Source organism: Podarcis gaigeae (genome assembly GCF_964106915.1).
Source record: "Podarcis gaigeae genome assembly, chromosome: 16".
Lineage (NCBI taxonomy): Eukaryota > Metazoa > Chordata > Lepidosauria > Squamata > Lacertidae > Podarcis > Podarcis gaigeae.
The window spans coordinates 5504245-5574939 of NC_139693.1; the positions used below are offsets into that span (position 1 = coordinate 5504245).

Genomic DNA, 70695 nt, shown 5'->3' on the forward strand with positions numbered 1-70695 from the left:
CGTAATGCTGGTGGTCAACAAAAGAGGTTTAAAAACTGTCTCAAGGCAAATCTAAAAAAAATGTAGTATAAACACTGACAACTGGGAAACACTGGCCTGTGAGCGCTCCAGTCGGAGAACAGCCTTTACCAAAGGTGTTGTGGGCTTTGAAGACACTCAAACACAGGACGCAAAGGAGAAATGTGCTAAGAGGAAGGTACGCTTGGCAAATTCACACCGTGATCACCTCCCGCCCGGAAACCAATGTCCCCACTGTGGAAGGACGTGTGGGTCCAGAATTGGCCTCCACAGTCACTTATGGGCTCATTGTTAAAACCGTGTTTATGGAAGACAATCTTACTCGGCTACGAGTGATCGCCAAAGAAGAAGGAGGAGGAGGATCTGTGAGAGACCATGGTTCAAATCTTCCCACTTGGCCATGTAGCTCAATGGGTATGACCCTGGGGGGTAGTCACAGCCTCTCTCAGCCTATCCTCCCTCGCAGCTTGGGCTCACGGAATATTATTACATGATGTTATAGCTGAACATTATTACATAATTGGATCACCGCATAGGATTCCTTATTCAATCGGATCAGTGAATATTATCACATGTTGCTTTTATTGCATTGTATTGTAAATCGGATCATTCTAAAGCCACCTGGAACGTTTACAGATTAAAAAAAGGGAAGAAAGAAACAACAACCACCAGCTTGCTTTTTAAAAAAACAAACAAACCAAACAACCGCAAATCTAGTGGTGACAGCAAGAAGGTAGATCAAATGGAAGATCTTGCTTTGTCTGTGTCTGAGTGAATCGCTGATCTGAAGGCGGATGACAGCTGAATGGGGAGTGGGGAGGTAGAGCAAAAGAAAAGCGGGGTGGGGGGGGTGCTGAGGCAGGAGGAGGGACCAAAAAAAGAATAAGGCAGGCATGGAAGGAAATGGAGGCAGGGGGACGGTGGGGAAACTGAGGCAGGGCAGAGAAGAACAATGAAATGAAGACAAGAGAAATGAAAAGAAAAAAAAGAAAGAACAGGCAGGGTAAAAAACACAGACGGAAAGAGAAAATCTTATAATTAATAATAATTTATCATAATGTATTGCCCACTCTCAAGGGACACGGGTGGCGCTGTGGGTTAAACCACAGAGCCTAGGACTTGCTGATCAGAAGGTCGGCGGTTTGAATCCCCGCGACGGGGTGAGCTCCCATTGCTCAGTCCCTGCTCCTGCCAACCTAGCAGTTTGACAGCACGTCAAAATGCAAGTAGATAAATAGGTACCGCTCCGGCGGGAAGGTAAACGGCGTTTCCGTGCGCTGCTCTGGTTCGCCAGAAACAACTTAGTCATGCTGGCCACATGACCCGGAAGCTGTACGCTGGCTCCCTTGGCCAGTAAAGCAAGATGAGCGCCGCAACCCCAGAGTTGGCCACGACTGGACCTAATGGTCAGGGGTGCCTTTACCTTTACTTTACCTTATTGTCCACTCTCAGGGCCGGCCTGTCCATGAGGCAAGGTAAGGTTGCCTCAGGAGGCAAGACCCACAGGGGCAGCAGATTTGGCCTCCAAGGAATGCATCCTATGTAGATCTTTATATCCCCCCCCCCCACTTGTTCCCAACATAGATCTTCAGTCCCTGCTTCTCCCCTGCTGGGGGAGGCCTTGTTTTTCGGTGTTTGCCTCAGGTGCTGAAATATCTTGGGCCTGCTCCGCCTGCCATTCACCCTAAAGATCCTCAGGTGGATTGCAGCAATTAAACCACAATATGAAGATGAGTTTAAAAGCAACTTACACTTAGGCGGGTCCATAAATATGCACCTCGAGTGCCGAGAGAGGAAAGAGGGAAGAAATGGGGAGAATGAGGCAGGGAGGAAGAAAGAGCAGGAAAGTGAGGGGGAAACGAAGGAAAGAGACAGTGTGGTGTAGTGGTTAGAGTTGCTATACCAGGATCTGGGGGCCCTGGGTTCAAGTTCCTCCACCCAGCCGTGTCTGCCACCTGGAGCATGAAAAGATGAGATGTAAATATAACTTTTTTTTAAAGAACCCAACTTACTTTTATTATAAGCTCATAGTACACTGCGGAGTTTAAAGGAATCCTGGGGGGGGGGGGGGTCATCTAGTACAACCCCCGCAATGCTTTGGGTAATTAATAATAATAATAAGCCACAAAATTCAAAGACGCCTGCTTCTTGGGAGAAAAGCAATGACAAACCTAGACAGCATCTTAAAAAGCAGAGACATCACCTTGCCAACAAAGGTCCGTATAGTAAAAGCTATGGTTTTCCCAGTAGTGATGTATGGAAGTGAGAGCTGGACCATAAAGAAGGCTGATTGCCGAAGAATGGATGCTTTTGAATTCTGGTGCTGGAGGAGACTCTGGAGAGTCCCATGGACTGCAAGAAGATCCAACCTCTCCATTCTTAGGGAAATCAGCCCTGAGTGCTCACTGGAAGGACAGATCCTGAAGCTGAGGCTCCAAGACTTTGGCCACCTCGTGAGAAGAGAAGATTCCCTGGAAAAGACCCTGATGTTGGGGAAGATGGAGGGCACAAGGAGAAGGGGAGACAGAGGACGAGATGGTGGGACAGTGTTCTTGAAGCTACCAGCATGAGTTTGACCAAACTGCGGGAGGCAGTGGAAGACAGGAGTGCCTGGCGTGCTCTGGTCCAGGGGGTCACGAAGAGTCGGACACGACTAAACGACTAAACGACAACAACAACAACAACAACAACAAATAATAATAATAATAATAATAATATGAATGAATGAATGAATAAATAAATAAATAAATAAATAAGAACCCCCGCGATACTTTGCGTAATTAATAATAATAGTAATAATAATAGAATGAATGAATGACTAAATAAAAATAAAGAAAGACGGAGAGGAAACTGAGGCAAAGGGCACGGAACGCGAGGAACACGCTCTCCCTTTAAAAAACCATTCCCGGCTGGAGCCACGCCCCTCCTTCCCCGCCCCAGCCAATGGCAGCGGCGCCCCTTTCACCGGAACGCTACATTCGCTTCCTTATATGGAGCGCCGCGCCTTATAAGGCGCCGCCTCGTCGCCATGGCCACGTTGTCAATGGGTCTCTATCTCCCCGCGCCCCCCCCCCGCGTCCCTCCCGCGGAGCACGTGACCCGAGGCAGCAGGAGAAGCAGCGGCGGCGGAGAAGCGAAATTGACAAGCGGAGACGGAGGAGCGACGCTGCTGCTGCCGCCGCTGCCGCATCTCTCGGGAAAGAAAAGTTCCTCGCCCGCTCCGCCTCTAGGATTTTAATTTTTTTTTTAAAAGCCAGTTTTGAGGGAAGCGGGGGAGGAAAAAATAAAAATAACATAAAAAATTCCGAAGCATTGTCCGGCGGCTTGCGCGGGCGGGAGCTGCGCGCGGGCGCAACTTCAGGATCGGGGCCGCCGCGTTGCGCGCAAAAGAAGAAACTGCTGCTTTTTTTTGCACTGGAGGGAGAAGCGCAAGGAGCAGCCTCGAGAGCCCATCCCAGGCGGAATTTGCTTCAAAGAAAAGAAAAGGGGGGAAAAAAGAGAGAAAACCATCAATTTCTTCTCCAGGATTCCGAAGGAGAATTAAAAGCGATTTTCTAGCAGGTCTGGGTACTGCCCTCCTCATTCCTCTTCCTTTCCGATAAAGGAGATGCCCCTCCCCCCCCGCTTTGGGGTATTATTATTCTTATTAAACCATATTTTATCTTTGTGGTTTTGCTTGTGGTTAAGTCATTGCTGCCCACTCTGACAGATAGGAATTTGTTTTTGAATTTATTCGGGGGTGCAGTGGTAAGTCAATGGAGCGCGCCTATTTTTTGTGTGTCTTCCTGTTGGAGAAGAAAAGCTTTCCCTTATTTCTTGGGGTACTTTCCCCTTTTCAGGTAGCAAATGACACGAGGCAACATCGTGCTATTGGCACACCTACCTGTGAGTTTTACTCCCTCCTAAAGTAGCGAGCTCCTCCGCTGACTGCAGGGGCGCGGCGCTTACTCCTGAGTAAACGGGTGAAGGTTTGTGCCGTGTCAGGAGAGGTTTATCCCACCCTCTCCCGCAAAAGCAACACAGGATAAGGAGGACTCCCGGAAAAGAAAAATTAAAAAGAAAGAACTTTCGTTGGGGGGAAATGTATGAGAATTTGCAAAACAAGCAGAAACTTCACAAATTGATTTTGCTCTCTTTAAAAAAACAACACGATTTAAACAGTACAGATTTGATGTTAGCTGCTTGCAGCAATGATGTTTAAGGATGGCTTTTGGTGTTCAGCTGAAAAACAAAAAACTTGCCCACTCATCTGTACTGGCATCACTTTCTAGGATTATTAATTATTATTTCTGTGGGATGAAATTATGGTAATTCAAAACGAGTTTAATTGTACTAAATATTCTGTTATAATTAAAGAAATAATTATATGTAATTTCCGTAGCAGGATTTGACATCTGTTAAAAATATTACTAATGCTAATAAAGTTGTTTTAATTGTAATAGGGTGAAAGATTAACACAATTGTGTATATACAGTGGCATGAATATTTATTAAATATTGACTGTTGTTACTAATGACCGTTAATGTCTAGAGAAGGAAACAGGATCTAATAATATTAGCAACAATAGTGTTATCAACAGTAATCACTAGTAATTTTATTAACAGCAATCTAATGCTGTTAATCATGATGTATCAATTACCATTACCTGTAAAATTAGCAAGGTATTAATAGGAATATATTGCTAATAATGTACAGAATTGCTTTTAACAGTATTGCATTACTGATATTACAGATTTTGCAGGTAGCAATATCAATACAATTAGATGCCATTTCTTCTTGCACAAAGCTTTTAAGAAATATTATTTATTATTCAATGGACATTCCTTGCTATAGGGGGAAATGACATTTATTCATAAATATATTATTAGGAGGTGGTTGGAGATAATAATTTACCAATTCCTTGGTAAAAGGAATATCATTTTAATTCTTGCTATGCTTGGAAAAAGACAAATTCTCTCGCCCCCCCAAATCCCTCATTGATCTGTAGATGATCTTCATCAGCTGTATTTAATACCTTGATCAGGGGTCAATAGGAGAATAAAAATATATACAGGGGTTCAGAGTTAAACCCACATGCTCCCTGATCCTAAAAATAGTTCACCGGAATAGATCTGTCTCATTCATGCAAGCTACTTTCTTTCTCTGTTGCTAGAGAAACTCTCCCTTCTTGAAAATTGAAATCTGAATGCCTGTTGATTTTGATCATAGAAAGGACAGAATGGGGAGAGAAACAGAGGATAGATTGGGGTCTTTGCCCTGGCTTAGATGGCTTCAATTTGCCCACACCCCAAAGGCAGAAGCACACTAAAACCCCAGAGACGGGCATTTCTGGTGATGAAACACCCATCCCAGAGACAGTTTAGGATGAAGGCTCTCCCTCTCTTTCGGAAGCTCATCAAAATCTGATGGATCGTTTCTTTGGAGCCACCATCATTTTTTAAAAGAATATTTTTTGGGGAGGACTGACTTTGAACTACCTCTCAAAGACTTGTTAGTTGCATTATCTGTTCCTTTTGGGACACCACTGCCTTAAAAGGCAGATGAACAGCCCCAAAAGGCTATCTTAAGATGTCGTATATTTTACACTCGATGGGAATGTGAACTTTAGACAACCGGGTTCGCCTTTCTTGCACAATGTTTGCTGAGCTCTCTTTTTAAAAATAAACTAACCTTTCGCACCTTTTCTCTCTCCCTGTCCTTCCTCTCCCTAAAAAAATAAAAAAAACAAAACCCCCATGCACAGATCTGTCAGGATTGAATGCCTGCTACCAGCTGCTGCCTCACTGGAAGAAGTTTTCTCTCTGGTTATGGGCACCTTTTTCGGAGTCGTTATAACCCTGCGTGCTTTCCATCCTCTGGCAACTGAAGACCCGAGATTCCTTCCCTTCTCTCTGCTGGGCTTCTGCCAAATCGGGGCATTGTGATCTTCTTTCTCCAGCAAAGAAGGCAGACTGCTTCTTTGGGAAGACAGACCCACGGGGAAGAAAATGGAGGGAGGCGACTGCAATTTCCCCTCCCGGCACTGATTCTTACTAGTGGGGATTTTGGGATTCCCTCTGCCGCTTTTCCTGGAAGAAAACCTTCGTTTACAGTTGCCTGCTCGGTCTTGTGGGGCGAGGAGTGGGGGGGAAAGCTGCCAAAGACGCCCCTCCTTTCATTCCTTATTCTTCTCCCTACCCCCCCCCCCCACCCTGCAAAGCATGCAGTTGTTTGCTCTTCTGCTGGAAAGTAGATTTATAACCCCGCTTTCTTTGGGATCTGTTTCATCCTCATTTTCCTCTTCCTCCTTTCTACCTGCTTCCTCTTTCTCTCGCTCCTTCACGGCTGGTCCTTTCCACCCTCTCCTCCTTCCCAAACTTCAGCCGCTCACCCCCTGCCCTTCTCCATTCCTCTTCCCTCCTCCTCCTCCTTTCCTTCCTTCTCTCCCTCCTTTCTCCTCCTCTTGTCCGCTTCCAGTCCACCCGTTCCCCAGCCTTCCTGCCCATCTCATCCTTTCCTTCTCTCCCTAGCCGTCATTCTCTTGCCCACTGCTGCCCCTTCTTGACCTCCCAGCCTCTGCAGCCAGCCCCATAGCTCCTCCAACCAACCCCCCCTGCTAGATCTCTCTCTAGCCCCCTGCAATTCTCACCCCCTTTCTCCCCACCCACTCCCCTCCTTTCCTGCCCCTTCCTTACCACCCCTCTCCCAGGATGGCTCTGGTGGTGACCCCCTGGCAGGAGGAGCTGCCTGGCGTTCCTCCGGGGGTCCCCCCGCAGCTGCCAGCCCCAGCCCCCCAGGAGCCCAGCGGGGGCAGCAGCGGGGAGGGCAAGGCGTCGGCGTCGGCCGTGGACTGTCTGGTGTGCGGGGACAAGGCCAGCGGGAAGCACTACGGCCAGTTCACCTGCGAGGGCTGCAAGAGCTTCTTCAAGCGCTCCGTGCGCCGCAACCTCAGCTACACCTGCCGTGCCAGCCGCCAGTGCCCCGTCGACCAACACCACCGCAACCAGTGCCAGCACTGCCGTCTCACCAAGTGCCTCAAGGTTGGCATGCGCCGTGAAGGTGGGTTGCCTGAGGGGGGGGGGCGTCCCACGCATCTCGTCCTCCTCTCTCTCTTCCTCTCTCTCTCTGTTTTCTTGCAATCTCCCTCTCCTTCAGAGGCCAGTCTTCCATTTCTTCTTCTTCCCCTGTTTTTCCCTGTTCGGATCTCTCTTGCTCTTTCCTTTTCTGGAAGTTGTGACATCCCTTTTCTTGCTCGCCTCCTCACTGCTGCCTTAGGGCTCCTCCGGAGAGCAAGGGGAAGGAGCGTAGCTCAGTGGTCAGAGCAGCTGCTTGGCATTTAGAAGGTCCCAGGTTCCATCCCCGCTGGCAGAGGCTCTCTTGCCCTGGAGAGCGACTGCCAGCCAGTGCCAGAAGCACTGAGTTTCCTGTGATCCTGGTTTTTCTTTTTCTGTGGATGTATTCTGCGAAATGTCACCGATGCATCAATAGTCCTATTATTTATGTATTCATCCGTTACCTGCCCTTCAACCTAAGTTCCCAGGGCAGGTTCCACCAACTAAAACACAGTACAGTGTGTACCTTGGGTTAAGAATTTAATTCGTTCTGGAGGTCCGTTCTTAACCTGAAACTGTTCTTAACCTGAAGCACCACTTTAGCTAATGGGGCCTCCCGCTGCTGCCGCGCTGCCGGAGCACGATTTCTGTTCTCATCCTGAAGCAAAGTTCTTAACCCAAGGTACTATTTCTGGGTTAGCTGAGTCTGTAACCTGAAGCGTATGTAACCCGAGGTACCACTGTACTGAAACGGCTAACAATCGCAAAAATAACGTGGGCCCTAAAAGGATACGGCATGAGTGTCAAAAGCACTTCATTCAGTTTATATATCCCACGCTTCCTCTCGAAGGAGCCCAGGGTGGAAAACCTATCAATCATGTAGAAAAGCATTTGAGAAGAGAAAGAACATAAGCAGAGCCCGCTGGATCAGGCCAATGGCTCATGTAGTCCAGGATCCTGTTCTCACAGTGGCTCAATGGGAAACCTGCAAGCACAAAGTGCAACACACAAAAGCACAGTTGGCACCAGTGGCTCCTGTGGGAGGGAGTTCCGCAGTTTAACGATGCACTGTGTGAAAAAGTCTTCCCCTTTTCTCTGTCCAGAGATCTGACGGTCGCCGGAAACAGTCGTCTTTCAGCCCCCAAATGGCAACCTGGGTAAAGAGGGGTGTTTTTAAAATCCCTCCTGAAAGTCGATTACGAGGCAGGTGGGCGCAACTCGCTCGGGAAGGCATTTCACAAATGGGGAGCCACCACCGAGGAGGCCCTGTCAATGCCAACTGGGCAGCCTCCAGTGGTGGCACCCTTATTACCAGGGCCTCCTCTGCTGGTCTGAAATGCTTGATACTGGGAAAGGTGCTTTTTAAAAAGGTACTGGTGCCTTAGTAGCCAATGGTGCGTTATGGCATATTTGTGCATAGGAACAGAATAATTTGTCTTATACGGAGTCTGACCACTGATCCATTTAGCTCACTATTGTCTCCGCTGACTGGAAGAGGCTCTCTGGAAACCCCTCTGGAAGAGGGGTTTCAAGCAGGGATTAAATGTGGGATCTTCGGCATGCAAAACAATGGCTCTACTCCTGAGCTGCTCTCATTCCATTAAAAAAGAAGACGCTAGTCCTCATGGTTCTGAATAGAGGGTTGGTTTTAATTGGGAGCTGCCTTACACCAAGCCAGCCCCTTGGATCTATCTAGCTTTGTGTTGTCTACACTGGCTGGCAGCAGCTCTCCAGGATTTCAGGCAAGGGGTCTCTCTCAGCGGTACCTGGGGATGTCAGGGATTGAACTCAGGGCCTTGTGCATGCAAGGTCCTTGCTCTGCCACTGAGCTACGGCCTTTTCCTAAACCATCCACATACCATCCTGCCTTATTAGCTGCGTTCTGCAGTGTTTCCTCAATGTCCGTGCATTATTACCACCCAGAGGTGCAAACTGCGATTCTTGCATTGTAGGGGTTGGACTAGATGACCTTTGGGGGTGCCCCTCCAACTCTGCCATTCTATGAAAAGCAGGGCAAATAATTAAATCAGGCCATTTGAGTTAAAGGCTGAGAAAACGATAAACTAAAATCGACAGATTTGCGCACCGGCTACTTCCACCCCTGTCCTGATTTTATTTATTTCTATTCTCCGCGGTAACCTGGTTTAATTTCAATTTATTTGTGGCATGAAAAGTGAGGAGGATTTCAGCAGGGAGTTCTGGGACTTGCAGCGACTGGGAACAAAGCGAAGTTTCTGTTCTAAAACCTTTGCAGCGGCAAACTCTGTCGAAAGGAAATAGCTGCCCTGCCACTGTCTTGAAGCTGAATGCAGGGAAGCTTCGGGACAGATAAAAGAATAATAATAATAATTTATTATTTATACCCTGCCCATCTGCCTGGGCTTCCCCAGCCACTCTGGGCGGCTTCCCCCCAAAATATTAAAATCGTCCCTAAACAGGGCTGCCTTCAGATGTCTTCTAAAAGTCTGGTAGTTGTTTTTCTCTTTGACATCTGGTGGGTGGGCGTTCCACAGGGCGGGCGCCACCACCGAGAAGGCCCTCTGCCTGGTTACCTGTAACTTGGCTTCTGGCAGTGAGCTAACCGCCAGAAGGCCCTCGGTGCTGGACCTTAGTATCCGGGCAGAACGATGGAGGTGGAGACGCTCCTTCAGGTATACTGGGCCGAGGCCGTTGGCCGTTTAGGGCTTTCAAGGTCAGCAACAACACTTTGAATTGTGATCGGAAACGTACTGGGAGCCAATGTAGGTCTTTCAAGACTGGTGTTATGTGGTCTCAGCAGCCGCTCCCAGTCACCAGTCTAGCGGCCGTGTTCTGGATTAGTTGTAGTTTCCGGGTCACCTTCAAAGGTAGCCCCACATAGAGCACATTGCAGTAGTCCAAGCGGGAGATAACCAGAGCCAGAGCTTTTACACACAACACATAGCTAGACTCTGGAACTCCCTCCCACATGCGGGCAGAGGCAGCCACCAAGGCTTGAAAAGAGGACCGGACAAATTGATGGAGGGGAGAGAGCTATTTGTCACTAGCACTAGCCCCTGTTGGCTACCAGCTGCTGTGGCTTTGCTCGGCTTCTGAAAGCCGGTTGCTGCAAATCACAAGTGCGGAGAGCACTGCTGTTGCACCCAGGCCCTCCTTTTGGGCTTCCAAAGGGGCATGTGAATGGCACTGTGAAAAGAGGAGGCAAGACCACGAGGCCTCCACTTGACGTGACCCAGTGGCCGCGCTCTTCTGATGTCCTTACGGTCCGGAGGAAGTCTATTTACATCCCTAGTTCCTTACAGGTATTTGCCTTGGTGAGGAGAGGATGTTGGACTAGACTGGACCCCTTTGGCCTGATCCTGCGGGCTCTTATTGCATTCTTAAAAGTAAAGGTAAAGGGACCCCTGACCATTAGGTCCAGTCGTGACCAACTCTGGGGTTGCGGCGCTCATCTCGTTTTACTGGCCGAGGGAGCCAGCGTACAGCTTCCGGGTCATGTGGCCAGCATGACTAAGCCGCTTCTGGCCAACCAGAGCAGCGCATGGAAACGCCGTTTACCTTCCCGCCAGAGTGGTACCTATTTATCTACTTGCACTTTGACGTGCTTTCGAACTGCTATGTTGGCAGGAGCAGGGCCTGAGCAATGGGAGCTCACCCCGTCGCAGGGATTCAAACCGCCAACCTTCTGGTTGGCAAGTCTTAGGCTCTGTGGTTTAACCCACAGTGCCACCCGTGTCCCATTGCATTCTTATGAGAGCGCTATAAAAAGTGCCTATGCAGGGACCCTAATTCTTCATCTTCCTTCCATCCCTCTTCTGCTTTCCCCGCCTCCCATTTTCCTTTGTGACTCTCCCTTTTCTATCCTGCTTTCCGCCAGTTCCCCATTTCTCCATTTCCCCCAATTCCCTCCACGCCTCCTCCTCCCTACTCTTTGCTTTCTCTCCTCCTTTTCTCCCTTTCTTTGCCTTCCTCTTCCTCTGCAACCCTTTTGCGAAAGCAGATCTTGATTATCTTGCCGTGCCCAACCATGCGCCCATTGCTGAATCATCCTCCTCTCTGCTCCTGCAATTTCTTCCCTCATTCCCCTTGATTCATGCCATCTTTGTCTTCCCAAGAACCTCCCAGGGTAGGACAGCACCTCTTCCTTTTCATCTTTCCCCTTCAAAGTTATTTACCTTTTCCCTCTCCTTCTCTCTGTTCCTCTGCATTTTCTTCTCCTCTTTATTTTTTTAGGAATCGCTTCTTAAGGTCCAATTTCTTTCCCTCCACATTTAAGCAGAGGGGCTCCTTTGCAAGACTATTGGACACATTAATGGCTGATGAGGCTACCAACATCTGCTGGCTGCAATGGCTATTTTCTGCCTCCACTGTTGGAGGCAGTAAGGTAAAGGTAAAGGGACCCCTGACCATTAGGTCCAGTCATGGCCGGCTCTGGGGTTGCAACACTCATCTCGCTTTATTGGCCAAGGGAGCCGGCGTACAGCTTCTGGGTCGTGTGGCCAGCATGACTAAGCCGCTTCTGGCGAACCAGAGCAGCGCACGGAAACGCCGTTTACCTTCCCGCCGGAGCGGCACCTATTTATCTACTTGCACATTGACATGCTTTCAAACTGCTAGGTTGGCAGGAGCAAGGACTGAGCAATGGGAGCTCACCCTGTCGTGGGATTCGAACCGCTGACCTTTTGATTGGCAAGTTCTAGGCTCTGTGGGTTAACCCACAGCGCCACCCGCGTCCCTGATGTTGGAGGCAGTAGCCGCTGAATAATAGCAGTTCCAGGAAACCACGGGGGGGGGGGGAGTGCCATGGCATTTGGGTCTGGCTTGTGGGCATCTGCTTGGCCATTGTGGGAACATTTGCAGGATAAAAAGGTACAGGATTTCTGGGACAGGTGTCAAAAAGTACATAGATTAGAAAGGAAACTAGTGCCGCTGCCTCAAAATATATGCAGGCCCCCAGCAGTGTTTTTTAAAATCTTTTTTATTTTTTAATATATCTTTATTAATTTAAAATAAATACATTTGTGAAAAACAGACGTGCATATAAGTAAACAAACATACAATCAAACAAATAACAGAAAAATCAAACAAACCACTGCACTATAAGAAGATTAATGTAATTATCATCATATATACTCCTGGTATTGAACACAATTATAAAATTTGTAGAAAAGAAATTTAAAACTGACTTCCAATTAATCTCGCTTCCAATTAATCTCCAATTAATTTTTTCAATTAATCTGTATTTGGCTACCCAATACATTATACCGCACAGTTACTTCTATACTTCCTGCCAATCATGCAGAAGGTGGGGGAAGAAGTGGGGCAGGTTCCCCTTTGCCTAGACACAAGTTTTTTTTTTAATCATTTTTATTTATTTTCCAATAAAAAACATCCAATTAATATATCCAATCATAATGCTCCAATTAAAATAAAAAACTAAAATAAAAAGAGACCAAATTATAGTCCAAATTATAATTATTAATTTCTCGGGGCTCCACAGGGTCTGGCTCTCTGAAGCAAATCTCCACATCTTAGTCCTGTTTCTCCTCGTTGTTTCCATATTTTCCACATCTCGATTTTGACGGTTCTTTCTTACTTAATTTTCAGTTTTCTTTTTCATTGTGAATACTAACAACCCCAAGGGCATGGTAATGCATCATACTATATACAAAGCAAACAAAATAATAATAATAATAATAATAATAATAATAATAATAATAATAATAGGTCAATTTATATCCTGCCTTTTTCCCTGACAGGGACTCAAGGCGGCTTACAAATAAAATAAGAACTGCTAATTATTATTATTTTTTGAGGGGCACAACCATTAAAAAAACAATTAAACAATGTAATTAAAATTACCTGTCTATAGGGGACGCGGGTGGCGCTGTGGGTTAAACCACAGAGCCTAGGACTTGCCGATCAGAAGGTCGATGGTTTGAATCTCCGTGACGGGGTGAGCTCCCGTTGCTCAGTCCCTGCTCCTGCCAACCTAGCAGTTCCAAAACACGTCAAAGTGCAAGTAGATAAATAGGTACCGCTCTGGAGGGAAGGTAAACGGCGTTTCCGTGCGCTGCTCTGGTTCGCCAGAAGCGGCTTAGTCATGCTGGCCACATGACCCGGAAGCTGTACGCCGGCTCCCTCAGCCAGTAAAGCGAGATGAGCGCTGCAACCCCAGAGTTGGTCACGACTGGACCTAATGGTCAGGGGTCCATTTACCTTTACCTATCTGTCTATAAGATTCCTGTGTTGTACGGGGTTGGACTTGATGGCCCCAGAAGGGTCCCTTCCAACTTTACAATTCTGTTAAAAACATACTGGCAATCTCCCTACGACAGAGGAATGGCAAACTAAGCTGTTGGACTGTGCCGAAATGGCAAAACTGACCGGAAAGCTCAGGAATCAAGAAGACGTGAACTTCAAGAAAGAATGGGGGGGGGGGGGAATTATAATTTATTTAGGACACCATTGTAAAGCAGGTGAAAACATTACCAGGATTCTAATAATGCTTGTAATGGAACAAATATGATGTATAATATGGACAGGTACAAAATATTGTTGTTGTTTAGTCGTGTCCGCCTCTTCGTGGCCCCCTGGACCAGAGCACGCCAGGCACTCCTGTCTTCCACTGCCTCCCGCAGTTTGGTCAAACTCATGCTGGTAGCTTAGAGAACACTGTCCAACCATCTCGTCCTCTCTCATCCCCTTCTCCTTGTGCCCTCCATCTTTCCCAACATCAGGGTCTTTTCCAGGGAGTCTTCTCTTCTCATGAGGTGGCCAAAGTCTTGGAGCCTCAGCTTCATGATCCGTCCTTCCAATTAGCACTCAGGGCTGATTTCCTTCAGAATGGAGAGGGTTGATCTTCTTGCAGTCCATGGGACTCTCAAGAGTCTCCTCCAGCATCAGAATTCAAAAGCATCAATTCTTCAGCGATCAGCCTTCTTTATGGTCCAGCTCTCACTTTCATACATCACTACTGGGAAAACCATAGCTTTTACTATACGGACCTTTGTTGGCAAGGTGATACAAAATATAGACTGAAATAATACGCAGTTGGAAATGTTGACAATAGATTCAGAGAAATGTGTATTTGGTATTGTTACAACTCTTCATTTTTAAAACCAAATAAAAACGATTAAAAAGACCACATACTGGCAATCAAAATGGAAAAATAATAATAAGGAAATGAAATAGAAACATATGCATCCTTCGTTTCCTGAGTAGGCTTGGGTGGTGAGTACAGAGAATCTAAAGTCAGAAGCCCAGGAAATAAAATTTTCCCCACCCCAGGACAACGTAACGGCATATTGGTTTCACGAAATAAATGCTGAGACGAGAATCATGTGCTTTCTCCCTTCTCCCCCCCCCAATAACATTTTATTAATTTTCCAACAATAACAGAAACAAAACAAACAACAATAAAAACCAAAACAAAACAAATTGACTTTCCCCCTAATTCCTTCCTTGGTTCCATTGTATATCAATGTACTATATATCCATTATAAAGTTTTAATTTGAATTACTTATTGTCCACTCATAATAAATTTACAAGTATTCTCAAAACCCTGCCAATGTATTAACCTGTGTACATTGCTTCTGAACATATCCAATAAAGTCCTTCCATTCTTCCTTAAATTCCTTGTCGTCTCTTCCTCTTAATTTCATTGCCAACTTTGCCGTTTCAGCATATTCTTTTAATTTAACTTGCCAATCTTCTTTAGCCGCGACGCTTCCTTCTTTCCAGTGTTGTGCTGTTTGTGCAGCCGTGGTTGCGTACATAAACAAATTCTTTTGTGATCTTGGTAAGTCCATTCCTGTAATACCTAACAGGAAAGCTTCTCGGTTTTTTTTTTTTGGCAAAGGTTATTTTAAACACCTTCATTTCATTATAAATCATTTCTCAATAATTCTTAACAATTTTGCGTCTCACCACGTATGAAAAAATGTACCTTCTCTTGTTTTACATTTCCTACACTTGTTTTCTCTAGTTTTGTACATTTTTTGCTAGTTTAACCAGTTAGATACCTGAAGGAGCGTCTCCACCCCATCGTTCTGCCCGGACACTGAGGTCCAGCTCCGAGGGCCTTCTAGCGGTTCCCTCCCTATGAGAAGCCAAGTTACAGAGGGCCTTCTTGGTAGTGGCACCCGCCCTGTGGAACGCCCTCCCACTAGATGTCAAAGAGAAAAACAACTACCAGACTTTTAGAAGACATCTGAAGGCAGCCCTGTTTAGGGAAGCTTTTAATGTTTAATGGACTATTGTATGTTAATATTTTATTGAAAGCTGCCCAGAGTGGCTGGGGAAACCCAGCCAGATGGGTGGGGTATAAATAATAAATTATTATTATTATTTATTAGCTATACGTCATTTTCTCTTTTTTATATACATTTTTATAATTTTTTTAACATATTAATTCCAACATTCATACAACATAACTTCTCATCTTATACAATATTTTTGGACTTCCGTCAACGCCTCTGATGATTTTCTGTTCTTTATCACTTATTATGCATTTCTTAATTCCATATTACCTTTAATTATCCTTAACTAATAATTCTCCTCATTGTCTTTTTTTTTGCAATATTTCAAATAATTCACCTTACAAAACTTCTTGCTGACCTACTAGCGCAATCTGTTCATCACAATTACTTTTCAAATCGTCTGTAAATTGACTCCAGCTATCTGAGAATCTCTGGTCCCGCAGGTTTCGAATCCTTCCTGTTAGTTTATCTAATTCTGCATAGTCCATCCATTTCATCCTCCGTTCTTCTTTCTGCCACCATTGCATATAAAAACAACCTATACATCATTTTCTCCCTCCCTCCCTCCCTTCTTGTCTCCCTTCAGCCGTGCAACGGGGGCGCATGGCTCCCGCGCAGCCCAGCCCGGGCCAGTACCCCTTCGCCAACGGAGACCCCTACAATTGCCACTCCTACCTGACGGGCTTCATCTCTCTCCTCCTCCGGGCAGAGCCCTACCCCACTTCCCGCTATGGGGCCCAGTGCCTGCAGCCCAACAACATCATGGGCATCGAGAACATCTGCGAGCTGGCCGCCCGCCTCCTCTTCAGTGCCATCGAGTGGGCCAAGAACATCCCCTTCTTCCCGGACTTCCAGTTGGCCGACCAGGTCTGCCTTCTGCGCATGACCTGGAGCGAGCTCTTCGTCCTCAACGCCGCCCAGTGCTCCATGCCTCTCCACGTGGCTCCCCTCCTGGCCGCCGCCGGCCTCCACGCCTCGCCCATGTCCGCCGACCGCGTGGTGGCCTTCATGGACCACATCCGCGTCTTCCAGGAGCAGGTGGAGAAGCTGAAGGCTCTGCACGTTGACTCGGCTGAGTACTCCTGCCTGAAGGCTATTGTCCTCTTCACCCCAGGTGAGCATTGCGCGCTGCCGGATTGGAGGAGGAGAGGGCTATCGGTGGCCATGATGGCCATGATCTGACTCGCCATTTCATCATTCGGGGCAGGCCAGAGAAAGTCCTCCTTCACACAGGGCATTGTTAAACTATGGAACTCAGTGCTGCAGGAGGCAGCGATGTGTGCTATTAAGTAGTGGGTGGACATAGCAAACGACACAGAGATTTCTCCAAATACCGTATTTTTCGCTCTGTAAGACGCACCTGACCATAAGATGCACCTAGTTTTAGAGGAGGAGAACCAGGAAAAAAAAATTCTCTCCCTCTCTGCGCAGCACCTCTCCAGCAAAGCAGGAAGAGAAATGGAAGGGGCTCCGTTTCTCCTCCCGCTTCACTGAAGAGGCACTGTGCAGAGAGGGAAAGCTGCACAGTGCCTCTCCAGTGAAGTGAAGTCAGAACAGCAAGAGGGACCCCTGCTTTCGCTGCGCAGCGATCCCTCTTGCTGTTCTGGCTTCTGGGATAGCTGCGCAGCCTGCATTCGCTCCATAAGATGCACACACATTTCCCCTTACTTTTTAGGAGGGAAAAAGTGCATCTTATAGAGCGAAAAATACGGTAGTTCTTTATAAGTAAGCTGGAACTGAACTGAATAGCAAACAGCTCAGCCGGCCTGCTTTTATAGGCAGCCAGCTGTCAACATTGTACAACAACAGCCCAGGGTTTCCTGCCTAAGTTAACTTAACGTGGACCTGAGTGAAAACTATACAGTGGTACCTCGGGTTAAGAAGTTAATTCGTTCCGAAGGTCCGTTCTTAACCTGAAACTGTTCTTAACCTGATGCACCACTTTAGCTAATGGGGCCTCCCGCAGCCGCCAGAGCACGATTTCTGTTCTCATCCTGAAGCAAAGTTCTTAACCCGAGGTACTATTTCTGCGTTAGCGGAGTCTGTAACCTGAAGCAGCTGTAACCTGAAGCATCTGTAACCCGAGGTACCACTGTATACACAATACCCCTGTTGGCCAGGGTGAGAACTTCAATACATAACATCTGCCATCTTAGATGGCCTGAACAGAAGGCTGTCGTTGGTTAATGGCTGTGCTCTGCCTTCACAGTCAAGAGGAAGCGATGCTTCTGAATACCCAGTTGTTGGAAACCGCAGCAGGAGAGAGGGCCTGTGGGTTTGCCATGGCAGCGGGGGTGGGGGGGGCAGCACTTTGCTGGCCATGGGGAGAACAGGATTCCGGTCTCTTCTGATCGTGTTGGATCTGATTGCGCAATTAATTCAAAGGTGGCTGCAATGCTGAATGGCTTCAGGAACACCTTCCTTTCCTGGCGAGCGGTTGTTAGGGGAGATCAGGGGAACGCCAGCACTGAGAAGGCCCTCTGCCTGGTTCCCTGTAGCTTCGCTTCTCGCAGGGAGGGAACAGCCAGAAGGCCCTCGGCCCTGGACCTCAGTGTCTGGGCTGAACAATGGGGTGGAGACACTCCTTCAGGTCTACTGGGCTGAGGCCGTTTAGGGCTTCAAAGGTCAGCACCAACGCTTTGAATTGTGCCCGGAAATGTCCTGGGAGCCAATGCAGATCTCTCAGAACCGGTATTATGTGGTCTTGGTGGCCGCTCCCAGTCCCCAGTCTAGCTGCCTTATTCTGTCCCAGGATGATCTATGAGAAAGTCTTCTTCCCCCTGTTGCTTGATTTTTCCTTTAATGAAGGAATCCATGCCCCAGGAAGGTATGGAGGTTGCAGAAAGGCATGGGGGAAGCTCCTCAAGAGGTTCAAGCAAGGAGCTCGAACAAGTTACCAAGCCAAGGTGGGCTCGCTATCCTGCTGTCGGTGGACCAATTCCTGGCCCACTGGATGAAGAGAGCATAAATGGGCCCCTTTTGCTGGCAAGCAGAGTTTGGGGTGGTCACCTGCCTATATCTGAGTTGGAGGGAGGTCAGACAAGATGACCCCGGGACACTAATGAATACCTGCATGGCCAAAAAAGCCACCATGGTCTGGAGTCATTCTGTGTTATGCCAGCAGAGGGTGGAGGAGTGACCCCCTCTCGCCTCCTGCTGGAGGGAAACAGAAGCGACTCGCCACTTTGGGAAGAATAAGAGAGCACAATCCATTTCTGAACTAAAGGACCTGCCTCCCATAGCCACCAGTCTGCTGCTATAAACCAAGCCAAGAGGTCAATCAGACCTGGAGGATCAATCCCCCCGGAAACTACCAATAATCCAGAACACAGCAGCTAGACTAGGGACTGGGACGGCTGCCAAGACCATATAACACCAGCCCTGAAAGACCTACATGGGCTCCCAGTATGTTTCCAAGCACAATTCAAAGTGTTGGTGCTGACCTTTAAAGCCCTGAATGGCCTCGGCCCAGTAGGCCTGAAGGAGCGTCTCCACCTTCATCATTCAGCCCAGACACTGAGGTCCAGCTCCGAGGGCCTTCTGGTGGTTCCCTCACTGCAAGAAGTGAGATTACAGGGAACCAGGCAGAGGGCCTTCTTGGTGGTGGCGCCCACCCTGTGGAACACCCTCCCATCAGATGTCAAGGGGATAAACAATTATCTGACTTTCAGAAGACATCTGAAGGCAGCCCTGTTCAGGGAAGTTTTTAACGTGTGACATTTTGATGTATTTTTAATCTTTGTTGGAAGCCGCCCAGAGTGGCTGGGGAAATAATAATAATAATAATAATAATAATAATAATTAATTATTATTTTATTGGCTTCCCACAGGCTGACCACGGTGAGAACAGGATGCTGTTGTATCGTGTTTTTAATATTCTGTTGGGAGCCACCCAGAGTGGATAGGCAGGGTAGGCAGGGTAATAGTAATAGTAATAATAATAGGGAGGGTAATAGTAATAATAATAATAATAATAATAATAATAATAATAATAATAAATTTATTATACAGTGGTGCCCCGCAAGACGAATGCCTCGCAAGACGAAAAACCCGCTAGACGAAAGAGTTTTCTGTCTTTTGAGGTGCTTCGCAAGACGAATTTCCCTATGGGCTTGCTTCGCAAGACGAAACGTCTTGCGAGTTCTTGCGAGTTTTTTCCCTCCCCCCCTTTTCTAAGCCACTAAGCCGCTAATAGCCGCTAAGACGCTAATAGCCGCTAAGCCGCTAAACCGCTAATAGCGCTAATCCGCTAATAGCCGTGCTTCGCAAGATGAAAAAACCGCAAGACGAAAAGACCCGCGGAACGGATGAATTTCGTCTTGCAAGGCACCACTGTATATCCCTCAAACCCAGTGTTGTCCACACCGACTGGTGGCCGCTCTCCGTGAGTTCAGGCCAGGAGCTTCCCTAGAGATGCTGCTGGGTGTGTGTGTGTTAACCTGGGACCTTCTGCATGCCAAGCAGGTGCTGTGAGCTGTGACCCTCCCCTTCACCTTTCTCTTGGCACCGCTACCTAGAGCTGCCCTCTGCAGAAGCAGAGCTTAATAAACTGCATGCGTGTCAAGGGGAAAGGGGATAGAGAAGAGTTTTTCTCCCTCTCCCAAAGTTCTGGAAGCCGTGTTACGAAGCTGAATGTTGGAAGATTCGGGGGAGAGAGAAGAAAGCGCTTCTTTGCAATGCACATAGTCAAACTCCCTCCTGCAGGAAGCAGCGATGGGCAAAAGCCTTGGGGGCTTTAAAAAAGAATGACACAAATTCATGGAGCGGGAGAGGGCTATCGAGGGCTACTAGCCATGTTGTCTATGCTCTGCCTCCACAGTCAAAGGCAGGGATGCTTCTGAAGACCAGTTCCTGGAAACCGCAGGAGAAGAGATTTGCTCTTGTGCTTGAATCCTGCTTCTGAGTTTCCCATTAGGGCATCTGGGCTAGAAGGATCCAGCAGAGGCTTCTTACGTTTCTATCTGCCCTCTGAGCATGTGTTCTGTTTGCATTCTGTTTCAACCATGTACATGGCTTTCATGCCATTGTCTTGCAAAGCGGTCTATAAACTAGTTGAATCTCAATGGCAACCTCTTGATTCCGCCCTGCAATCGATCGGTGCTGGCTATTTTCTTGAAGGCATCAGGTAGCTGAGCTTGCGATGGCAGGGCGTGTGTGTGGGGTTTTCTGCTTGCGTCTTAAGTGAGCTCGCCTTGCCAAAATGTATGTCGGTTTCTGAAATCACCCCCAGGCCAGTTTGCCTTTGCTATCGCAAGATGGAAACTGTCGAAAGTTTGGGCGCACAGCCTTTGCACAGAGCTAAGAGAGTGAGAGGGACGCGGGTGGCGCTGTGGGTTAAACCACAGAGCCTAGGACTTGCCGATCGGAAGGTTGGCGGTTTGAATCCCCGCAACGGGGTGAGCTCCCATTGCTCGGTCCCTGCTCCTGCCAACCTAGCAGTTCGAAAGCACGTCAAAATGCAAGTAGATAAATAGGTACCGCTCTGGCGGGAAGGTAAACGGCGTTTCCGTGCGCTGCTCTGGTTCCACAGAAGCGGCTTAGTCATGCTGGCCACATGACCCGGAAGCTGTATGCTGGCTCCCTCGGCCAATAAAGCGAGATGAGCGCCGCAACCCCAGAGTCGGTCACGACTGGACCTGATGGTCAGGGGTCCCTTTAAGAGAATGAGGGACCTTTGTACCCCCAGACTGTACCTTTAACCTTATGAGCTTGCAACCTTGGCAAGAATAGGTTGGAACAGAACCTGCATCTCATGTCCCCATGTCTGCTCTGGTCATCTAGCATTTGTTAGGGGGCGAGTTCACAAAGGTGCTGGAGAAACTTTTTGCTTTGATTCCCGGAGTAATGCGCCACGACTGGCAGATAAGCACCCCGCCTCTCTTTATCTCTGTGTGTGTTTTTTTAATTAACCAAATCTAGCTGCCCCCCCTTTCTCACCCCACTAGCACACATCCCGGTGCTCCTTTCATCCCTTTGGTGGCCTGCGACACAGCATGCCCAGAGTAAGCGTTTTCAAGTCCCGGCTATTGATGCCGGCGACGGGCGGCCCATTCTCCCCACGCAGCTAAATGTCTTTTGCGTTAGCCATGCCGCGTTAGAAAAAAGCGGCGGCTGTGAATGGATTCTTGGTGAGGTCCCTTTTTGGGGCCTCTGTCAATAGCGGCGGCGTTCGTGGCCTGAATAGCCACGGCGCTCATTTGAGGGGCTCTGAATGGAGCTGTTTTGTGGCTCCCGCAACGGGGGAGAGGGATGAACTCAGCTTGAGGGTTGCGTTCAAGCTGGGAAACGGCAGCCCTCGGAGACGTATTTCACTGGAGTGCTGGGGGGGGGGGTGAATGCTTCTCAACAGGCATGGGGGGGGGAACACAACAACCCTCAAATGTCTATTCTCTTAATTGAATCCTGGAATTATGCTCTGTGGAATTTTTTTTTGGGGGGGGGAGGTGATGTTAAAAATAAATAAATAAATACCGTATTTTTCGCCCCATAGGACGCACTTCCCCCCCTCCAAAATGAAGGGGAAATGTGTGTGCTTCCTATGGGGCGAATGCAGGCTTTTGCTGAAGCCTGGAGAGCGAGAGGCATCGGTGCGCACTGACCCCTCTCGCTCTCCAGGCTTCAGGAAGCTATCTGCAAGCCTTGCAAGCCCTGCGGGAGTTCCCACGGGCTCACAAGGCTTGTGGGCAGCAGCCTGCCGCCCGAAGCACGGGGAGCCCTCCGGAGGACTCCCCGTGCTTCGGGCGAGTGTCCGCAAGCCTTGCACGCCGAGCGTGCGAGGCTTGGGGCGGCAGCCGCGGCTGGGGGGGGGAATAATTTTTTTTATTCATTCCCCCCCCAAAAAAAAAACGAGGTGCGTCCTATGGGCCGGTGCGCCCTATAGGACGAAAAATATGGTACCTATTATTTATATCCTGGCCTCCCCAGCCGAAGCTGGGCTCAGAGTGGCTAACAGCAGTAAAATAATACGGCATTCCAAAATCAATTCATTATAAAATCAGTTCAAATCAAATTCATGGCAACCATTGGGCTTCTGTAAAGATTACCAAAGGAGGGGGTCAGGCTGTGCCCTGGCCAAAGGCCTGGTGGAACAGCTCTTTCTTGCAGGCCCTGCGGAAAGATGTCAAGTCCCGCAGGGCCCTAGTCTCTTGTGACAGAGCGTTCCACCAGATCGGAGCCGCAGCCGAAAAAGCCCTGGCTCTGGTTGAGGCCAGCCTAACTTCCCTGTGGCCCGGGACCTCCAAATGTTTTTGTTTGAAGACCGTAAGGTCCTCCGTGGGACGTACCAAGAGAGGCGGTCCCGTAGGTACAAGGGTCCTAGGCCGTATAGGGCTTTAAAGGTTAAAACCAGCACCTTAAACCTGATCCTGTACTCCACTGAGAGCCAGTGCAGCTGGTAGAGCACTGGGTGAATGTGATCTCGCGGCGAGGACCCAGTAAGGAGTCTCGCCGCGGCATTCTGCACCCGCTGGAGTTTCTGCGTCAGTCTCAAGGGCAGCCTCACGTAGAGTGAGTTACAATAATCCAGTCTGGAGGTGACCGTTGCATGGATCACAGTGGCTAGGTCAGGGTGAGAGGGTAAAATGACTGAATTTGGCAAAGTGATGATTCAAGAATCACCTAAGACTGAAGAAAGGAAGAAGACCCTCAGTCTAGCATCCTGTTTTCACTGAGGCCAATACCTGAATGGTAAGATCACAAGTAGGACTTGAGCACAAGAGAATTCTCTCCTTTCCTGTGTTTTTCGGCAACTGGAATTTAGAAACATTGCTGTCTCTGACCCACAGAGGCAGAGCGCAGCCATCGTGGCTACTAGCCATCAATGGCACTCATGAACACGAAATTTATTATGGTCAGAGACCAGCTTGAGAAACACAAATGGAACTACAATCCCAATATATACAACAATGGAATTTGAGTTTAAAGTGCGATAGGCATAGTAAAGGAGGTAAAGGGACCTCTGACCATTAGGTCCAGTTGTGGCCGACTCTGGGGTTGTGGCGCTCATCTCGCTTTATTGGCCAATGGAGCCAGCGTACAGCTTCCGGGTCATGTGGCCAGCATGACTAAGCCGCTTCTGGCGAACCAGAGCAGCGCACGGAAACACCTTTTACCTTCCCACCGGAGTGGTACCTATTTATCTACTTGCACTTTGAAGTGCTTTTGAACTGCTAGGCTGGCAGGAGCAGGGACCGAGCAACGGGAGCTCACCCCGTTGCGGGGATTCGAACCGCCGACCTTCTGATCAGCAAGTCCTGGGCTCTGTGGTTTAACCCACAGCGCCACCCACGTCCCCTATAGGGGACATATAGGCATATAAACACAAATAGGCATATAAACACATAAAAACTTTAAAATAGACTACCTTAGAGAAATGATCCAAAATCGCCCGTGGATCCGGGTTGGGAATTTTCTAACTAGATTGAATTGGGCGATGGTCTGCGCCTACAGATCTGTGCGCAGAATCTGGCAACCATCCGGGTTGTCTTGGGGTCTTTGCCTAAGAGGAAAAGATCAAATTTTTGCTTTACCGGGAGGTCAGCAAGCCTCACCAGCAGGGGGTCAAAGGTTTCTCTACGTGCTTCATTGTAAAAGGAACATCTAAAAAATATGTGTTCAGGGCTTCCTATATATTCCCCATTGGGACGCGGGTGGCGCTGTGGGTTGAACCACAGAGCCTAGGACTTGCCGATCAGAAGGTTGGTGGTTCGAATCCCTGTGACGGGATGAGCTCCCGTTGCTTGGTCCCTGCTCCTGCCAACCTAGCAGTTCGAAAGCACGTCAAAGTGCAAGTAGATAAATAGGTACTGCTCTGGTGGGAAGGTAAACGGTGTTTCTGTGTGCTGCTCTGGTTCGCCAGAAGCGGCTTAGTCATGCAGGCCACATGACCCGGAAGCTGTACGCCGGCTCCCTCAGCCAATAAAGCGAGATGAGCGCCGCAACCCCAGAGTCGGCCACGACTGGACCCATTGGTCAGGGGTCCCTTTATCTTTACCTATATTCCCCAAAGGACAGGCGCAAATTCTCTGGTCATATGGGACTTTTTAAAAGGATCCTTCCAAGACTGGCAAGCGCAGAGCCGAGCTTTCTGGCAAGTGTAAAAGCCGTTCTTCCATTTTTGGATACAAGAAAAAAGAGATTTGCTGCTGGTGCATCTATATCTCTCTCGATTTCTACAATTTTGTAGTCGGGGCACCTTAAGCAGTCCTGTTGTCTCTCGGTGTCTATAATTCTTTGCCTATCCATTGCTTTTGCTTGGCCCGAGCCCAGACTTAGAAGGGCTTGAGGGGCAAAACCCAGTTTTTGAAGAGTGTTCAGGGCTGCTGTCTGTCAGCCTGACTGGAACTGGTCGCAAAGGATCAGTGGAGCTATACCACGGGGGAGCAGTTTCAGTGACAGCCATTTATAGATTGATGTTAGGCTGATATGTGCCAATGCTCTTTTAAACCCATCCGAGTTGGTGGCCACCCCTGCCTCTTGTGGAGTTCCATAATTCCCCTATGCCCTGCAGGAAAGGCTTCCTTTTGTCTGTCCTGAATGATGAAATGATGACTCAGGGTGGGGAAAATGGAAGGATACCATCGCACAGTGCACAGCCAGACTCTAGGCAATGGTGGTCACCAACTCGTATGGTTTTTATAATTCATAGCGCATACTAGGGCTATCGACGGCTGCTAACCATGACGGATATATTTGACCTCCATTGTTAGGGGTAGTTCAGTGGAACCTTGGTTCTTGAACCTAATCCGTCCCGGGAGTCCGTTCGGCTCCCGAAACTGTTCAAAAACCAAGGCGCAGCTTCCGATTGGCTACAGGAGCTTAAGTGGAGGCTGCACTGGATATTCGGCTTCTGAAAAACGTTCAAAACTGGAACACATACTTCCGGGTTTTCGGTGTTCGGGAGCCAAAACATGCGAGTTCCAAGGCGTTCGAGAACCAAGGTATGACTGTATGTCTCTTAATACTAGGTGCTAGGAATCACAGATGGGGAAAGTTGCATAAACACCAACATTTCTCCAGTGAAAATAGAGATGCTCTATTCCCTTATTGTTGCTGTTGTTATTTTACTATTTATACCCTGCCAATCTTGACTGGGTTGCCCCAGCCACTCTGGGAGCTTCCAACATATATAAAAACATAATAAAACTTGAACCATTTGAAAAAACCTTCCCTATACAGTGGTACCTCGGGATACATATGCTTCAGGTTACAGACTCCGCTAACCCAGAAATAGTACCTCGGGTTAAGAACTTTGCGTCAGGATGAGAACAGAAATCGCACGGCGGCAGCGGGAGGCCCCATTAGCTAAAGTGGTGCTTCAGGTTAAGAACAGTTTCAGGTTAAGTACGGACCTCTGGAACGAATTAAGTACTTAACCCGAGGTACCACTGTACAGGGCTGTCTTCTGAAGGTTGTAAAGTTACCGTATTGACCCAAAAATAAGCGGCACATTTCCCCTCTCCAAATTCCGACCGTGAAAAGTTAAAGTGCTGCTTCAATTCGCGACCTTACAAAAACTGACTTTTGCGATATCGCTGCTGAAACAGGCATACGGTAAAATGGAACGGGTGTGAGTGCCTGCGAAATTTTAAAGGTGTGGCGTATATTCAGGTGCGGCTTATATTCGGGCCAATACGGTACTTTTCTCCCTGGCTCGGGGTACTACAATACGGTACTTTTCTCCCTGGCCCTGCGCCGGCTTCTGTAAATCCAGGGTTGTCCAGGCTGGAGGAGCCGGACTTTCGATTGTGCTGTGGCCCTGGTGTGGGCTTCCCCTTGGGCATTTGTTTGCCCTCTGTGAGAATAGGATGCTGGCCTAGCGGATGGTGACTTTTTTTTTAAAAAAAATAATATTTATTATTTTCCATACATAAACATAACAGAAGAAAAAGCCAACAGTAATAAAGAAAAAAGAATGAAATGGAAAAAGGAAAAAGAACATAACACATAAAATACATCAAATCACCACATAAGCTAAAACTTAATTAATCAATCAAAATCCATCTTCATAAAAAAATTACTTGACTTCCTCAAATCTCTTCCATCTGAGTTTCTTAGTAATTATATATAGCCGTTTCCAATATCATTATTTCATAAAACCATATCACAGTCAAAATCATATTTCCTAACTTTTCTTATCGTATATTTTCTTATTTATTTATTTAATTAATCCCAATTTAATCCTAGGCCTAATTGATTCTTTCAGGTGATTACATATCTTTAATATTACAATATTTATTCAAATACTCTTTAAATTTCTTCCAATCTTCTTCGTATTCCTCTTCTTTCTGGTCGCGGATTCTCCCGGTGAGATCAGCCAGCTTCATAAACTCCATCATTTTCAACTGCCAACGGATGGTGACTTTTACTACAAGTGGTGGGCTTGTGATAAAGCTAAGAATTCTGGGGAGTTAATTTACAATGAACTCAAGAGAATATTTAAATACACCTCCCCCCCCCAAAAGAAGCCTTTTTATTGGGTTTGATGGGGAAGGAAATTAAGAAAGTGGACCAAAGACTTTTTATGTACGCCACAGCAGCGGCAAGAAACATGCTTGCCCCAAACTGGAAATTGCAAGAAGTTCCCACCATTGCGGAGTGGCAGACGAAAATGATGAGCTATGCGGAGTTAGCCAAACTGACGGGAAGAATTCGGGACCAGGACGATCAGAGGTTTCAAGAGAATTGGAGTAAATTTATGGTGTATATAAAGGATAAATGCAAAACTTTAAAAACACTGGCAGGACTGAAATAGCTTTTACAATGTACGGCAGATACAAGGTTTATAAATGGAATTCGCGATGTAAGAAAATAAGGGATACTCGCTGAAGGGATGGAGGGAAGTCGCAAGCTCGGCAGAGCTAATAGTATCTATGTGATTTATTGTAAAGGTAAAGGGACCCCTGACCATTAGATCCAGTCGTGGCCAACTCTGGGGTTGCGGCGCTCATCTTGCTTCATTGGCCGAGGGAGCCAGCGTACAGCTTCCGCGTCATGTGGCCAGCATGACTAAGCCGCTTCTGGCGAACCAGAGCAGCGCACAGAAATGCCATTTACCTTCCCGCCAGAGCGGTACCTATTTATCTACTTGCACTTTGAGGTGCTTTCGGAATGCTAGGTTGGCAGGAGCAGGGACCGAGCAACGGGAGCTCACCCCGTCATGGGGTTTCGAACCGCAGGCCTTCTGATCAGCAAGTCCTAGGCTCTGTGGTTTAACCCACAGCACCACCCACGTCCCTGTGATTTATTGTATTGTACTGTAAAAGTATGTATAAGGACTGTAAAAGTATGTGTAAGGAAAATAATAATAAATTATTATATACAGTGGTGCCTCGCAAGACGAAATTAATCCGTTCCGCGAGTCTCTTAATCTAGCAGTTTTTTCGTCTTGCGAAGCAAGCCCATTGACGGCTTAGCGGATTAGCGCTATTAGCGGCTATTAGCGGCTATTAGCGGCTTATCGGCTTATCGGATAAACAGATAAGCGGCTTAGCGGCTTAGAAAAAGGGGGGGGGAAGGAAAAAAAAACCCGCAGGAACCTGCAAGACATTTTCGTCTTGCGAAGCAAGCCCATAGGAAATTCGTTTTGCGAAGCACCTCCAAAACTGAAAACCCTTTCGTCTAGCGCGTTTTCCGTCTTGCAAGGCATTCGTCTTGCGGGGCACCACTGTATATAAAAAAGAGAATAGGGTGCTGGCCCAGATGGGATCTTCTCTAGCCAGATCCATCAGCTGGGCTCTCACGCCGATCAGTTGATCTCCCCTGCGAACGTTCTTTCCTTCTCCCCCTTGCAGATGCGGTGGGGCTGACGGACTTGTGCCATGTGGAGAATGTCCAGGAGAAGTCCCAGTGTGCCTTGGAAGAGTACGTCCGGAACCAGTACCCCAATCAGCCCAGCCGATTTGGGCGCCTCCTCCTTCGCCTCCCCTCGCTGCGCATCGTCTCCGCCCCTGTGATTGAGCAGCTTTTCTTTGTGCGCTTGGTAGGCAAGACCCCCATCGAGACGCTGATTCGAGACATGCTGCTTTCCGGGTCCAGCTTCAACTGGCCCTACATCTCCATGCAGTGAAAGCAGCCGGGGGTTGGAGGCCGTGACTGCAGCCTTGCCGTTGCCTTTGCCCCACAAACTGGGCGACGGGGGCCTTGTTGGTGCGCAGATAGCGGTGGGCTGTCACTCAGGGAGCCAGAGCGTCTCACCTGTGCTCCCTCCAAAATGGCGGCCCTCGAGACAACCAGGAAATGACATCAAGGAGGTGGAGCTTGAGGTTGCTTTCCTGGTTCCTTCTAATCCCCCAAGGGGGGTGGGAGTGTCTTTGGAAAAGCCTGCCCTTCCATATTTATATCGCAGACAAAACAAAATGGCAGCCGTTTTCTTAAAATGAGCTTGATCCTTGGATGATTATTTTTAAAAATGTGCTTTGCCTACAAGAATGTCTTTGCCCCTCAAGGAATTAAACTGGAACAATGGCATTATGGATTGAGAACCTGAGATCTTTCGTTGTCCCATGTCTAAGAGATTTCTATAGCTTCATTGGTGGGTCTTCCTTGGGCCCACCTTCTCAACTGGTGAATGTTTTGTTGACAGCATGTTGGCTGAACGGCCCACCTAGGAGAAGGTTTGCAGTGGATTGCGATACAAACTTGGCGATGCGCAAAAACACATGTGGCTTGCTGAGCCTCAGTTGTGCAATGGCACCTCAAACAATCCTCAAACTTTCCCTTTTGCGTTTGTGCATAAATGTGTAAAGAGGGAGAAAAGGGCTGGGGCAATTGGGAAAAAAAAGACTTGCCTCTTCAGACCGATCAAAAAGAAAAGACTTGCCTCCTCAGCCTGCTTTTCTTTTCTTTTTCTTTTTATAACAAGGACTTCCTTCTTCAGGCCAATATGTGTGAAAGTGTCCTTTACAATACTGCAAAAAGCCCACATATCTTCCAAGACTCCTTCCCCGTGGGCCTTTACGGCCTAGGGAACTGTCTACAATCTATGATGTTTGGGAGTCATGGTGACTATCATACCCTATTCATGAACTGAAGCGGAAGAGATACAGAAAAAAAACGAACAAACCCAGAATTGGAGTCGGGGGGGGGGGGGCAGTTGATTCCATTCATGTGCAAAAAAGAGGAGATAGACGGGGGCAAGACGACTACTGCTTCTTTTTTTAATCTAAAGGAGGGGCAAAATGATTTGGGATGTCTCTAACCTGGAGGGGGAAACATGCTATTTATAAAATAAAATAAACTCAGATTATATCCTACCCCCGTTGCCCAGCTAAATGTACTTACATACATTTCAACACCCATAATTTTTTTTAATTTCGGATGGTTTCTTTGTAAGCGCAGCAGCGGAAGATCTCATCTTATGGATTGTGGGTTCCTTCCTTGGATGGCGGGATGAGGGGAGACGATGAAAAAATAAAAAACCAGGAAAATTGCAGCATCCATCAAGTAGATTTAATTTAAAAAAAAAAATGATGGAGCTGGCATTATAATTAAAATTGATGATTGCTGAACTCCTTCCAGATATATATATATTTTTTTAAATTCACTTCCCTCCCTTTCTCCACCTTTTCCCTATCTATGATGCCCCAGAATCTGTGGGTTTGGGGAAAGATGAGCCCCCCCCCCCGTTTTTTTTCTCAGGAAACATTTGCCCAGGAAGATTAGGACAGATGGTGTGGCCAAGTAGGAAGATGGTTTGCGGGAGGTAAAGCAAGAGAATGTGTGTGCGTGTTTGTGTGTGTGCGTATGTAGTTTTAGGAAATGGAACCTCAACGTAGCTGTTAAATGTTTTCCATCAAGGGGGGGGGGGAGCGGCAGGCAGGCGTGAGTGAAAGGAAGGGGGGGTGTCGCTTGTGCATTCTTGCTGTTTATTCCCTCCATGACATACAAATGGGCTCAAAACGTGTTCAGTCGCCACCATATGGAGTGATGCTCACGTCAGAAGCTGGTCCACGGAGGCGGGGTGCACAGGGACTGTTACAAGCTTGGATGAGGTTTTTCAGAACATAAGAGGCTCGCTGCTGGATCAGGCCCAATGGCTCGTCTAGTCCAGTACCCTCTTCTCACAGTAGCCGACCAGATGCACAAGAAAGACCCAAATGCAGGAGCACTCTCTCCTTCTGTGGTTTCCAGCGATAGGTATCAATAATAATAATAATAATAATAATAATAATAATAATTTATTATTTATACCCCGCCCATCTGGCTGGGTTTCCCCAGCCACTCTGGGCGGCTTCCAACAGAACTCTAAAATACAATAACCTATTAAACATTAAAAGCTTCCCTAAAGAGGGCTGCCTTCAGATGTCTTCTAAAAGTTTGGTAGTTGTTTTTCTCTTTGACATCTGGTGGGAGGGCGTTCCACAGGGCGGGCGCCACCACCGAGAAGGCCCTCTGCCTGGTTCCCTGTAACTTGGTAGAAGTTATGATGGGCAGAGCTGTCACTGTGAGTGACAGTGAGTTCCACTTGTGACAGTGAGTTCCAGAGATGATAATGATGATGATGATGATGATAATTTATTATTTGTACCCTGCCCATCTGGCTGGGTTTCCCCAGCCACTCTGGGCGGCTTCCAACAAAGATTAAAAATACATCAAAATGTCACACATTAAAAACTTCCCTGAACAGGGCTGCCTTCAGATGTCTTTGGGCGGGCGCCACCACCAAGAAGGCCCTCTGCCTGGTTCCCTGTAGCTTTGCTTCTCGCAATGAGGGAACCGCCAGAAGGCCCTTGGCGCTGGACCTCAGCATCTGGGCAGAACGATGCGGGTGGAGACGCTCCTTCAGGTATACCGGGCCGAGGCTGTTTAGGGCTTTAAAGGTCAACACCAACACTTTGAATTATGCTCAGAAACGTACTATAGCCTTCTCCTTCATGAACTTTCCCAATCCCCTTTTAAAGCCATCCAGGTGGGCAACCGTCACTGCACCTTGTGGCAGCGAGTTCCACAGTTTAACTATGTGCTGTGTGAAAAAGGGCTTTCTTCCATCACTCTTGAATGTTCAGCTTTATTGTCTGCAAGTTCCAGTGTTATGAGAGAGCTGGGAAAAGCTTTTCTCACTTCCTTCACGGCATGCCGGATTCTATAAACCCCTCTCGTGCCACCTCTTCCGTTTCGAGAAAAGGCACGTAAGTTCCAAACGATGCGACCTTTCTTTGTACGGGACAGGGAGATAAATAATGTAGTTTTTTCCGCAGAAGGCGGGCTGCAGCAGAATGGAAACGGCGCTGCGTGCTGAGAATACAAGGACAGAACACTACTCTTGAGATCACCTGCATGCTTTGAGAGATCTCTCGCTTGCAGTGCTGTTGCGACGGGGAGAGCTTTGGTTTACGACTCTTTTTGCAAAAGCCCATTAGAGAGCCGTCAAAAATGGCCTTTTCCCAGTGAAGGAACAGGGCAAGTTTGCATTTGACCCGCCTATAAATATCTTCCAAAGTGGAGGAATCATTTAAATATGTCCAGGACTGGCTTTGAGTTATATACCAGAAGAAGATCTCTGAGGCTGAGGGAGGAGGGCGGTCAGGACAATTTTCATCAAGGACAATCTTTGGGGGGGGGGTGTATGAAGAAGTTGCCAGCTGGTTTTCACACGGCAGTTGCTTGTCTACACAGCAGTAAAGGTGGCCTTTGTTATCTACTTCTCTACGGGTAGTTTGGAAGGACGCTGCATATTGCAGGCTGCCTGCACGTTTTGCAGATACCGGAATAAAATTTCCGCCACTTGGGTCATCACCGATGAAATCTAGAGACCCTGTTCCAAAGAACTCAGTGTTTTTAAAAAAGAGATTTTGGCAGAGAGCCCTGCAGCTCACTGATAGAATACCTGCTTTGCATGCAGAAGGTCCCTGGGTATCTCCAGGTAGAGTTGGCAGAGGCCGCTGCCTGAAACCCTGGAGAGCTGCTGCCAGCCAGTGTTGACAATACTAGCTAGATGAACCCAATGGTCTGAGTTGATGTAATACACCTTCCTATTTTCCACAGCCATCTAACCCAGGGGTCAGCAAACTTTTTCAGCAGGGGGCCGGTCCACTATCCCTCAGACCTTGTGGGGAGCCGGACTATATTTTTGGGGGGAAACAACGGATCCCTATGCCCCACAAGTAACCCAGAGATGCATTTTAAATAAAAGGACACATTCTACTCATGTAAAAACATGCTGATTCCCAGACCATCTGCGGGCCGGATTTAGAAGGCGATTGGGCCAGATCCAGCCCCTGGGCCTTAGTTTACCTACCCATGAACTAACCTGTAGGGATGTGCATAAATGCTAGGAGAGGATATATTTATTAGATATTATCCTTCCTTTCTCGCATTTTTGTGTTCAGCAGAATGTGTCACTTTGTAGCTGAAAAGGGAAGCTTAGGTAGGTGAGTTTTAGCCTTTAAGTTCAAGTAATCCAAGATGTTTTAAGGCAGGCTGGAATCTCCTGGTATTTCCCTCTTTTCTCCCTGCTTAAAACAAAAACCACACAAACAATCCTGTAAAAGGTAAAAAATAATGTTTACTCGTTCAGAATGTCTGCTGAAGAGTAACAGACACAGCAGCTTGGTTCAGGCAGGCTTAAAATGGTAATTCAGCTAGTTCAAAGTCTGTCTTAAGATGGAATGAGGTGGAAGAGCAAAGAGGAAGAGTGTGCAACCAGGTGAGATGATTATATATGTGGCTATACTCTCCCGCTGCCAGGGCACAGGTGGGAGTGGCGCTCAGAGTGTTCTCTAGCAAATTTAGAAGAAAACTTTGAGCTTCGGCTCCTATCATTGCCTATCTAGCAAATATGCATTGTTGGTTGGCCTGCATTGTTAATATCGCACATAACCACTGGTAGCTTTTGATTTTGCCTGGCCCTCTTTCGGAAGCATCCACTCTAGAGGCTGTCAGTAGACCTTGTGGTAGCAGCCACATAACAACAACAACAATAAGGATAATAATAATAATAATAATTTATACCCCGCCCATCTGGCTGGGTTTCCCCAGCCACTCTGGGTGGCTCCCAACAGAATATTAAAAACATGATAAAACATCAGACATTTAAAACTTCCCTAAACAGGGCTGCCTTCAGATGCCTTCTAAAAGTCAGATAGTTGCTTATTTCCTTGAATTACTTACACCCCGCCCATCTGGCTGGGTTTCCCCAACCACTCTGGGTGGCTTCCAACAGGAGATTAAAAATACATTAATACATCAGTCATTAAAAAACATCCCTGAAGGGCTGCCTTCAGATGTCTTCTAAACGTCAGATAGTTGTTTATTCCTTTGACATTTGATGGGAGGGCATTCCATAGGGCGGGAGCCACCACCGAGAAAGCCCTGGTTCTGCCTGATTCCCTGTAATCTCACTTCTCACAGGGAGGGAACCACCAGAATGCCCTTGGAGCAGGACCTCCATGTCCGGGCTGGACAATGTGGGTGGAAACGCTCCTTCAGGTATACTGGACTGAGGCCATTTAGGGCCTTAAAGGTCAGCACCAACACTTTGATTTGTGCTCGGAAACGTGCTGGGAGCCAATGTAGGTCTTTCAGGACTATGGTTATATTGTCTTGGCGGCTGCTCCCAGTCACCAGTCCAGCTGCCGCATTCTGAGCTAGAGATCTCCCTGTTAAAATAAAGTAAGGCCCTAGTCCTCATGTTTCAATTGGGAACATAGGAAGCTGTCTTATTCTGAGTCAGTGCCTGGTTCATCCAGCTCAGCATAATATCGTTCGCTAGCTGGCAGTGGGTTTCAGATAGAGAAGTTTTCCCCATCCCTAACTGGAGATTGAACTTGCAGACTTTCTGTGCACGGAACGAATGATTTCCTCCTGAGCTAGAAATCGCCCCTTTGTCTCTCATCAAGGGCAATGCCTCTGCACAAAAGGAAGGGTTTCTTCACACAGTGTGCAGGTCAACTCGCTACTTCTAAGCTATAAAAGAGGATTTGACAAATGCGTGGAGGTGAAGGCTGTCATCTGACCTGTATGGTCCAGCTCCACGCTTGGAGGCAGATAGGCTTCTGAATTTTAGCTGTCAGAAACCACAAGAGTGGAAAGTGTTTCTGCTGTGCTCAAGCCCTGCTTGAGGGCATTTGGCTGGCCGCAGATGGAGCACCGAGCTCGACCGCCACGTGGCCCCGATCCTGCAGGGCTCTTCAGATACTCGCCCGCCCTATGCCGCAAGAGTCCGAGCTCAGCATGGGGCTTGGCTAACAGCATCGCAGGTGCACACATGTCCCCTGTCACAAGCTTTCGTGCAACCCATAATATTCCTGAAGTGCGCTGGCTCGCGCTGTCAAATGAGAACAGGCTTGCTTGAGAGGCTAATTAACACATTGGCAAGATTTTTTTTAAAAAAAGACGACTAAGGAAGCAGGTGTAATTTTGGAGATGCCTCGATGCCTTGCATCAAAATTTCTGCACATTTTTAGGCGTGGAAAGAAGGGGGGGAGGAGAGAGAAGGAAGGACTCAGCCCTCGGTGTCTGCCAAAGGAAAATAGGATTTTTTTTGGGGGGGGGGGAGGAAGGCATTTAAGAAGTATCCAGTCCCCAAATCTGTCCATCTTGTGTGGCACAATATCATTTGTATTGTCAGAAAGAAGAAGGAGGGCTTCGTGAACATTTTTTTTTTGGGGGGGGGGGAAGGGGAGAACTAGCTCCCAGTTCCCTGACTTCCAAAGCCACAAGATAATTTAACTACAAGTAATCCAGAATGTGGCAGCTAGACTGGTGACTGGGAGCGGCTGCCGAGACCACATAACCCCGGTCTTGAAAGACCTACACTGGCTCCCAGTACGTTTCCGAGCACAATTCAAAGTGTTGGTGCTGACCTTGAAAGCCCTAAATAGCCTCAGCCCAGTATATCTGAAGGAGCGTCTCCACCCCCATCATTCTGACTGGACACTGAGGTCCAGCTCTGAAGGCCTTCCGGCGGTTCCCTCCCTGCAAGAAGCGAAGGTACAGGGAACTGGGCAGAGGGCCTTCTTGGTAGTGGCACCCGCCCTGTGGAACGCCCTCCCACCAGATGTCAAAGAGAAAAACAACTTCCAGACTTTTAGAAGACATCTGAAGGCAGCCCTGTTTAGGGAAGCTTTGAATGTTTAATAGGTTATTGTACAGTGGTACCTCGGGTTACATACGCTTCAGGTTACATACGCTTCAGGTTACATACTCCGCTAACCCAGAAATAGTACCTCGGGTTAAGAACTTTACTTCAGGATGAGAACAGAAATCATGCTCTGGCGGCACAGCAGCAGCAGGAGGCCCCATTAGCTAAAGTGGTGCTTCAGGTTAAGAACAGTTTCAGATTAAGAACGGACCTCCGGAATGAATTAAGTACTTAACCCGAGGTACCACTGTATTTTAATATTCTGTTGGAAGCCACCCAGAGTGGCTGGGGAAACCCACCCAGACGGGCAGGGTAATACAGTGGTGCCCCGCAAGACGAACGCCTCGCAAGACGAAAAACCCGCTAGACGAAAGGGTTTTTCTGTTTTGGAGGCGCTTCGCAAAACGAATTTCCCTATGGGGTTGCTTCACAAGACGAAAAAATCTTGCGTCCCCCGGCGTTTGTTTTTTTTTTGCTTTTTTTGCCCTTTTCCTAAGCCGCTAAGCCGCTTATCAGCTGTTCCGCTGATAAGCCGCTTAACAGCTGATCGCTGGAAGCCGCTTGACAGCTCTAGCACTAATCCGCTAAGCTGTCAATGGGCTTGCTTCGCAAGACGAAAAAACCGCTAGACGAAGAGAATCGCGGAACGGATTAATTTCGTCTAGCGAGGCACCACTGTAATAATAATAATAATAATAATAATAATAATAATAATAATAATAAATAACTTTGATTTGAGAGCCAGTGTGGTGTAGTAGTTAGAGTGTTAGACCAGGGTTCGAATCCCCGCTTGGCCCAGAAGTTCATTGGGTGACATTGGACCTCTTTCAGTTTAAGCTCCATCGGAGGGTGGTTTGTGTAGTAGAGGAAATGAGGAGGGTCTGATCCGTGCAAAGGCCACCTTGAGCTCCTTGGAGAACAAGGTGGGATACAAGTAATAAATAAACAAAATAATAATTTAAATCAGATTTGTGCTGCCACGGCTCAGGGATTTGCATATGTTAGAGATCTTCTGGAACCGGGACTCGCACAGGGTTTTCCCATGCAGTGGAACGAGGTGATAGAACTAAGCGTGAGCAAATCCATCTATTTCATTTTGTCATCCCTCCCTCCAAAAATCTTAAGTTCATTTCTCTGCATTTCCACATCCGTTTGCAATTCTCTCCCAGCCCCCACAAAACCCTCGTGAAAAGTCATCTACATTTTGCTGCAATTTTTCCATTTTTTTGTGAGTAATTTTTGCATATTTTTTTTGCAGAATTTGATTCAGTTTACAGTTAAAAGGGAGGCGATCCGATCTGCAGTTCCCGAAACGAGAAGGAAATTGGAACGCAGCTGTCCTTTGAAATCTGTGCTTCTCTGAATTTTTTTGCAGCGCCGTTCCCCAGACAGCTAGCCCATTTTCCTGGGAGGCATGAGTGCGTGTTGGATCTCGAAGACTCTGGCTCTGAAACCAGGGTCTTCTCCCCACTGAGACATTCCAGTTTTTGAAAGGACCTATTTGGAACTAATGTTTCAAGTCCAAATAATAATAAAATAATAATAATTTTTTATTTATACCCCGCCCTTCCCGGTTCAGAAAACCTGGCTCAGGGTGGCTAACAACAAATTTAAAAAAACTTAATCGATGCAACAAAAAATAGCATAAAATACAGTATAAAACATGAATAACAATAAATTCAGAATTCAAAAATCAATTTAGGGCGGAAATCCATCCAATAAACATTAGATGATCATCAGGGCTAGCTGGCTAAATTAGTCCTATCTGGGCCAGTGAGGAGACCAGGGGAGAATTAGCTGTGGGATCCCAGAGCGGGTAATCTTCATAAAAAGGGGAGGGGGAGGGAAGGAAGGGGAATAAAAGATCAGGCTAAGCTCAAATTGAAAGCCAAGCCGGAATAGCTCTGTCTTACAGGCCCTGTGGAAGGAAGTTAAATCCTGCAGGGCCCTGGTATCATGGGACAGAGCATTCCATTAGGTTGGAGCCATCACTAAGAAGGCCCTGGTCCTGGTGGAGGATAGATTATTCATGGACCTTAAGGTCCTCTGCGGGGCAGACCAGGAGAGGCAGTCCCGTAAATATGAGGGCCCTAAGCCACAAATAGCCTTAAATGGGGAAAAAGAGGGGGTTTAAAGACAGGGAAGGGTTCCTTCTCCATCTCCCCAGGTGTGCTTGGGAGGCAAAAGAGACTTGTGTTTTGCTAAAGCTAAGCAGGACCAGGCCAGGTCAGGAAATGGATGGGAGACCTAGGAAGTCTCCTTCTTTACCCACCTTAGTTCTGGGATATTTTCAGCATACATACATATCACACCAATCCATATATATATAACAATTACAGAAATAAAATGGCACACCTCAGTTGTCAAACGTCTGGGTTTAAAGATGTGTGTCTTCAGCAATTACCTTTTTTTTAGGTAGAGTTGGGGGGGGAAAGATTGATATGAAAGAACAAGACGCATGTTTTTTCCCTCTGTTTCTTTTTTTTAAGTGCTAATGGATGGAATGCAGCCTAAAACTGCGCCACCAGGAATATTGCGAAGAGTCGTTTATCGGATAAAAGTGTCACTTTAAAATCCCACCCTATTCCCAGTGGACAGGCGGAATGCGAAGCCTTCAGGGAGGTGTGTGTGTGTGTGTCTGTCTGTCTGTCTGTCTGCGTGGGGCTTTTAGTAAAATGGAGGCATTTATTTCCTCTCCCCTTGCAAGAAACGATAAGGACTGATTGGCTGCCTCTGTGTGTGTGTGTGTGTGTGTGTGTATGTGCCCCCCAAATTGTGTGCAGGTTGTTGCCATTTTGCAGGATCGAAAAATGAAACAGAATAATTGAATGGTACTGTTGGATGGGACCGCAACGGGGTGTCTAGTCCAACACCCTGCAATGCAGAAATCACAGCTAGGGAATCGCTGGCAGACGACCACCCAACTTTCATTTGAAAACCTCCAATGAAGGAGATTCTACCACTTTCTGATATCATCCATTCCACTGTCGGACATCTCTTCCCTTCTGAATGTTCTTCCTCTTGTTTCTATAGGAGACTCTCAACTTAGGTTGGGGTTACGTTCTGGGGATCGTACGTGAAGCCAAAATTGTGTACAGTCAAAACAATAGGTAGGCAAACTAAGGCCCGGGCCCCGGATCCGGCCCAATCGCCTTCTAAATCCAGAATGCGGACGGTCTGGGAATCAGCGTGTTTTCACATGAGTAGAATGTGTCCTTTTATTTAAAATGCATCTCTGGGTTATTTGTGGGGCATAGGAATTTGTTCATTATTTTTTTCAAAGTATAGTCAGGCCCCCCACAAGGTCTGAGGGACAGTGGACTTGGCCCCCTGCTGAAAAAGGTTTGCTGACCCCTGGTCGAAACACAATAGGTTCAAGGATGGGTGGAATTGCGAAAGTCTTTTTCCCCAGAAGCCTGCCTCCCCTAAATAAATAAATAAATAAATAAATAAATAAATAAGCCAAATCTCTAAGGCTGAATGCACTCCAGTTAAATGCACATAAGTTGCGAGTTGCCTATAATCCCTAAGAACAATTACGATAATGCAACAAGCGTGTAACAACAATAACAATAAACTCACAGGGTCCAACATTTCTCTAAGTGTCAGACATATGTTAAAAAGCCTTTCCAAGCTGTCCTACGTGATGGCCTTGTTTATTATATCATGCTGCAGTGAGTCCCACAGTTCTAACTATGCACTGTGTGAAGCAGCCCTTCCTTTTCTGTCTGCTCCGAATCTCCATCTTGATAATCCGTCAGCCCAATGAGATCACATCTGGCGAAGCTGAATGTTGGGAGATTATGACGGAGAAAAGGGAGGGCTTCTTTGGGAGGGCTAATTGAACTACGGAACTCACTTCCACAAGATGCCAGCTTTGAAAGGGGACTGGAGAAACTAATGGAGGACAAGGCTCTCTGTGGCTGCTAATCATGGTGGCTATTTTTCTGTTGTCGTTGTGCTCAGGTTCTGCTTCTGGGCTTATTGGGGCATCTGGTTGGTTGAGAGAGCAGGATGCAGGACTTGGCTCTGATCCAGCAGGAGCCTTCTTGCAACCTTGACAGGCACGGCACAAAAGGAAAAAGGAACGTGGAGGGAAGAGGAAAGCAACCATTGGAGGAACTGCTCTCTCATTGGCCAATGGATGGGGGAAAGTTGGTATCCTCCTGGCTACGATGTTCATTCTTGGGTGGGTGGGTGAAGGGTAATCATGGGCCTAAGTCTCCTGACTGCATCTCTGCAGTGCCTTTTGATCCAGGACAATTGACAACCAGGTGCCCTTTTAAACCTGGGAAAGGAGGAGAGGTTTCCTTCCAACTATGTCTCATCTGACACCGAAACACCAGCACTTCTCTATAAGGACATAGGAAGGGGCTGCTGGATTGGACCAATGGCCCATCTAGTTTTGCATCTTGTTCCCACAATGGCCAAATATCCCTAAGGACCTGGGGATGATGATGATGGTGATAATAATAATAATAATAATAATAATAATAATAATAATAATAATAATAATAATTTTTATTTATTCCGCCCTCCCCAGCCGAAGCCGGGCTCAGAGCGGCTAACAACAATAAAAGTAACACAGTTTACATAAAATCACAATTAATTAATTGAAATGCATTCTAAAATCAATTCATTCTAAAATCAATTCAGAATCAAATTAATGGCAACCATTGGGCTAGAGTTCTATGAGGATTACCAAAGGAGGGGGTCAGACTGTGCCTTGGCCAAAGGCCTGGTGGAACAGCTCTGTCTTGCAGGCCCTGCGGAAAGATGTCAAGTCCCGCAGGGCCCTAGTCTCTTGTGACAGAGCATTCCACCAGATCGGAGCCGCAGCCGAAAAAGCCCTGGCTCTGGTTGAGGCCAGCCTAACCTCCCTGTGACCCGGGACCTCCAAGATGTTTTTGTTTCAAGACCGTACGGTCCTCCGTGGGACATACCAGGAGAGGCGTTCCCGTAGGTATGATGTTCCTAGGTAGGCCGTATAGGGCTTTAAAGGTTAAAACCAGCACCTTAAACCTGATCCTGTACTCCACTGGGAGCCAGTGCAGCTGGTATAGCACTGGGTGAATGTGATCCTGCGGCGAGGACCCCGTAAGGAGTCTCGCCGCGGCATTCTGCACCCACTGGAGTTTCTGGGTCAGTCTCAAGGGCAGCCCCACGTAGAGTGAGTTACAATAATCATCTAGATAGACTGCAGCTGGAGCTGGAGGTTCCACAAGGAAAAGCCTGGCTGCTGGGTTAGGCCAATGGGGGCCCATCTAGTCCAGCCTCCTGCTGTGACAGTGGCCAATCAGATGCCCCAGGAGCAAAGCTGGCAAGCAGCTCCCAAGCACAACTCTCCTCTCCTGTCACTCGGAAGCATCACTGCCTTCTCTGGATTTTGGTGCGTGCATCTTTCCAAGCACAAAATGTACACGAATGAAAATGAATGGGCAAGACTTGTGTTGCACTAGAGAAAAGGGTTTGCCTGTCTTTTAGGGAAAAACGGCATGCCTTGTTGTTGTTCAGTCGTTTAGTCATGTCCGCCTCTTTGTGACCCCCTGGACCAGAGCACGCCAGGCACTCCTGTCTTCCACTGCCTCCCACAGCTTGATCAAACTCATGCTGGTAGCTTCGAGAACACTGCCCAACCAACTCGTCCTCTGTCGTCCCCTTCTCCTTGTGCCCTCCATCTTTCCCAACATCAGGGTCTTTTCCAGGGAGTCTTCTCTTCTCATGAGGTGGCCAAAGTATTGGAGTCTCAGCTTCAGGATCTGCCCTTCCAGTGAGCACTCAGGGCTGATTTCCTTCAGAATGGAGAGGTTTGATCTTCTTGCAGTCCATGGGACTCTCAAGAGTCTCCTCCAGCACCAGAATTCAAAAGCATCAATTCTTCGGCGATCAGCCTTCTTTATGGTCCAGCTCTCACTTCCACACATCACTACCAGTGACCACTCAGGGCTGATTTCCTTAAGAATCATGGATCATTTAAGAATCGTGATTTCCTTAAGAATCATGGATCACTGCCTTGCCGTGGCGAAGGGGCTTGAATAACTCAGAGAAGCTATGAACTATGCCGTGCAAGGCCACCCAAGATGGACAGGTCATACTGAAGAGTTTTGACCAAACGTGATCCACCAGGAGCAGGAACCGGCAAGCCACTCCAGAAAACTCCATGGACAAAGACAACAGGCATGCCTCAGGTTACAGACTCCGCTAACCCAGAAATAGTACCTCGGGTTAAGAACTTTGCTTCAGGATGAGAACAGAAATTGTGCTCTGGCGGTGCAGCGGCAGCAGGAGGCCCCATTAGCTAAAGTGGTGCCTCAGATTAAGAACAGTTTCAGATTAAGAACGGACCTCCGGAATGATTTAAGTTCTTAATCGAGGTACCACTGTACCAGGGAAAATGCGACTGAAATCTGGGAAAAGGAGGAACAAGAGAGAAGCCCAAGCCTTTGGATTTATCTATCTCTCTTAACACACACACTTTTCTCTCCTTCTAGCCCTTTCCCTTTGATCAGAACCCGCTGGCAAGTCTGCAGAGGGTCTAGGAACGTTCGAGCATTTATAAATATATATATATATATCTAAGTGAAACATCGCCTGTCAGTAAAAGTCAGTTAAAAATAAATATTTGTGAGAGTTTATTTTTACTTTTAAAAAACAAGGAAAGAAGGGAGAAGGGGACCTTAAATCAAACCCGTTGTGTTCTCATCCTTCCTTTGTTGGTCTCAGACCCACTTGGGGGGGCTTTTTTAAAAAAGAAGAAGGGGGGGATTCAAAAGAAGGCCTTTGGCAATGACACTTAGAGTGTCAACACCATATGTGGGAGGTGTTTGCATGCGAAATTGACTGGGGGGGGGGGACGGATCCGAGAGAGTGACCCAGGCGGGCACCTCAGAATGAAATGGTGGTTATTTTTTTTTTGGGGGGGGGTTAATATGGGTTTTTTTTGCAGCCTATTCTGAGGCTCTGCCGCCATTCCTTTTCCCGATCCGCAGTGCCTCCACTTAAAATAAAATGAAAATCAGTGGAGATATGTGTGGGCTCTGTATAGCACCTTACGGAAGGGCAGGCTGGTCCCCCCCATCACCCCCCCCCACTCTTCTCCTTCCCCTTCTCAACTCTTTTCAAACATTACCCATTTGGTTTTATTCTGGGAAAGCGGGTGGGGGTGGTGGTGTTACGGGCAGATAATTAGAGGCACCATCTGTGAGAAAAATCCAAAAGCGAAAGGGGGGGGGGAACCACCCAGCCTAGCATGGAGAGAGAGAAAGAGCGAAAGAAAGAGTGAGGGGTGAAAGAGAAACCGAGAATTGGGGTGCGGCGAGAAAACGTTTAACGCTAGCCATCCTTCGGGAATCAAATCCAAAGGAAAATTCAGTTTCCCTTTTTGCAAGCTCCTGTCTCGAGGCTCAAAGCTAAACCGAGTCTCCATATGCCAAGGTTGTGTACCTGGAGATTGAACCGACGATCGACAAAGCATGCAAACTGTTGACAAACGATGACACTTCTTAGTCTGGGGGGAAATGTCACTGCCCTTTTTAAAAGATGCTCCTGTAATAACGCAAGGAGAGTCTGGATCTGGCCCATCTGCACCAGCACCTCATTCAGACAGTGGCCAGCCAGTTGCTCACGAGAAACCTGCAAACAGGATTCGAACACAAGCCCTCCTGTGGTTTCCAGGGCCTGGGATGCAGAGGCACTGCAGAGCACAGCCACCATGGCTAGGAGCCGCCGATAACCCTTTCCTCCATGAATCTGCCCAGGCCTCTCACGCAGCTCCCATTCATTTCAGTGCGGTGGGTTATATTTTTTAAGGGTCTATAAGGCTGTGCCCTTCCACCTACCTATTATTTCCCACGCTGCCCTCCTTTGCTTCCTGTGGTGCCCAACTCGGAGGGGAAGGGTTGCCGTTCAGTGGTGAGCACGTGCTTCTCAAGCAGAAGGTCCGGGTTCAAGTCCTGGCACCTCCAGGTAGGGCTGGGAATGGTCCCTGCCTGAAACCCTGGATAGCCACTGCCAACCCGTGTGGGCAATACTGAGCTAGACTTATCAATAGGCAAGGCGAGTAGAAGATCAGTTTGCCATGTCTCTGTCCAAATCAATCCTTTATTCAGAACAATGTGGACTGGAATCTTACTTTAGCAGACCCTCCAAGTGTCCCTATTTCCCAGGGACTGTCCCGGATTTACAGAAGCAGTCCCAGTTTCTGATTTGATCCTGAAGGGTTCCACTTTTCCTTAGGATGTCCCTATTTTCACTGGTCTTGAAAGACCAGTACGTTTCCAAGCACAATTCAAAGTGTTGGTGCTGACCTTTAAAGCCCTAAACGGCCTCAGTCCAGTATACCTGAAGGAGCATCTCCACCCCCATCGTTCTGCCCGGACACTGAGGTGCTTCTGGTGGTTCCCTCCCTGCGAGAAGCCAAGTTACAGGGAACCAGGCAGAGGGCCTTCTCGGTGGTGGCACCCACCCTGTGGAACGCCCTCCCACCAGATGTCAAAGAGAAAAACAACTACCAGACTTTTAGAAGACATCTGAAGGCAGCCCTGTTTAGGGAAGCTTTTAACGTTTGATGCATTACTGTATTTTAATATTTTGTTGGAAGCCACCCAGAGTGGCTGGGGAAGCCCAACCAGATGGGTGGGGTATAAATAATAAATTATTATAATAATATTATTATTACTGGAGAAATGTTGGAAGGTATAGAGTTACGCGACCCCAGAGCCAAGGAGATAAGTAACTATACAACTTTAGAAGACATCTGAAGGCAATTCTGTATAGGGAAGGGTTTAATGTTTTACTATGTTTTTGTACAGGTTTAAGCTGGCCAGAGTGGCTGGGACAACTCAGTCAGATGGACAGGGTATAAAAAAATATTATTATTATTATTATTATTATTATTACTGAAGAAGACGTCCCTATTTTCATCATATTGGAGGGTATGCTTTATCTGAAAGGGAAGGGCAGTGGATGGACTCTGGATCAGGCTGTTTCCTCTGTTCCCATGTGAAATGCACCCAAGATTGCAACAGGCGTGGGCGCCACACATTCAACCTTTTCAGTACAACAGGAGTCCACCAGCTGCTATTTCCCCAGTCGCCATCCCCAAGGTGCTGGAGATGGGCAAATCTCTGTTTCAGTTTACCTTTTCTTCAATCGGAAATTCGGTTCATCGAGTTTCCGCATTGGTTTGTGATACGATTTTTTAAATTAAAAAAACAAACAAACAGAACTTTAAAAGAAGTCCTCATGAAAATTAGAATCAACACTTCAGTGCATCCTTCTTCAATTATGGACATTTTTTTTTGGTATGTGAACTTTCTTAATATAGTCGGTTTTCGAAAGCTGATTCCCGCAATATAACGGGAGGAATTCAGCGTTGTGCTATGATGAAACGCTCTGCCTACAAAAGCATTTCGGTTTGCCAGATGGAACAATTCCCCACTCCTCCCCCTGCAGGCTGTTACAGGGGTTCTCTTGACTCCCCACAAGCCAATTTTGGACAGTGTGGGGGCCTGTGGAGGGAGGAGAGGGGAAATCCCTGTCACAAACTGGAAGTCCTTGCAAAAGGCTTCTTCTGTGAGCGCTCTGTAGGTGAATCCATCCCTATGATTTTTTTTACAAGTTATTTTCACTAAAATAAAATGCATTCGTACCTTGGAAGTCGAACGGAATCCATTCCGGAAGTCCTTTTGACTTCCGAAATGTTCGTCTTCCAAAGCGTGGCTTCTGATTGGCTGCTCTTGCAGCCAATCGGAAGCCGCGGAAGCCCCGTTGGACATTTGGCTTCAAAAAGAATGTTAAAAAACCGGAACACTCACTTCCAGTTTTCAATTGTTCAGGAGCTGGGACGTTCGACTCCCGAGGCGTTTGGGAGCCGTGGTATGACTGTATGCACTGTTATGCTCATATACAGTGGTACCTCATTTTATGAACAGCCCTGTTAACAAACTATTCGGTTTACGAACTCCGCCAAACCGGAAGTAGTGTTCCGGTTTGCAAACTTTACCTTGGTCTACGAACGGAAGCCGAACGGTGGAAGGGCACTGGCGGTGGGAGGCCTCATTAGGGAAAGCGCACCTTGGTTTAAGAATGGATTTGGTTTAAGAACGGACTTCAGGAATGGATTAAGTTTGTAAACTGAGGTACCACTGTACGCATCTTCATATGTTATTTTGCCAAACAGGGATTTTTGGCAAGCAACTTTCCCTATTATAACATGTTATAATATTCTTTACATGTTAGTTTTCACTGACACATGCATTTTAAAGGCACATTTCCTCATAATGTGCACATTTCTGTACTTTTTGGGGGTGGAGGAAGGATGGGAGAATCTGCAGGGGACATTGGAGAATCTCCAAGTGCAAATTTACTTGGAGAGCCACTTTTCAATTTGTGAATTGTTTCAGGAAGCGCAAGTCTGGTTCTTAATGGGTCTTCGACCCAAGTTGTCCAGGGCTTCATAGATCACCCCAAGACCTTTGAAGCTGGCCCCGTAGCCTAAGGGCAACTATTGCAGATGTTTCAATAGAGCTGTCACACACTGTACCTCTGTCCCCTATCTGACTGCTGCGTTCTGCACCAGCTGGAGCTTTGAGACCAAGCCTGAAGGCAGCCCCACATAAAGTGCATTGCAGCAATCCACTTTTGAGATTACCAAAGCATGGACCACAGAGTCCATGTTATCCTGATCCAGAAAATGGCCAGTACCAGACGGATGATAGCTGGATGGATAGCGATGCTGTGCCTCCATTCATGGAAGCAGTAAAGCTTCTGAATTCCAGTTCCTGAAAACTGTAGGAGGTCTCTAGTGGTTGAATCCTGCTTGTGGGACTACTGCAATGCACTCTACGTGGGGCTATCTTTGAAGGTGACCCGGAAACTACAACTAATCTAGAATGCGGCAGCTAGACTGGGGACTGGGAGCGGCTGCCGAGACCACATAACACCGGTCTTGAAAGACCTACATTGGCTCCCAGTACGTTTCTGAGCACAACTCAAAGTGTTGGTGTTGACCTTGAAAGCCCTAAATGGCCTCGGCCAAGAAGACCTGAAGGAGCGTCTCCACCCCCATCGTTCTGCCCGGACGCTGAGGTCCAGCCCCGAGGGCCTTCTGGCAGGTCCCTTATTGCGAGAAGCAAAGCTACAGGGAACCAGGCAGAGGGCCTTCTCGGTGGTGGCGCCCGCCCTGTGGAACGCCCTCCCATCAGATGTCAAAGAGATAAACAACTACCTGAAATTTAGAAGACACCTGAAGTTTTTAATGTGTGACATTTTAATGTATTTTTAATCTTTGTTGGAAACCCAGCCAGATGGGTGGGGTTGTTGTTGTTGTTTAGTCGTTTAGTCGTGTCCACCTCTTCGTGACCCCCTGGACCAGAGCACGCCAGGCCCTCCTGTCTTCCACTGCCTCCCGCAGTTTGGTCAGACTCATGCTGGTAGCTTCGAGAACACTGTCCCACCATCTCGTCCTCTGTCGTCCCCTTCTCCTTGTGCCCTCCATCTTTCCCAACATCAGGGTCTTTTCCAGGGAGTCTTCTCTTCTCATGAGGTGGCCGGGGTACAAATAAAGTATTACTACTACTACTACTACTACTACTACTACTGGCTTCCCACAGGCATCTGGCTGACCAAGGTGAGAACAGGATGCTGGACTAGGCGGGTCACTGGCCTGATCCTGCGGTCTCTTTTCATGTCCTTATGCTCTCATCCGATTTGGCTTTGGCAACTGATTACCAAATTCCCCTACGGTCCTACGTGAACTGCAGAAAAAGTTAAACCCTGCTTGTGACCAGTCCGATTCCCAGCCTTGGAGCGTCAAACCCCGTTTTTATTTTGCTTTCCGCAGATATCAAGGCAATCCAGCTCATAATGAGATCTGCGCGAAGGTTCCTGTTTGGGAGAAAACATGCGCCGGGGGGGTGGAGGAACAGGGGATTCTCTTTCCTAATGAGTTGGCCGCAGCGTTCCAAGTGGGGTGCCGGAGAGAGGGATCGATAATTTGGGGGTAAGTTTGCGGTCAGTAGCCACATGCTATGCGAAAAGGGTTATTCCACGGCGGTGAGGGGGAACCAGGCGCAGGAGCTTAACTCTTCGGGGGCCGGCATTGAGCGAGAGCTCGCTGCTCCCAGAGTCAAAAAGCGGCTTATTGGGCTGTAGAAATTGGTGCTGAAGAGGATTCTGAAACAGAGAGTGAAGATGCAGAGACATGATCTTCAGGTCTGCTAAGTTTTCTGCATGGTCATTTATTCTCCAGCAGAAGAACGGAAAATTCTGCAGCATCAAGAATAGAAACCTGCAACCTTTTTAATAATAATAATAATAATAATAATAATAATAATAATAATAATAATTTATTCGTACCCCACCCATCTGGCTAGGTTTCCCCAGCCACTCTGGGCAGCTTCCACAAAGACCAAAAATACACTAATACGTCATACATTAAAAACTTCCCTAAACAGGGCTGCCTTAAGTTGTCTTCTGAATGTCAGGTAGTTGTTTATCTCTTTGACATCTGATGGGAGGGCGTTCCACAGGGCGGGTGCCACCACCAAGAAGGCCCTCTGCCTGGTTCCCTGTAGCTTTGCTTCTCACAATGAGGGAACTGCCAGAAGGCCCTCGGAGCTGGACCTCAGTGTCCGGGCAGAACAATGCGGGTGGAGACGCTCCTTCAGATATACTGGGCCGATGCCATTTAGGGCTTTAAAGGTCAACACCAACACTTTGAATTGTTCTCGGAAATGTACTTTGCTCGAGAGGGGCCCCCAAATCTATATGCTGTGATGGACAGAGCTGCAAGGCATCTTGGGACGCAGCCACCCTACCTCCCAAATATTGGACACCTTCTTCAGTGACCCCCTTTGCTGCACCAGTTGTTCATGCACATTTTCCTGGCTCTCTTCACAAACCAGAAAGGCTGCGGATATTGCAGTGGTGGTGTAATTTTTTAAAAAGAACCGCCTGGTGTTAAAGTTCAGCTATTTGCTTGAGCACCCTCCAGTTTTACCAAATGACAACAAAGTGAGTGTCTCTGCACATGTACAGAGTGACTTGCTTACCAGTGTCAAGCCACAGCGAATAGGATTCAGAGGCAGTGGTCTGAAGTCTGAGGGTATGGTCTCCAAAGAGATGCTGGAGCTCAGGCCCCTCTCAAAAAATACATTTGTGGGAGTCCAAAAATGCACCAGCCTCTAGGAGTTAGTGTATAAGATCTGAAATGGCGAGGAGGGCTGGTTTACATCGGTCTTCATTCAGGGGAGATTCCCACATCACCCCTCATTGCGAAAAGCAGAGCTACAGGGAACCAGGCAGAGGGCCTTCTTGGTGGTGGCGCCCGCCCTGTGGAACGCCCTCCCACCGGATGTCAAAGAGATAAACAACTACCTGACATTTAGAAGACATCTTAAGGCAGCCCTGTTCAGGGAAGTTTTAAATGTGTGACATTTTAGTGTATTTTTTGTCTCTGTGGAAGCCGCCCAGACTGGCTGGGGAAACCCAGCCAGCTGGATGGGGTATAAATAATAATAATAATAATAATAATAATAATAACCACTCAAACATCATTCCCTTTCTGCAGCAATTCCTTCTTTGACTAACAGCTACGTACAGAGTTGTTTAAAATCTGCTGGCCTGCTCTCTGCTTGTTTTCTATATACATATATCTGTGTGTATGAATATATGAACATACCGTAGTTTTCCGTGTATAACACGCCCCCATGTATAAGATGACCCCTATTTTTGGGGACTCAAAATTAAGGAAATGGGAGGAGATTTCCCAGAGTTAAGCTTTTTTTTTGTGGGGGGGGGGGGGAGAGATGGCCGACAATCGCTCACCTGCCTGACCGTCGCTGCCAATTGCATGCCTTGCCACAGACACAACTAGTAAAAAAACACCTCGTCTTATACACGGAAAAATACGGTATATATGATAATTAGTTTAATAATTGAAATAGTTACATTCAATTTTTTGTTAGCCCCTTTGAATATTTATATAGTTAAATGGGTAAAAATCTATGTTGAGAGAATGAAAGATAAGAGCACCCTTGAGCATGTGAAAAGTGCATTTCTCATCCCACCGGGCTTTGGCTTAGTTCCACACTTCAGAGTTCAGCTCCCAGGCATAAGCCACCTCCCAGTTCTGTGGCAACACCTGTCGCAACTGAGAAGTGAAGGAAAGGAAAACTGGCTGAATGGGATGAGGCAAAATTAAGCATGTGTGTTAAATGCTGTCGCCACCATCACTTCTATCTTGACTTTTAATGGCATCGCGGGTGGCGCTGTGGGTTAAACCACAGAGCCTAGGACTTGCTGATCAGAAGGTCGGTGGTTCGAATCCCCGCGACGGTGTGAGCTCCCGTTACTCAGTCCGTGCTTCTGCCAACCTAGCAGTTTGAAAGCACGTCAAAGTACAAGTAGATAAATAGGTACCGCTCCGGCAGGAAGGTAAACAGCGTTTCCGTGCGCTGCTCTGGTTCGCCAGAAGCGGCTTAGTCATGCTGACCACATGACCCGAAAGCTGTACACCGGCTCCCTTGGCCAATAAAGTGAGATGAGCGCCGCAACCCCAGAGTCGGCCACGACTGGACCTAATGGTCAGGGGTCCCTTTACCTTTACCTTAACAATAGCCGATGCAAAAACCCAAGGAGCACAATTAAAACCATTGCGCTCATATCTCATTGCTAATAAATAACAACCACAAACCAATAATTCACTAGAAAGGGCAGACGGCGGGAGGAGGAATCTTTCGGGTTGTTCCAAAAGACAGATCTTCCCCTGACATGGGGGTCATCTAAGGGGACCCGCTTCTCAGCCAGCTAATTTGCAATCCTGGCATTTGCAAAAGGAGGACCGGGCAAAACATTTCCAAAACTCGAATTTTATCGCCCAGGAGAGGCGAATGAACGCAGATTTCGGCAGAGGTGGGCAGAGAAGGAGGGAAGGGAAAGGGAGAAGAAGAAGAGGAGGATTTGAAGCAGGCTGTTAATAAAACGGGTCTGGGGTGGGGGTGGGGAGACAGGCGGTAGCTGCCCGTGTAACCCCGGTTTTAATTGGGTTCACGTTGAACAACAGGGATGTCAACAGAGACAAGCCAGTTAAGGAACGCCCGTCGGGTCCTGCAAAATGAGTGGGCGGACTTGTTGGGGGGGGATTGTGGTGGGTGGGCAGCAGAAAGCGTTGTCATTGGGGTTGCCTAGCAACGCAGGCAGCTGACCCCCCGTGAAACAAGCCCATCAGACGCGAGCAGAGACTGACAGGCTCGCTCGGCGTCCTTCGGATGAAACAATCACAGTGGCAAAGGGGGCTTTGTTTTTGCGGGATGAGTCTGGGTTTCGTCGGAGCTGATAACGCAGGCCGCCCCCCCCCCAACCTCTTTCAAAATGCTAATGCCACACCCTCAGACGTTTGAAGTGAGAGCCACATGGCCCCCGGGCCCCTATCCCCAGGCTATGTTCCAAATACGCACAGACATGACACACCTCCCAAATTCACGAACCGCATTTTGAGGAGGCCGGGAGAGCATGGTTAGAGAAATGTTTTCCTCTCCTCGTTGCAACTCTTTGGAGGTCCTGAGCCTCAAGGAGGTTAGATTGGCTTCAACTAGGGCCAGGGCCTTTTCAGTACTGGCCCCGACTTGGTGGAACGCTCTGTCACAAGAGACTAGGGCCCTGCGGGACTTGACATCTTTCTGCAGGGCCTGCAAGACAGAGCTGTTCCACCTGGCCTTTGGTTTGGACTCAGTCTGACCCTTATGTTTCCCTCCCCTTATGGTCTTGATTTATCAGCTATTTTAAAATGAGGCTGCATATTAAATTGCATTTTAACTTGTATTTTAAATTGGTTTCCTCCCCTCTTTTTCCCCTATTATGTTTTTACTGTGATTTTATTGGTGTTAGCTGCCCTGAGTCCGGCTTTGCCCGGGGAGGGCGGGGTATAAAAAAAATTATTATTATTATTATTAACTCATGGGCATCCAGTGAAACTGAATGTTGGAAGGTTCAGGGAAGATGAAAGATGCAGCACATGGTTAAACTGCGGAACTCCCTGCCACAGTGAAGGCCACCAACTCGGATGGCTTTAAAAGAGGATCGGACATGTTGATGGAGGAGGAAAGGGTCATTGGTGGGGAAGAGTTGCTGTTCTGCTCAGGTCCCAGTTCCAGATGGGCCTGAAGCAGCAGTGATATCTTCTGTTCGAGGGTGGGGATCGCACGTCAGAGGTGGGCAGGGCCAGAGGCAAAAGGAAAATGCCTTGGGGAACAGGCAGTGTGGCAGTGTGGTTAGAGCATGGGTAGGAAAACTAAGGCCCGGGGGCCAGATCTGGCCCAATCGCCTTCTAAATCTGCCCCCCGGACAGTCTGGAAATCAGCGTGTTTTTACATGAGTAGAATGTGTGCTTTTATTTAAAATGGGTTATTTGTGGGGGCATAGGAATTCATTCCCCCCCTCAAAATATAGTCCAGCCCCTCACAAGGCCTGAGGGAAAGTGGACCGGCCCCCTGCTGAAAAGGTTTGCTGACCCCTGGGTTAGAGCGTCGGACGAGGGCCTGGGAGAGCTGTTGTTGTTTAGTCGTTTAGTCTTTGTGACCCCCTGGACCAGAGCACGCCAGGCATTCCTGTCTTCCACTGCCTCCCGCATTCTGGTCAAACTCATGCTGGTAGCTTCGAGAACACTGTCCCACCATCTCATCCTCTGTTGGCCCCTTCTCCTTGCGCCCTCCATCTTTCCCAACATCAGGGTCTTTTCCAGGGAGTCTTCTCTTCTCATGAGGTGGCCAAAGTCTTGGAGCCTCAGCTTCAGGATCTGTCCTTCCAGTGAGCACTCAGGGCTGATTTCCTTCAGAATGGAGAGGTTTGTTCTTCTTGCAGTCCATGGGACTCTCAAGAGTCTCCTCCAGCACCAGAATTCAAAAGCATCAATTCTTCGGCGATCAGCCTTCTTTGTGGTCCAGCTCTCACTTCCATCCATCACTACTGGGAAAACCATAGCTTTAACTATACGGACCTTTGTCTAAATCCTCCCCTTTGGCTATTAAGCTCACTAGGAATGACCTTTGGCCAGTCACAGCCTCTCAGCCTATCCTACCTCACAGGGTTGTTGTGGGGATTAAATGGGTGAGTGTGTGTGTGAACCATGTGTGGCGCCTTCAGCTCCTAGGTGGAATATAAACACTAGTAAATAAATAAAACCAATAAATAAAAAAATATATTGGAGACCAGATGAAGAGCAGCAAGCAGACCTCCCAAGCCATGGATCTGGCTCCCCGAGTCGTCTATAAACAGGCTGCTTCCTCTAATTTATTTATTTAATAGATTTAATAGCGATATAACCTTCTCTTCTCCTTTGAGTTACGGCCTTGCGATATGGACCCCCCCCCCTGACGCACGACTCCCTCCTCGGATGGGAAGATGAAAAGGGTATTAGCAGTGATGGATGCTCCGCAGAACGGCCCTTTGACAGCGGCCGGCTTCACTCACGCCACCCGGCGGGGCAGCAGGGAGCCACGCCGAAAGGGCCTGTGCCAAAACTGCTCCGGGAGAATTGATGGGCGAACCTCTGATTTAAAGGGAGGCAGACTGGTGAGGGAGCTGGCTGATTTCTAAAGTGGGGGTGGGCTCAAACGTGGGAGCCCCCATCCCCGCTTCATCCCACATTGTGGTGGTGTAAAAGTGCACTCATTTCACATGCTAGCAAGGTTATGCTTAAAATTCTACAAGGCAGGCTTAAGCAGTATGTGGACCAAGAACTCCCAGAAGTGCAAGCTGGATTTCGAAGGGGCAGAGGAACCAGAGACCAAATTGCAAACATGCGCTGGATTATGGAGAAAGCTAGAGAGTTCCAGAAAAACATCTACTTCTGCTTCATTGACTATGCAAAAGCCTTTGACTGTGTCGACCACAGCAAACTATGGCAAGTTCTTAAAGAAATGGGAGTGCCTGATCACCTCATCTGTCTCCTGAGAAATCTCTATGTGGGACAAGAAGCTACAGTTAGAACTGGATATGGAAAAACTGATTGGTTCAGAATTGGGAAAGGAGTACGACAAGGCTGTACTGTCTCCCTGCTTATTTAACTTATATGCAGAATTCATCATGCAAAAGGCTGGGCTGGATGAATCCCTAGCCGGAATTAAGATTGCCGGAAGAAATATCAACAACCTCAGATATGCAGACGATACAACCTTGATGGCAGAAAGTGAGGAGGAATTAAAGAACCTTTTAATGAGGGTGAAAGAGGAGACCTCAAAATATGGTCTGAAGCTCAACATCAAAAAAATGAAGATCATGGCCACTGGTCCCATCACCTCCTGGCAAATAGAAGGGGAAGAAATGGAGGCAGTGAGCGATTTTACTTTCTTGGGCTCCATAATCACTGCAGATGGTGACAGCAGTCACGAAATTAAAAGATGCCTGCTTCTTGGGAGAAAAGTGATGACAAACCTAGACAGCATCTTAAAAAGCAGAGACATCATCTTGCCGACAAAGGTCCATATAGTCAAAGCTATCATTTTCCCAGTAGTGATGTATGGAAGTGAGAGCTGGACCATAAAGAAGGCTGATCGCGAAGAATTGATGCTTTTGAATTATGGTGCTGAAGGAGACTCTTGAGAGTCCCATGGACTGCAAGAAGATCAAACCTCTCCATTCTGAAGGAAAGCAGTCCTGAGTGCTCACTGGAAGGACAGATCCTGAAGCTGAGGCTCCAATACTTTGGCCACCTCATGAGAAGAGAGGACTCCCTGGAAAAGACCCTGATGTTGGGAAAGATGGAGGGCACAAGGAGAAGGGGATGACAGAGGACGAGATGGTGGGACAGTGTTCTCAAAGCTACGAACATGAGTCTGACCAAACTGCTGGAGGCAGTGGAAGACAGGAGTGCCTGGCGTACTCTGGTCCATGGGGTCACGAAGAGTCGGACACGACTAAACAACTAAACAACAACATTGTTGTTGTTGTTATGCGTGGGGGATGTAATCCACTGAGAGCAGTCAAGTACAACATTCCTTGTAATGCTAGCGAAGACATGCAGGGGAATATGTCGTCCAGCCAGTTGAAAACCTGTGGTGTAGTGGTTAAGAGTGGTAGACTCGTAATCTGGTGAACCAGGTTCGATTCCCCGCTCCTCCACATGCAGCTGCTGGGTGACCTTGGGTTAGTCACACTTCTCTGAAGTCTCTCAGCCCCACTCACCTCACAGAGTGTTTGTAGTGAGGAGGAAGGGAAAGGAGAACGTTAACCGCTTTGAGACTCCTTCGGGTAGTGATAAAGTGGGATATCAAATCCAAACTCCTCCTCCTCCTCCTCGTCTTCCTTTTGCATGCATCCTTCCTTTTGCATGTGACTACAAGTGGGTGTGACCTTACCTGTCCAGGTAACAAAAGGACAAGGCATGCAGCCCCCCTCCCATCGTCTCCATCTTCCTTTCATCTTGTGAACCACAGTGACTTCCAGTCTGCAGTCACTGAGATTATTCCCCCATATGGGGTAGATCCACGTGTACATATTTGTAACTAAGTCTGCCTTCAGGGATTCAACTGTGAACTGTGATGTGAGTAAACTTATTTTATTGACTTTGAATAAGACTGTTGTGTTTTTATTCTTTTTAAGAGGGATTAAAGGGAATTTACAATTCAATCTGATACAGACTGAATTGTATAATAGTGAGAGGCTTGCACAAGCCTGCAACCAGCTACCTGCTGTGCGTAAGAAAGGGGAATGTTAACTCTGTTAAGTAAAGGAACTTGCTAGAGCAAGTTAGGAAGGATATTAATAAACAATATATCCTCTCCTGCCACCCTGAACATTCCCACGATGTGGTGTAATGGTGAGGGTGTTGGACTAGGACCTGGGAGAGACCAGAGTTCAAATTCTCCCACTTGGCTACGAGGTTCACTGCCTCTCCACCTATCCTTCCTCGTAGGGTTGTTGTTGCTGTGGGGATAACAAGGGGAGGAGAACTTTGTAATGCCGCCTCAAACTCTTTGGAAAGAAGAAGGAACGCATCAAAATAAATAAAAGCTTTATTTTCCCCGCTCTCCAGCAGCATAGCCTTCTCACCATTCACACGCCACAAAAATGGTAGGATCGTGTCCTGTCCCTCTTGGGCGTGTGGGGCCTTCCCTGCTCGGTAGATTCCAGGTGCTCCTTTCTCTCTCGTTCTACGAATGTTCGGCACTGGGCCTTTATTGTTCTGTCAGTTAAGTTCCTTTCCTCCCCACCCCACCCCTAATTTTTAAAATAAAAATACCAGTGTCTTCGTATTTTCACGGAGGCGTGCTTGCTGCCTGAATGGAAATACCTACTATGCAATTAAGTCAGACAAGAATGGCTTCTTCAAGAAATAAAATAAAATCCTCTCCCTGCCACTGTTTCCCCTCTTCACAAAAATCGGTTGATAATTTGTCGTCAATGCAATGTGAGTTCCTCAGTGAGATCTCTCTCTCTCTCTCTCTCTCTCTCTCTCTCTCTCTCTCTCTCTCTGGGTCCTTCTAGTGTGGGTGATGATTTAGAAGTACTCAGAAGTGCCTGTTTTTGCTGCGTGCAGAAACGGTGAGATTTCTGCCTTGTGACACCCTAGAGGAGCAAGTCTGCTTTTGAGAACATGCTGTTTGTGTTTGATCTTATTTTTAAAACAGTAAATAGTGATGTTTTTCGCTTTTAATAGCTTGCAATCCCTTCAGAGCAGGCAGGAGGGCATCGAGGCAACACCCGCCCACCAACTTACTTCCATGCATTTTACCCAAACGGCAAAGCTATACCTGTTGAATTTCTGCAGCTCCAAAGGTTGGAGGATCCCTACCAGAAAAGGCTTCTAGGTCTCATATCCATGTTCCTTTACTATTAAAAGCATGTTCCTAGTCCTCATGGCTGTGTGTATTTTGAAGTGTGAGGAACAAGGTTCAAGATGTTGTGGCCATCTCCCCCCCCCCCCCTTTTAAGCCAGTTTCTAGCGCTCATGGAGGGGACGAGGGTGGCGCTGTGGGTTAAACCACAGAGCCTAGGACTTACCGATCAGAAGGTCGGCAGTTTGAATCCCCGTGACGGGGTGAGCTCCCGTTGCTCGGTCTCTGCTCCTGCCAACCTAGCAGTTCGAAAGCATGTCAAAGCGCAAGTAGATAAATAGGCACCACTCCGGCAGGAAGGTAAATGGCATTTCCGTGAGCTGCTCTGGTTCGCCAGAAGCGGCTTAGTCCTGCTGGCCACATGACCCGGAAGCTATACACCGGCTCCCTCGGCCAGTAAAGCGAGATGAGCGCCGCAACCCCAGAGCTGGCCACGGCTGGACCTAACGGTCAGGGGTCCCTTTACCTTGAACTTTACTGCTCATGGCTGCATTTCTTTTCTAAAACAACAACAAGTTTCCAACATTCAGTGTTGTGTTCCATACACACAGTAAGGTGTTACCCTTGCGACCATTACCTTTCATTTTAAGTTAGTTTCTAGTCCATATGAACACATTCCTTAAAATCAAAATTTTGGTTCTTGCCCTCATTCTGTTTTTGAAAGGCAATTCATAGCTGAATTCCCCTTTTCTTTTCTGAAAAGTAAGCTTCTAGGCTTTGTGGCTGAACAACAGCAACAAAGTTCTAGTCCTCATTCTGTTTTTTGAAAATTAAGCTTCTAGGCCTCATGATTGAAACCCGCCCCCCTTTTTAAAAGCAAGATTTTGTGCTTTTTGTGCAAAGGGGAGGTGAAGGCGAGGTCAGCGGTCTAGCCCATCGCTTCGAATCACGGAGGAAGGAGAGTTAAGGCAGCCTGACAACCTCAAGATGACCATTAACACCTTCCCTCCCGAGGCTCCGCTGTCGACCTCACAGCTTGGGTCGGGGGGGGGGGCAGCATGGGGTTTCGTCAGCAGAGGGAGGGAGGCGTGGAAAACTCTAAGATCTAAGGACCAACTCTAAGCCCCTTCCCCATTTGATCTCAGCATTCACACAAATAGAGAACAGTCCAATTAGCTAAAAAGAGAGGAAATGCCAAGTTGCGACCAGTTAACTGCTTACTGGGGGCCGCCACTCACTTTTAAAACTTGTGAGCTGACACAGTTGTGCAAAGAGCTCCTGCTTCCCCACCCTGGACATGAAAAAGTGGAGTTCCGCTGCCTTGCTGGGATGGCAAAATCCTCATTTGTCACACCCACCCAGGCAGGCTGCGATGTTTGGCCAACGCATGGGGTGCACCTTGGGGAGGTATGGTTCAGTACAACACGAAAAAGTGATTGTCACTGCCTACGTCTTGATCTTTCCTCTCTGAGAGCCAGTGTGGCGTAGTGGTTAAGAGCGGTGGACTCGTAATCTGGTGAACCGGGTTTGCGTCTCCGCTCCTCCACATGCAGCAGCTGGGTGACCTTGGGCTAGTCACACTTCTCTGAAGTCTCTCAGCCCCACTCACCTCACAGAGTGTTTGTTGTGGGGGAGGAAGGGAAAGGAGATTGTTAGCTGCTTTGAGACTCCTTGAAGGTAAAGGTAAAGGACCCCTGACAGCTAAGTCCAGTCATGGACGACTCTGGGGTTGCGGCGCTCATCTCGCTTTACAGGCCAAGGGAGCCGGCGTTTGTCCACAGACAGTTTTTCCGGGTCATGTGGCCAGCATGAATAAGCCGCTTCTGGCGAAACCAGAGCAGCGCAAAGAAATGCTGTTTACCTTCCCGCCAGAGTGGTACCTTCTGGTGGTTCCCTCACTGCGAGAAGCAAAGCTACAGGGAACCAGGCAGAGGGCCTTCTTGGTGGTGGCACCCGCCCTGTGGAACGCCCTCCCATCAGATGTCAAAGAGATAAACAACTACCTGACATTTTGAAGACATCTGAAGGCAGCCCTTCAGGGAAGTTTTTAATGTGAGACATTTGAATGTATTTTTAATCTTTGTTGGAAGCTGCCCAGAGTGGCTGGGGAGACCCAGCCAGATGGGGAGGGGTTAGAAATAAATTATTATTATTATTATTATTATTATTATTATTATTATCTAATTGCACTGGCGGCTGTAAACTCTCCTTCCTTGGAGGCTATTAAGCAGAGGTTGGGTGGCAATCTGTCACAGATGCTTTAGTTGAGATTCCTAAATTGTAGGGGGTTGGGCTAGATGACCATTGGGGTCCCTTCCAATTCTCTGATTCTATGATCCCACAGCCAGCCTCTTTGTACGTTCATGGTGAAAGCAGATCTATGAACGTGCACATTTTTTAAAAAGTATCCATGGAGCTCAGAAGGAGGAACTCTTCAATTCCCCCCAATCCATCTATGTCTCTCGTGTCCCCAGTTACAGTCCTCTGGAGGAATTTAATAAACCTAACCTCTTGTTGACTCAACAGCATGCCCCAGTAACTCCCAAGCAGGCCCTCTCCTTCCCTTTGGCCTCCATAAACATCCTGTCCTGGGAGGCCCAACCATCTGGATGAGCCCCTATGAAGAAAGGCTGCTTGGGCCTTTTCAGCTTGGGGGAACGGCAAGTCAACAATGGAAGCTTATAAAATCACGCCTGGTGTAGAGGAAGTGGATACAGGAGAGGTTTTCTCCCTCTCTCGTACCACCAGAAACAGAAGCTGAATGCTGGAAGACTTGGGATAGATAAAAGACGGGGTATTTTCCATGCAGCGCATACTTAGAACTATGGAACTCCCTGCTGCAGGAGGCAGTGACGGCCACTAACTTAGAGGGCTTTATTTTTATTTATTTTATTATTTTCACCCCGCCCATCTGGCTGGGTTGATCCAGCCACTATGGGTGACACCTTTGAAAGAGGATTCAGCAAATTCATGGAGGAGGGCTTATTGGTGGCTACTAGCCATGACGGCTGTGCTTTGCCTCCAGCTTCTGAATAGCAGTTTTTGGAAACCGGTTTCTTGTGCTTGGGTCCTGCTTGCCAGTCTCCTCCAGGCATCTGGTCGGAGGAACAGTATGCTGGACAAGATGGGCCATTTTTTTTTAAAAAAGGAACTTAGCTGTGAGAATGAGAAACTTACTTAAAACGAAAAAAACAAAATACAAGTTGTTGTTGTTTAGTCGTGTTCGACTCTTACGATACAATAATCTTTATTGTCATTGTCCCAGACAGAACAACAAAACTGAAAATCTACACCAGACATTCAGAAACCAACAAGCCTGCTATCCCAGCTATCCCAGCCTGGTTAGCCCCCTAAAAACTCTGATACCCCATAATTAAATACAATATACTCCCATAGAGACTACATTAAAGGTAAAGGGACCCCTGACCATTAGGTCCAGTCGTGACCGACTCTGCGGTTGTGGCGCTCATCTCGCTTTATTGGCCAAGGGAGCCGGCGTACAGCTTCCGGGTCATGTGGCCAGCATGACTAAGCCACTTCTGCGCACGGAAACGCCATTTATCTTCCTGCCAGAGTGGTACCTATTTATCTACTTGCACTTTGACGTGCTTTCGAACTGCTAGGTTGGCGGGAGCAGGGACTGAGCAATGGGAGCTCACCCCGCTGCGGGGATTCGAACCGCCGGCCTTCTGATCGGCAAGTCGTAGGCTCTGTGGTTTAATCCGCAGCGCCACCCGCGTCCCCTCCAGGGGTCCTTTACCTTTATCTTCTGACCCATCCTGGGCTCCACCCCTCTCGATCTAAACCTGCCCCTGCCTCCTCGCTGCTACGGGGTCCTGCAAACCACTGCTCCTCTGTCCTTAGTTAGACTCCAGCCTCTTCCTTCACTCGCCAGCATCCTGCCCCCCTGCTTCTGAATGCTGGACAGCTGCTGCCGGTCCGTCTCCTTGCGCCCTGCCTCTGTAGAAGACAGCAGTCTACACTCCAGTCTCCTTGCTTTGGGCTGCTAGGGGTCTCGAGTGTTACCACCTCCTCCTCTTCTTGCAAGGTCAGCTCGGAGGGGGCACACATGCCCAGGGCTGGCCCCGGTCCCTGGCGCACGCAGGGCGTCTCGGCGAGGAGGAGGAGGGAGCTCGGAGGAGCCAGCGAAGGAGCGGAACGAGCTGGCAACCTCGGCCGCCGTTTCCTATAAGCCGCAAATTATCATGCGTGCCTGTTCGCTCCCCGCTGGTAATAGGCTTTAATCACTGCAAAGTCATTTGATTTCCCTGTACCACAATTCGGCTTTAATTAATGGTCACTTACGGGAATGGGAAAGAGGGGGGAGGCTGTGTGCTTAGGGTGGGATCTCCTTTCTCTCTCTCCCCCCCCTTTCCCCTTCCTCTCCTTTTTGACGTCGAGAAGATGAATTAACGTTTGGAGTGAGCTCAGGCGCAGACTGCCAGAAATATGGCTGGTTGGAATCTCTCCAGGGGGGCGGAAGCACCTGTCCTAATAGCAGGCTTGGCGCATTTGGGGGTGAGAGGGTAAAGGATTCGTGGGCTGCCAGCAGAGCTCTGGTACATCTGCCCCAGGCACCGGGTGCGGGTAGGAAATGAGAGTGCAGAACATGGTCCCCGCTTCAGGATTGAGCATCCGATGGGTTTATAAATCCTCTTTTGTAGCCCTCACCGCTGCTGGGCAGTGGCGTAGCGTGGGTTGTCAGTACCCGGGGCAAGGCAAGTAATTTGCGCCCCCTAACCCGTGGATTTGCGCCCCCTAACCCTAACCCCCAGATGTTGCACCCGGTGCGGCTGGCCCCCCCTGCACCCCCCACGCTACGCCACTGCTGCTGGGTGTTCTTTTTTCTTTTAAGCATGGCTTTGTCTCTGTTTTTGAAAAAGCAAATTTCTAGTCCTCAAAGCTGAGTTCCCTTTTGGAGGAAAAAAAGGGCATGCTTTTGGTCCAAATACAGGAGTGCCTGGCGTGCTCTGGTCCCTGGGGTCACGAAGCTGCCTGAGAAACAGTTTCTATTCAAATGTGATTTTCGTTTTAAACGCCGTGTAAGGTAGAACCGGGACGTGGGTGGCACTGTGGGTTAAACCACAGAGCCTATTACTTGCTGTTCAGAAGGTTGGCGGTTCGAATCCCCTCGACGGCGTGAGCTCCCGTTGCTTGGTCCCTGCTCCTGCCAACCTAGCAGTTCGAAAGCACGTCAAAATGCAAGTAGATAAATAGGTACCGCTCTGGTGGGAAGGTAAACGGCGTTTCTGTGCACTGCTCTGGTTCGCCAGAAGTGGCCTAGTCATGCTGGCCACATGACATGGAAGCTGTACGCCGGCTCCCTCGGCCAATAAAGCGAGATGAGTGCTGCAACCCCAGAGTCGGTCACGACTGGACCTAATGGTCAGGGGTCCCTTTACCTTTAAGGTAGAACCAGGAGGGAATTGTAAAAAGAGCAGCAGAGGAAGTTGTCACACAGGTGTAGTCTCTGATTGTGTGCATGCAGTCTGTTAGGAGAAGCTACATATACGGGTGGGGGGGAGAGAGACCCCCCTGTTGCTGCAACTGCTCCACAGAAAATGGACCTGGAAATAGCTGCCCAGGCGCTAGGCTAGATTGATGTGTGCCCATGTCCAGAGCTGCGAAAGCAACCGTTAAGTATTGCATACCCTCCAACATTTATCCGATGAAAATATGGACGCCCCATTCCTTAACGATAATTTTACTGGCCACTCTGGACAGCTCCCAACATATATGAAAACATAATAAATCATTAAACTTTTTTTTAAAAAACCCTTCCCTATATAAGATTGCCTTCAGACAGCTTGGGGGTCGGATAACTCCATACCCTCCAACATTTCTCCAGTGAAAATAGGGACCTCCCATGTAACACCTGTGAAGTTAGCAAAAATGTATAAGATAAGTAACAAATGTTGGAAATGTAAAGAAAAAGAAGGTATCTTTTTTCATATGTGGTGGGAATGTAAGAAGGTAAAATGCTTTTGGGAAATGATGTATAATGAATTGAAGAAAATGTTGAAATATACATTTGTTAAGAAACCAGAAGCATTTTTACTAGGCATTACAGGTAATGAGATAAATAAGAAAGAAAAGAAGTTATTTTTATATGCAGTGACAGCAGCAAGAATATTGATGGCCCAGAAATGGAAACAGGAGGAATTACCTACGATAGAAGAATGGAGAACTAAAATGATGGACTACGCAGAATTGGACAGAATGACAGGAAGGATCCGGAATCGACGAGATCAAAGATTTACACTAGATTGGGAAAAGTTTATCCAATATATGCAAAAACTGAGTGATAATAAAATTACGTTTGTAAGCTTTAAGGAAGCTCTGTGAGGGGAAAGGGTTAAAAGGGCAGAAATGTGTAAAAGGTAACAAAAGGAAGGAATGGCAGACAAATTGAGGGAAGTCAAAATAAGAGAAGTAAGATGTAATTAAGATGTATGGAATGTATAAATTTGTTTTTGTATTTGAAAACTAATAAAAATATAACATATATAAAAAAAGAAAATAGTGACCTCCCACCGTACTCTCCAACATTTTCCCAATGAAAATAGGGACATCTTAAGGGAAAGTGGAACATTTTGGGATCAAATCAGAAAACTGGAATGGCTACCCAAAATCAGGGATTTCCCTGGAAAATAGGGACACTTGGGGCGCCTGGTGTTACCTCTGACAATAAATACTTAACTATCTGCTTTGTGCATTCCTTTGCTGGCAAGCGACACCTACCTGGAGATTATTATTATATTTATTTTATTATTACTTATTTATTTTGTCTCTATACCTGTAGCTTTCAGGGTGGTTCATAGCATAAAAATACAATATTATTATTGTTGTTATGGTTATTATTATTATTAATAATAATAATAAACACCCAATGCATAATAAAAACACGAACAAAAGCAAACAATAACGCCCCTCCCCAAAACATTTTAAAAGGGCATTGAATGTCAATCAGCCCAAGGTCTGGTGGAAGAGGAACGTTTTTGCCTGGCGCCCAAAGGGTTACAATGAAGGCACCAGGCGAGCATCCCTGCAGAGAGCATTCCACAAATGGGGAGCCACTGCAGAGAAGGCCCACCATCTGGACCTCTCGTGCAGGAGGGCATAGGAAGAAGGGTCTGGGGTCTCAGGGTCTGGGTTGGCTCATATGGGGAGAGGTGGTCCTTAAGGTATTGCAGTGCTGAGCTATTTAAGGCTTTCTAAGTCAAAATCAGCACTTTGAATTGGACCCAGAAACTAATCGTCAGCCAGTGTGGTCGGGCCAGGATCAGTGCCCTGGTGAGCAACCCTGGTGGCTGAATTCTGTGCTAGCTGAGTTTCCTAGTCCTCATTGTTCTCAACAAAGGGCTGATTTAAGTAGCAGCATGCCTTATACAGTGGTAAAGGTAAAGGGGCCCTTGACCATTAGGTCCAGTTGTGGCTGACACGGGGTTGAGGCGCTCATCTCACTTTATTGGCCGAGGGAGCCGGCGTACAGCTTCCGGGTCATGTGGCCAGCATGACTAAGCCGCTTCTGGCGAACCAGAGCAGCGCACAGAAATGCCGTTTACCTTCCCACCAGAGTGGTACCTATTTATCTACTTGCATTTTGATGTGCTTTCGAACCACTAGGTTGGCAGGAGCAGGGACCGAGCAATGGGAGCTCACCCCGTTGCGGGGATTCAAACCGCCAACCTTCTGATCGGCAAGTCCTAGGCTCTGTGGTTTAACGCACAGTGCCACCCGCGTCCTTTACACAGTGGTACCTCAGGTTGAAGAAGCTTCATGTTACAGACGCTTCAGGTTACAGACTCCGCTAACCCAGAAATAGTACCTCGGGTTAAGAATTTTGCTTCAGGATGAGAACAAAAATCGCACAGCGTCAGCGAGAGGCCCCATTAACTAAAGTGGTGCTTCAGGTTAAGAACAGTTTCAGGTTAAGAACAGACCTCCAGAACGAATTAAGTTCTTAATCAGAGGTACCACTGTATACCAAGTCCATGTCTCTCAGTAGTGCTGACACTGGCTGACCGCAGCTGTCCAGCGTTTCAGACAAAGGAATCTCTCCAAACACTCCCTGGAGATGTCGTCGGGGATTGAACCATGCAAAGCAGACACTCTACCAATGAGCTAGGACCCTTATCCCAAATTACGCCCCCAGAATCTGTTTCAGAGCAGCCTTGAAGGAGAAACACTGAAAGATAACGTTTGATACGCAATCCACAGCAGCCTGGCTAATTCACATTTTCCGAGCAATTAGCCCATTACTATCACTTTGCTAAATATCATTAGATCGCGCGATGGACGTGGTTGGGGCAATTTCCCCCTCGGCAAAACAGCCAGCTTGAGAGCAAAAGGAGGGGAGGGGAAGCCTTTTCCCTGCCTCTCTCTCTCATCTCCTGCCACAGCCCTATCAACCCAAAGGAGTCAAAGTTTCTAGCCTGCAAGCCTGTTGAGTAGCCCTACCTGGTCACACATTCTGAATGTCATGGAGAGCATGAAGAGAAGGCCAGCAAATGAGACCAGAAATTTCTACACGCACCTCAAAAGAATTACAGGAAATTGAAGCTGCGCTAGGAAACAGGGGGAGAGTTTAAGGGTTTCTCGAAGCAATTCTACTGCACCCCTTGGAGGCAGCATTGCTTCTGAATACCAGTTGCTGGTAACTGCAGGAAAGGAGAGGGTCTTGTGTTCAGATCCTGCTGGTAACTGGTTGACCACTTTTGAGAACAGTATGCTGGGCTGGCCACTGGCTGATACAGCAGGCTCCTTACATTCCAAGGATTCCTTAGTGGAACTTGTGACCCAGAATGTTGGGGGCAGGGCGGAGGGTGATGGATATGCTGCAACACTTTGCTGCAGCACCACACTCTTTACACTCCCAAGAAGCAGAAACATCTCCACCCACCCATCCACTTTCTTCTCCTTTTAATGTGCCTCACCATCTACCCCGATCTAAGCCCAGAGCTAGGATTTCCCTCTTCCCTTCGTCTGCGACAGATCCCCTCCGTCAGAGCTGAAGTGCGTGATGATGGAATAGCAGACGTCCTCCAGTTCCCTCTTCCGTTCCTCGTACTCCTTCTTCGGGGCTCTCCGGTTGCCCTCCATCCACGCGGCCGTCTCCTCGCACATCTCCAGGACCCTCCTCTTCGCCCGGTCATCCAGAGCCTTCTCCTCAACAGCCACCCTCTTCAGCTGCAGAGTGCTGGCCTCCAAAGAATTCAGGGCTTCGTTCTTCTCCTGCTCGGCCTTCTCCTGAGCCCAGTACTCTTCCTCCTCATGGATGATTCGCTCCATCTCCTCTCTGTCCAACCGGCCCCGGGTGTCTGTGATCGTCAGCTGGTTTTGGTTGCCGGTGCACCTCTCCGTAGCGGTCACAGTGAGAATGTTGTTGTGGTCGATGTGGAAGGTGACCACGATTACCGGCACGCACCGAGGGGCAGGTTGGAGCCCGCCCAGCGTGACCGTTCCAAGGAGCCGGTTGTGTTTGGTCAATGTCCGTTCCCCTTCGTAGACTTGCAAGAAGAGGCTGTTTTGGTTGTCCTCCGTGGTGGAGAAGTTCCTGGTTTCCTTGGTGGGGATCGGAGAGTTGCGCTTGACCACGACGTCCATCACGCCTCCCACCGTCTCCAGCCCCAAGGAGACGGGAGTCACGTCCAACAGGAGCAGGTTCTGCAAGCTTTGGTACCGGTGGCCAGTCAAGATGGCAGCTTGGATGGCTGCCCCATGCGCCACTGCCTCATCTGGGTTGATGACCCTACACAAGTCTTGCCCATCGAAGAACTGCGAGAGGAGCCTCTGGATCATTGGGATGCGGGTGGAACCCCCAACGAGGACAACGTCGTCAATCTGGGTCTTCTTGATGCCAGCCTCCTCCAGTGCCCTCTCCACATAGAGCATGGTGGACTGGAAGAGGTCAGAGCAGAGGTCCTCAAAGCTGGCCCTGGTGATGGTTGTGTGGAAATCCACCCCCTTGTAGAGGGAGTCGACGGACACGATGGCCGTGATATTAGAGCTCAGGACACGCTTGGCCTTCTCACAGGCCACCTTCAGCCTCTGCTTTGCCTTGTTGCACTGGCTGAGGTCCTCCTTGTGTTTCCTCTTGAACTCCTGGGTGAGATGGTCCACCAGCCGCTGATCAAAATCCTCCCCACCCAGGTGGGTGTCCCCAGCCGTGGCTACCACCTCAAAGACGCCATCCTGGGCAGTGAGGACGGAGACATCAAAGGTCCCCCCGCCCAAGTCGAATACGAGGATGTTCCTCTTCTCCTTCCACTGCCTGCTGTCGTTCAGGCCGTAAGCGATGGCAGCTGCCGTGGGTTCGTTGATCAGTCTCAGGACCTTCAGCCCTGCAATCGCACCCGCGTCAATCGTTGCCTGGCGCTGGGCGTCGTTGAAGTATGCCGGGACGGTGATGACGGCCTGAGTGACCGGGCGGCCCAGGTGGGCCTCCGCCACCTGCTTCAGCTTGGACAGCACCATTGCAGAGATTTCCTCCGGGTAGAAGGACTTCTCCAGCCCTCTGTGCAACACGTGGACTTTGGCTTCGCCGCCACCGCCCGCAGCTACCCGGAAAGGCCAGTGGTTCAGGTCGGACTGCACCGACGGGTCTTCATACCTGCGGCCGATGAGCCGCTTGGCACCAAAGATGGTGTTCTCTGGGTTAAGGCCCCTCAGCAGCTCGGCCGGCTCCCCCACCAGGCGTTCCTTGTCAGTGAAAGCCACGCAGCTGGGCATGGTGTGGTTGCCGTGGTCGTTGGCGAGGACGTCCACCTTTCCCTTCTGGCAGACTGCCACGCAGGAGTAGGTGGTGCCTAGGTCTATGCCCACGGCTGGGCCCCTGGGGCGAGTTCTGGATGCTGCTGTTTTAACCCTGGGGGTAGACTGTGGCGGGGAGGCATTGCTGCTGTTGGTGATGTCTTGAACTTTCTCATGGCTGAGGTCTGCTCCCATCAGTGGATCTTTTCCCCCAGGCCCCCAGCCCTTCTGCCAAAGATGGAAAATTGGCAACCCTGGGGAAGCCGGGTTGGGGGGAGAGCTCTTGGCTCCTATGGGAGGTATTTCCTCTGTCTCTGCCCTTGATATTTTCTTCAAAGAGGTCAAGTGGTCTGACCATCATGGCATATGTCACAATAGGCCCTGTGGGGACTAGCTCTGCCTCAGGGCCTCAGCAGATCTCCTCTTCATACTTAACCTGAGTTTCAGACCTCCCGCCCATTGAGAGAGACAGGGAGACACAAGGTCTGGCATCACTTTGGTAAGTACATGGTTGGTTGTAAGCACCAGAGACTCTAGAACTCCCTCCCTTGGGGCAAGCTAATTGAGACAGTTCCTGTGATGGTCTGGGACTTGGGCTCAGACTCGGAACCAGAGGAGTCTCAGTCTGCACTGGATCCTTTGCCTCAGGCATCATCTGAACCAAGTCTGGGGCCTGATCCTGAAGAGCCCCCGTCTGCACACGTTCCCCTGCAACAAACACCAGCTGGGCCGAGTCAGGGGCCTGAGCCTGCCCTGGCTCCAGATGTGGGGATGACCTTGTTGCCTTCAGCTGGGCCATCACTTACAGCTGCTCCACTACCAGTTGGGTCAGGGGAGGCTGAGGCGGCCCCTGGGTCTAGTAACCCACTGACGTCTCCCGAGCTGCAGAGACTGAGGTCTGAGAGAAGGAGAGACCTGAGTACTTGCAGGAGGAGTGCTTGCCTTTGGGCGAGACAGGGAGGTGAGTCGCTGGGGGATCAGAACCGGCCGCTACCCCAACAAAGATAAAAGGCTGTCGGACCCCGCCCCAGGTTGCGGGAGCAACATTGCTGTATGCTAGAACCTGCCTGAGATCCTATACCTGTCCTTGCCTGGTTTCCTGCCTTGTGTCCTGCCTTGGCCCAGTCGGACTGATGCCTAGCGGAACTTATGGATTCTGGACCGGACCTGGACCGTGGTTCTCGAGTTACCCCCGGGCCCAGCACAGTTCCCTGTAAAACATTCTGGAAACTTAAGAACACAGCAAGAGCCTTGTGAGAAGAGAATACTGGACTAGATGGACCATTGGCCTGACCCAGATGGCTAGCTGGATGCCCTTCCTGGGGAACTCACAAGAAGGACCCAAGCACAAGACCACTCCCCGCCCACCTTATGGTTCTGAATATAGAACTGACCTTAGTATAAGACTACTTCTTATATCTATCTAGCTCAGAACAGCCTACACTGACTGGCAGCAGCTCTTTAGGGTTTCAAACTGGAGATGTTCTGAGCACTTCCAGCAGGCGCCACTTGGGAGCTATTGCATGCAATACCAGGTGCTCTAGCAACTGAACTATGGACCTCCCCCTATCTTTTGTTCAAATGCTGCTTTGGAAACAGTGGAACCTTGGTTCTCAAACTAAAATTCGTTTCAGAAGCCCATTTGACTTCCGAAACGTTTGAAAAACCAAGGAGCGGCTTCTGATTGGTGCAGGCGCCCCGGAAACAATAGCCGACAACCGCATTGGTCGTTCAGCTTCCAAAAAACGTTTGAAAACTGGAACACTTACTTCTGGGTTTTTGACGTTTTGTTCGTCAGCTAAGCCATTTGAGAACCAAAGTTCCACTGTATTTTTTTCCTTTTCTTTTAATAAGCAGAGTGGGATACAAAAATAAAGCAAACCCTGGATGCATACATCAAAGAGGCAGGACAACTTTTCTTCCTTTCCTTTCAACCCTTTTTTTTTTAATGTGCCCTGTAGGTGGAACAATGCCCTCTGGCAGTTTGGGCGATTTCATTCCATCCCATCACTGGGGTCCTCATTATTCTTCTCCACTGCCACGTTCTGGTCCTCCCCAGATGTCCCTCCTGTTCTCTCGCTCTGGGTGAGGGAGGTGCAAATCGAATCCCACGCTTCTTCCAGGTCCTTCTGACGCTGCTCACACTCCACCTTCTCAGCCAAAGGGTTGCCCTCGAGCCAGGAGGTGGTGCTGTTGCACATCTCCAACATCCTCCTCTTGGCCTTCACATCCAGCACCTGCTCCTCGGCCACCCTCTTCAGTTCGAGGGTGCAGGACTCCAAGGAGTTCATGGCCTCAATCTTCTCCTTCTGGGAAACGTCGCTCACCCTGAACTCTTCCGCCGTCTGAATGATCTTCTCTATCTCCTCTTTGCCGAGGCGGCCCTGAGTGTCCGAGATGGTGAGGTGGCTGGTGTTCCCCGTCTCCACGTCCTTGGCGGAGACGGTCAGGATGTTGTTCTCGTCGATGGCGAAGGTGACGACAATGACGGGGACCCCGCAGGGGGCCGGAGGGATGCCTTTCAAGGTGAACGTGCCCAGGAGGTGGTTGTGCTTGGTTAGGGCCCTCTCCCCTTCGTACACCATGAAGAAGATGGTGTCTTGGTCGTCCTCCGTGGTGGTAAACTCCATCGTTTCCTTTGTGGGGACAGGCGAGTTGCGCTTGATGATGGTCGCCATGACCCCACCTTGGGTGTTGATCCCCAGAGACAACGGGGTGACATCCAGGAGGAACACATTCTGCATCTTTGGGGTCCGGTTGCCTGTTAAGACAGCGGCCTGGATGGCTGCTCCATAAGCCACTGCTTCATCGGGGTTGATGCCCTTGCATAGCTCCTTCCCGTTGAAGAAGTCCTTCAGCATCTTCTGGATCTTGGGGATGCGGGTGGAGCCCCCGACCAACACGATGTCCTTGATGTCACCCTTGCTCATCTTGGCGTCTTTCAGAGCCCTCTCCAAGGGCTTCAGGGTGGCCCGGAAGAGGTCAGAACACAGGTCCTCGAAACGTGCCCTTGTGATGGCCGTGTGAAAGTCGATGCCTTGGTAGAGGGAGTCGATGGATACGCTGGCATTGCTGCAGGAGCTCAGTGTGCACTTGGCGCGCTCGGCCGCAATCTTCAACCTCTGCATGGCCTTTTTGTCCTGGCGGATGTCTTTCTTGTACTTCTTCCGGAACTCCTCTGCAAGGTAGCTCACCAACCTCTTGTCGAAGTCCTCGCCACCCAAGTGAGTGTCCCCCGACGTGGCTTTCACCTCAAAGATGCCGTCCTCAGCAGAGAGGATGGAGATGTCAAAGGTGCCCCCGCCCAGGTCGAAAATGAGGATGTTCCGGCAACCTGCCTCCTGGTTCCTCACATCGAGACCGTAGGCGATAGCGGCGGCCGTGGGCTCATTGATAATCTTCAGGATCTGGAGGCCGGCGATGGCCCCGGCGTCAATGGTGGCCTGCCGCTGGGCATCGTTGAAGTAGGCCGGCACTGTGACAATGGCTTGGGAGATGGAACAACCTAGGTAGGCCTCGGCTGTCTGCTTCATCTTGACCAACACCATGGCCGAGATCTCCTCAGGGTAGAAGGTCCGCTGCTTCCCCTTGTGGGACACCTGGACCTTGAGCTTGCCCTCGTGGTTGACCACGGTGAATGGCCAGTGCTTGATGTCCTCCTGGACTGTGGCGTCCTCATATTTCCTGCCAATCAACCGCTTGGCGTCGAACACTGTGTTCTGGGGGTTGAGAGAGGCCTGGCTCTTCGCTGGGTCCCCGACCAAGTGCTCGCTGCTGGTGAAGGCCACGTAGCTGGGTG

General features: G+C 48.4%; 2 protein-coding genes and 1 pseudogene across 4 annotated transcripts in view; 1 reads left to right on the top strand and 2 right to left on the bottom strand.

Annotated features, from left to right (window-relative positions):
* Positions 1-3133: 3133 nt before the first annotated feature.
* On the top strand, positions 3134-29793 carry LOC310833317 (nuclear receptor subfamily 2 group F member 5-like). Of its 2 annotated transcripts, XM_083715965.1 has the most exons (4): positions 3134-3579; positions 5762-7056; positions 15877-16404; positions 28082-29793. In XM_083715965.1, exons 2-4 carry the CDS (start codon positions 6708-6710, stop codon positions 28354-28356), a joined length of 1152 nt encoding a protein of 383 aa, XP_083572091.1. In that variant the 5' UTR covers positions 3134-3579; positions 5762-6707; the 3' UTR covers positions 28357-29793. The 2 variants fall into 2 exon arrangements, with proteins under 2 accessions (XP_083572091.1, XP_083572092.1); XM_083715966.1 differs by lacking the exon at positions 3134-3579 and having other exon boundaries at positions 5751-7056.
* Positions 29794-65049: 35256 nt separating this feature from the next.
* On the bottom strand, positions 65050-67233 carry LOC310833098 (heat shock 70 kDa protein 1B pseudogene; annotated as a pseudogene). The gene has a single exon. The product of its transcript is annotated as a heat shock 70 kDa protein 1B pseudogene (transcript).
* A 1577-nt stretch (positions 67234-68810) lies between these two features.
* LOC310833103 (heat shock 70 kDa protein 1-like) overlaps positions 68811-70695 on the bottom strand; it is a 2730-nt gene continuing 845 nt past the window's right edge. The window contains exon 1 of the mRNA XM_083715449.1: positions 68811-70695. This exon is cut by the window's right edge and continues 845 nt beyond it. Coding sequence (XP_083571575.1) covers positions 68891-70695 — 1805 coding nt within the window. The 3' untranslated portion in view covers positions 68811-68890.

Coding starts and splice junctions, on each gene's coding strand:
- LOC310833317 (XM_083715965.1), top strand. CDS start 6,708: ATGGCTCTGGTGGTGACCCCCTGGCAGGAGGAGCTGCCTGGCGTTCCT. Junction 7,057..15,876: donor GGTTGGCATGCGCCGTGAAG/GTGGGTTGCCTG, acceptor GTCTCCCTTCAG/CCGTGCAACGGGGGCGCATG. Junction 16,405..28,081: donor TATTGTCCTCTTCACCCCAG/GTGAGCATTGCG, acceptor TCCCCCTTGCAG/ATGCGGTGGGGCTGACGGAC.